This window comes from Triticum aestivum, chromosome 7A (genome assembly GCF_018294505.1).
Source record: "Triticum aestivum cultivar Chinese Spring chromosome 7A, IWGSC CS RefSeq v2.1, whole genome shotgun sequence".
Lineage (NCBI taxonomy): Eukaryota > Viridiplantae > Streptophyta > Magnoliopsida > Poales > Poaceae > Triticum > Triticum aestivum.
In genome coordinates, this window is record NC_057812.1 from 61499385 (window position 1) to 61571473 (window position 72089).

A 72089-nucleotide genomic window follows, 5' to 3' on the forward strand; every position below is an offset into this window, starting at 1 on the left:
CGCTGGACCCTTGAGCAAAGCTGATGTAGGACCATGCATGGCGTTGACGCTGGCAACAGGCGGCGTGGCAAGGCATGCCAGCGAGCTTAGAGGACGCCAGGGATTGCGACATCCGTGCGCATGATGACCATTCTCCAAACAACGTGAGCACCGCAACGAATCTCTGCAATGGGCCGCACGATGCCCATGAGCAAAGCATCTATAGCATCTACCGTGAAGCCAAGCAGGAATGGGACGAGGAGCCATTGTTGTGGATGCCGGCAGCAATGTCAGCCGATGCGGGCTGCGCCGTGGCAGCACCTCCTGCCAACCCCCACCCATGTCCACCTCATGACCCACACACATCTCGCTGGAGTCGACGGCCTTGGCTGCAGCCGGCGGCGTCTGAGGGGCCAGCTCCTTTTCGTCTTCGTCTTCATCGTCATTGTCAGCGACAGAGACCCACAAAATAGATCTTCGCGCACTGGTCAGCAAATCCTCCATGCCAACGACGATGCCCTCTGCGTTAGCTGATGGAGACAGGGAGGGCAGCTCCTCTTCGCAGTCCATGCCATCGTCATTGGCCGGGGCAACAAGAGCCGGCAGCAGCAGGCTCGTGGCGGCACTGGCAAGTAGGGCGGGGGTGGCAGGCGGCGGTGCCGAAGCAGCTGTTGTCGCGGTCTTGAAACGCAGCGAGGCCTTAACACCCCCAGCTTCCTTCCTAAATCTGAAACTTGGGGGCACCGGCCGCAGTCGAGGGATGGCACCGGTAGCCAGGACGCTGCCTGCAGCCGGAGCATTCGACGCTGGCACCACACGCGCAGGCAGAGGCTGCCCCGACCCGGTCTCCACGGCCGCACCCACATCACCGGCAACCGAGTTCCGACGATCCAGCAGCTGCAGCGACATGGCAGAGGACTCGCTAGCATCTGGACTCGGGGAAGCAGAGGAGACCACGGCAGAGCCCAGCCCTCGAAGGACCGACGCTGGCGGCTGGAGGACGGCGGCCGCAACAGTGGAAGACGACGCTGGAGCGGCTCCCGCGGCGGAGGTTCGCGAGAGCGGCGTCGCGGCGTTGACGAGGGGACGGGGCGGCGCCGAGGCTGGTGCGGGAGAGGACGCCGCGGGGAGTCCGGATCCGGTCTCGGCGGCAGCAAGGGAAGCCCGAGGCCGGAGATCCGGCCGGCGGCGGCGCGCGCCCAGCCGCCACCTGCGCGGTCGGAGAGCGCCATGGGGAAATCTACTAGCTCACTTGATCTGAGGAAATCAGCAAACAGAAAAAACAATTGCCTCCTACGTTGAATACAGGCTGCTATAGTATAGTGTTCGCTAAGCCTTTGTAGGTGACCTAAATAGCACTCTCACACTGTCACACATAGTTGCATCTACTATCTATCTACTACTCTACTACCACTATAAAAGAAAGAGAGGGGCAGATCCAAACAATCTAACCCATTCATTTACGAGATCTAATGGCTCCTAATCCTTCCGTGTTTAACACCAAGCCACCACGGTTTAGTGCCCGCAAATCCCTCTGCCCACCATCGTTACGAGAAAAGAGAAGCCCCCACGACCTATTCGCCCCAACCGCTGCACGCCCCTTGCCTCACTGCCGACCACGCCGCCCGCACGCACCCCACACCGCCTCGTCTCTCCGGCGCCTGCCCCGCCTCCCCGATGCGAGGCAGCTCTACGCGCCGCCCCTCATCATCGGCGGCGAGAGGCACGCGGGAGCTGCAGCCGCCGCCAGGGACGTGGACGCGTGTAGGCCAACCGCCAGCGTACGAGGTCGCTCCTGAGCCCGCGGTGCGGCGGCGCGGAGCCCTCCGCCGCCAGTTCCCTGCCGGTTCGAGATCCCCACCGCTCTCCTCCATGCCATCACTTTCCTTCCTGCTGCCAGTTCCACCCTTCTCTGCCCTATCTCCAGGTAAAGTTCTGCTCCATCCATCGTAAGTAGCGTCCATGTCATCTCTCTCCCTTTAAATCTCTTTAGTACTATTTATTAGCCCATGGTGTTTCCTTTTCGATAGTGAAACTCAGGCGCCCATGACCATTGTGTTTCCTTTCCTTTTATTCCTTGGTCCTAATTTTTCTGAACCACCATGATTTTCATTAGCTGTAACTAATAAAGTAAGGCGTGGCTGTTTGCTTCGGCCAAATTCAGCTCCATTATCAAATGAATGTTAGGAGAAAATAAGTTGGTAGTACTTATCTTTTTCCAGAAGAGCTGGCATGGTGGACAGGAGCGCTCTTTTGGTTTTGCTTAGCTGTAGGATAAAATGATCACCCAGTCAGTCATGGACTCATGGCCAGGTTAAATGTATTCAGCTGTATAATACTCATATGGTCAGACTGCTTTCTTCTGACTTATATTCTAAGTTTTCTGAAGACATCCAACGACCTTTGTACTGATTTCTGTAGTTGTTGTTGCTAATGCTGTTGTACGTACTACGTAATGTTATAACGGTGTTAAATTCTGAAATTCAAGCCTCCCATTGTATGTGGCTGAAGTGATAAATTATCTCTTTTTCTTCTTACTATTCCAGGCGCAAACAACCTATAGATTCAAGGAGTACAATACCAAAATACGAGCTGCAAAAGTGACTCAAATTCCTCTTCGCTCATAATTAACTACATTGGTAATTGTCCATGTGTGGATCTGGTTGACATGACCATATTTTTTGCTGTTTGCCATTCAATTTTAACTACAATATTGTTTCTAGATAAGATATTGTTTTATGTATTATCATGGGTGCACTTCTTAAGTTTCATGCACAAGTTGTTGATATTTACACAATACTGAGTGTCCTATGAATACATGGTTGTGGCCATCATTAAGGGTATTCTGCCTCTGAAGTATTTTATTTCTTGTATGTTAGTGTTTTGATTCTTGGGGCGCTTGACAAATATGTATACTTCTGCAAAATGGAGTAGGAACATGCAGCTAAACTTACGATAATCAATTTTTTAGTTTTTAATAACTTGTGTTCTGAAGCATTTTGTTTTCTTCAATTACATGATTTAGTAAAATAACATATGGCCAGTTCATTACAAGTGTTGTTGGTTGTAGCGTATTTCGGCTTTATCTTCTAACATACTTCATGGTTGAATTAGTGGACAACATGCTGGAGAGAGAATGTTCATCCCTATGATCCCTTTGGCGCCCTCGGAGGACATTTCGCTTCCTTTCAAATTGAAGAGGAAACAATTCCCTGGATGGATCCTGGAAAGCCTCTTCCGGAACCAAGTCCCCTCCCCACTCGGAGTCCTCCGCCGCTGACGCATGGGTAAGCGCAAGAGCTGTAGCCCGTCCACACGGTTCAGCGAGCTGCCGCCGTCGTAGATAACCAAGACATACACGGAAATAAGCAAGATTCAGTGCGCCGCCCTGCCCCCGCGCGTTCTGAGGGTGCGACGTCCTCGACGTGTCCAAGACAGGGTCCAGGAAGACCCTCTCCTTCGTGATCCCGGTAAGCTTTTGATGTTGGTTTACTCCCAATTCCACTTACAGGGGAACAAAGAGTAAGAGTAAGCATGGGGATAATGGTATTTTCATTTGTGATTCTAATTGATAGTATTACTGTCAGCTCCATCCTTAGAGCAATTGACGAAATGTCTCTATCGCCTAGATTGGTAGACAATAATTGTGCACACAGAGGACAATGTCCATAAAATAACTGCTACTGCATTGCTAATGCAGCTTGATTTGGTCTCAATAATTTGGTTTTTGAGTATTACTTTCTTCCACACCTCTACAAAATACTCCTATGTTCTAGCTTCTCAAGTCTCTACTCTCAACCAGTCCAGTTGTTCAAGTGCTTTCTTGATAAATATTGATTTTTTTCCTTTATCTAGCGATTTCAATCCTGTATCCATCATTCTCAGGATAACCGTGTGATGTAGCCATGGGATCCAAAATAACTATTTTTTACTGAAGCTACAGACTAAGCAGTTTCTACCATTTGTGTTGTATTTTGAGTTAAACCTGAATGGCTTTCGTTTTATGATACACCGTAGTCCTTTCATGTTTATAGGAGGGTAGTTCTTCCCTCTGTTACGAATATGAATACTTTTTATATGGTTAGTTCTTAATTTTCTTCATTATTCAAAATACTTGTACCCACTAGGATTTCATTTTTTTATTTACCTTCAAGCAGAATATATTATTGTTGTTTGTTGTCCACCTTGATCCTTCGCTGATATTTTTCCTAGGAAACTTCACATTGAATTAGGATCACTTAATAAGATTCTGGTATATTTTCAAAATTTCTTGCTTTATGCATGAATCTATCATCAAGTTTTGGATCTCTTATATGTGCCTGTGCTGCTGTAGATTTGTTGGTGTTAATTTGCTGTAAGAGGAAATGTACTATTGTTCTCATCAATTCCTTTCATACCATGTGTATGGTTAGTTCTTAATTTTCTTCATTATTCAAAATACTTGTACCCACTAGGATTTCATTTTTGATTATTTCCCTTCAAGCAGTATACATTACTGTTGTTTGTTGTCCACCTTGATCCTTCACTGATATTTTTCCTAGGCAACTTCACATGGAATTAGGATCACTTAATAAGATTCTGGTATATTTTCAAAATTTCTTGCTTTATGCATGAATCTATCATCAAGTTTTGGATCTCTTATATGTGCTTGTGTTGCTGTAGATTTGTTGGTGTTAACTTCCTGTAAGAGGAAATGTACTATTGTTCTCATCAATTCCTTTCATACCATGTGTATGATTAGTTCTTAATTTTCTTCATTATTCAAAATACTTGTACCCACTAGGATTTCATTTTTGATTATTCCCATTCAAGCAGTATACATTACTGTTGTTTGTTGTCCACCTTGATCCTTCACTGATATTTTTCCTAGGCAACTTCACATGGAATTAGGATCACTTAATAAGATTCTGGTATATTCAAATTTTCTTGCTTTATGCATGAACCTATCATCAAGATTTGGATCTCTTATATGTGAATGTGTTGCTGTAGATTTGTTGGTGTTGATTTCCAGTAAGAGAAAATGTACTATTGTTCTCATCAATTTCTTTCATACCATGTGTAATTGGGTTGGAAAAGGTGATAAACATCTAACCATTCTTGCTTGATGCTTCACTGGAAGCAATTTCGAGTTCGTCCAGGTTCTGAATATTTCTTCTGTTTCCAGATAGGCCCAATCTTCCTCGACGAGGGGTTGTGATGGCGGGCACAGCGTTGCTGGATGACGCTGAGAGTATAGTGGGTGGGTTCAAGTACATCCCTCTGTGCCAGCATGCAGCGGGTCTGCGGACAGGGAGAGCCAGGAAGAGAATGTAGTCCGCGGCAGCCGAGCGGGAAGGGGGGCAGCTTGCCGTGATTGAAGAACATGACGACCATGCTGATACAAGGTCAGTGATGTAGACAGGGAAGATGGACCCTCATGCCCCTGGGTGGACGAAGAGGTAAATTGTTCAATTTTGTGCATATGCTTATCGTCAGTGAGGAGTGGGTGATTAGATGCATTAACAATAAACTGAATAAGCGAATCAAACATATGGGACTCAATGGGGCAGAGTGCCCTAGCTTTTGTTTGGCTGTGTTAGTACATTCAGATTGCATGACAAACATTATGTGATGTGAAGTAAATTGTTCTATATGTCACAGATTGTGCAGGATTTGGGTAGGGAGCCATCCACCGGAAAGGACCCCGTGTTCGGAGAAGGTTTGCGCACTTGAAAAGACGATTAGTATGTGAAGAAGTGCACCTTCACATATCTGAATATTGATACCCTTCCTAATCCTTAGTTTTGGGCCTTGTTCAGCATATACAGATATACTACCATCTTAGAGAAATATGTTGTTTAAAGATGAAGAGGTGGATAAGTTTCTGGCTTTAGTTACTGAATATCCAGATCCGGTTTGCTTCTCAGCCATGGCCTACATTTAGAGAAGACATGTTTATATGTAAGAGCTTTAAGGTCAATTACCTCCCCATGTTGTAATGCTCATCATCTTAATTCGGACATTGTTATATATATGCACCATGGTTCATGACTGTACTTTTTTCATACGTGTTTGCAAAGTTTGTCAGTATTATTATGCAGAGACAACCAGTCATGGTTCTGTGTTGATATGTTATTTCATTTTCACTTGTCAATTTCTTTTGCTTTGAAACAATGTTGATTGGCTGAAAGAATGGTTCCCCATGGCTTACACGCTTAGAGCTACTTGAATATTAAACTTTATTAGTAAATCCATCTAGAAAAATGTTAACATTTTACATCTTGCTAGATGAAGTTGTGTACTGCAGAGTACAATGTTAACATTTCCACATTTCCAGTGCACATTGACAATAAGATTGAAGATGTATTTATCTTGATTGGAAAATTATATCTCAAATTTAATTCAATTGTGGATACAGTGACAAATTTATGTCCTGAATAAGTTATACATTTTATGAGTTGTAGAAATTAGGACTGGTGACAACATGTAGAGCGGCACAACAAGTGGTGTTGTAGGGGCACCGAAGGAAGGTTAGTCGGGTAAATCCAACAGGACGCCCGATGTACAGCTTGGGGGGGAGTGGGGGTCCGACCACATACTGCAATCACCCTATTTGGATAAGGACACGTTGGTTCATGAAACAATCATCACGTCTTTATGACTCGGGAAGTAGGAATTCTACACACTTTGCATCAAATTTGAAATTCCCAAGAGAGTAGTTATTCTATGTTATGATAAAAATATTTATGTTCCATAGTAGAACATGCTTTTAGTCGAGACGTGCGTTGCACGTGCATGCTTACTAGTGTAGTAAAAGTTAGTGACTATATGTGCAATCTCTCAAACATTTATAATTTTTTTATATATGCATACAATACATATATGCATATGTATTTACCATTTTGAACAGAGAGAAGAGGGTACTTAAACACATATTCCTAACTCATTTTTGTTATCATCACACTAAACAACATAATATTAGAATTATTTCGATAAATTACACGGGCCATATTGTATAGTCTTAAAGAAGCCACACAATTGGACCCAAATTGGGGATGGGTTGTTCTAGTAAAGTCGCCGCGAAACCATTCTTCACCTTTAAGCCACTACCGACAACAGCAAAAAAGGAAGTATGCGGAAGATGAAGTATTAAATTCGAAATCTAATACTTGTGTTGGCTTTACCTTAAAGAATAAAATAAAAAATAGCAATAAATATAAATAATAAAGTTTCTAAGAAATAATGAATTAGCAGCATTGTTATTACTCTCTCCACTCCACAATGTAGTGAAGACAAAGAAAGACAATAATATAATTTTTCACACAATTGTGGCATGGAGGGAGTACCGTTAAAGAACAAAGAAAATAAAAATATTTAAAAAATAAGTAAAACTTGCCCATAATTTACACATAAATTGCGCTATCTAAAATATGCAAGAATATGCATATAATAGAGGAATTTTCACAAACAAGAAAGTTTAAAAGAAGGAATGAATTAGTCGCACATCTAGTATTTAGTACTTGCATTTATACTTACACACATGCAAATAAAATAAATACTATGTTTTATAAGATGGAATGACTTAGTTGCATTTCTATTACCCTTTAAGAAGAAATAAAGTGAAAACAAAAATAGACAATAATATAATTTTGCACATAATTTACACAAAAATTGCTTTTTATATAATATGCAACAGTAAGCATAAAATAGTGGAATTTCACCCAAAAAAAGATGTTTATTAAGAAGTAATGAATTAGTGACATTGGTATTACCCTTCAAGAAGAGATAAAATGAAAACAAAACTCAAAAAATTACATTTTCTAAGGAAGATTGAATTACTGACACTTGTATTACCATTTAAGAAGAAATAAAATGGGAAAATATTCTAAAACAAACAGTGAAATTTTTTGCGCAAAATATACCTAGAAATTGTGATTTTTAAAATATTGCAAGAACAAGAATATAAAAGTGGAATTTTCACCAAAGAATTAGAACAATTGAATTAGTGGCAATGGTATTACCCTTAAATTAGAATGAAAATGAAATAAAAAAACTAAGACAATATCAAAATAATGAAGTTTTGTAAGTAATAATGAATTAGTGGCATTGGAATTTCTATTTAAGAAGAAATAAAAAATAAAAATAAAAACTGCACACAACTTTGCCCTAAAATTGTACTTTTCGCAATGTGCAAAGAATAATCATATAATAGTTAAATGTTGGCACATATTATTATATTCTATTTGTATGCATATATTTACACACCCAACATTCCAAAATACCTACATAATAAATAATAAAACCAGCTAACAAATAAAATGAAAAACACAAAAGCAAAAACGTATATAAACAGAAAAACAGAAAAAACAAAGGAGAAAGCAAAGGGTTGTTGCACTAGAATGGGCGTTGGCCCGTTAAAGAATTGGCTGACCCAAATATGAGATTAGTCAAAAAGAAACAGTCCCAAAAGACCACATAAACCAGCCCAGAAAAAAAAGTTGCACGAATCATGAAGCAGAAAATCAACGGCCCAAAAATTGACTGACCCAAAATTAATTTTCACGAAACTTACATATAGCTAAAGTGAAAAAGTTTCTTCGCATCAGGACGGAGGGATCTGAAGCCGGACCAATTTTGAGGTGAGCAACTCTCAGTGTCAGTGTTCGTGGTAATAGTTTGAGATTATTTTTTTGAGGGAAATAGTTTGGGATGGGCCATGGATTGGAAGCCTAGAAGAAACTCGCCCGTGTCTGTCAACAAAAGATGGGCCACCACATATTTAGCGACTCCTTTCTTTTTGCGCTATTTATTTCCCCATTTATCTGTTTTTAAGCTGATTTTATTTTAATTTATGGCTGGTTTTCTATTTCATACAGCTTTAAATTAAATTTTCCTAATTTTATTAAATGTACATTGATTTTTAAAAATCTTTGTGAAGTTTTAAAAAAATTATCAAATTTTAAAACTGTTCATGAATTTATAAAAAAAATCAATTCTAAATTTAATACCGTCCTTCGATAATAATCCTAAATACAATGCTAGTAGGGAGCTTTGGGAATTCGTACTAACTGCGGTTACAATTGAGGTGCTAGTCAGAGGCGCATAAAATATCCAAAAGACTATAAATAGCACCTCACTTAAAAAGGTCTGACCGTATATGAAATCAACTCTTCACTATTGCTTTTGAGATTTTTAGTGATAACCCTTATGCAAACCAATAGAAGAAGGCCTTTGCTGAGGCTAGATATCAAGAATCTATGGAAGTGCAACTTTTGAGCAGTGAAGAAAATGAGCATGAACAAGGAGACCCTCCGATGCAAGAATCGGTAAGATCAATAAATGAAGCACATACATGTCAAACTAACTTGCAGGAAAATAGTGAGGTTGACCGAGAGCACATGTCCAACATGATGGCGTGTGTTGATAAAAAGAATAATGCGGGGAATAGGAGGAGGGGGATGCTACCTTAACATGAATGTGGTGATCTCATGGAGCTCATAAAAGTTCTACACAAAATAATAGCGATGCAAAGCAATTGTCTATAGTTCATACTAACAAGCAAGGAACATCAAAACACACAAGTAATCATGATATTGTTGTTCATGAATCAATGTGTTAATTCAATGTTCCTGTTGCCAGAGTTTAGAAAGAATGTCGGGTCAACTCATTTGAACGGCTTGAAAAATGAGCTGCCTTTTTCCATCTTAGAAAAAAATAAGCCATACTCTAAATCTGACTTTTAAATCAGTTAATTCATAAAATAGTTTAGAAGCCCTAAAGCATAAAGAAAGACAGCTTATAGGAAAATTTGGAGAGAAGAGGACTTATTTTTTTAAGCTGCCAAAAAAAACTGCATGTTGTAGGGTATACCTGGCCATGGGGAATCCGGCCTGCCGGGCCGGGCTTGTTCGCAGGTCAGGCCTGGGCCCAAATTTTGAGCCCGAAGGCCGGGCCGGGCTTGGGTCTAGCATATTTACATTTTAGGGAAGAGGCTCGGCCCAAGGCCCAATGGGATTTTCCATTGATGGGCTGGGCCGGGCCCATGCCTAGGTTTTCTCTCACGGGCTTTATCAGGCCTGGCCCGGCCCGACTTATGGCCAGATATATGTACGGTTTGTCTGGCAAGCGGGTCCACCTCTCCATGGCCCCAAAGACGATAACGTAACGGTCCGGATGTCACCGGCGGGCCTGGCCGCCCAAACCACGCCACAGGATAAACCCCTCCCGGACGAAACAGCCCCGTCTCGGCTCGGCCGTCCACACCCACCCACCCACGCGCCCGTCCCCAACCCGTTCGGCGAAATGCCGCCGCCGCTCTCCGTCTCGCTCCCGTCGCCGCAGCCCCTCTCCCTCCTCCCGCGCCACGCCAGGGCCGGCCACACCCACTCCCTCGCCCTGGCCCCGCCCCTCTCCACCAGGGCGCCGCCCTCCTCCGCCTGCTCCGTCGTCCCCGCGCGCCACTCCGACTACTTCGACCCCCGGGCCCCGCCGTCGCAGCGCGACGCGTACGGGCAGCCGCCTCTGGAGAGGGATCCGCCGGTGCCGGGCGGCCAGGCCGGGCGGGTGTTCGCCAGCTACAGCATCTACAAGGGCAAGGCTGCGCTGGCCTTCGACCCCAGGCCGCCGCAGTTCGTGCCGCTCGAAGTAGGTAGAGTGTGGCGCGCCATTGGGCGTCCTATGCCGCCGTGCTCTGTCATTTCATTTTGTGTTGATGGGTGTTTCGTTCGGAATTCGCAGTCTGGGGCGTACAAGGTGGCCAAGGAGGGGTTCGTGCTGCTCCAGTTCGCCCCCGCCGTGGGGCCCCGGCAGTATGATTGGACTCGCAAGCAGGTGATACTGGGTTTTCCTCTGCCTTGTCCAATTTTCTGTTGAAATGCTCGTTCATTCCCGCGTCAAGTTAGAAACTTCCAAGATAAACTAGTTAGAGAAAGGTGTTGAGATTCACAATTTTTTTTCAACACAAAGAAGCAAATGTTGGCATGTTGGAAGCTGTTAGCCTGTTCATGCCATTTTGAGCTGACTCCTGACTGGGTAGTTTCTTGGTTTGTAAGTTGATATTTCGAAACTGGGAGCATGTATTATAGGTTCTATTTGTTTGTCTGGTTTCTTTGTAAGATCTTCATTCTTCCGTAAACTCGGATGCTTTATGTTTGCAGTTACCAAAAACTAGTGTGTATGCACGTCTTAACAGTATGGTGTGGTTCCGACAAAAGGAAAAAAAGACATACATTACTTTGAAAAATGAATTCCGAGCGAAAATTTATATTGTTGATGTACGCGAAATGAAGTTTAGAAATTTACTAATTGGCACAATACAACCACTACCCGGTGTCACCAAGAATTTTTCTAAAAGAAAAGATGTACGTAGTGGAACCCACAAATTGTTTACTACTCCCTCCGTATCAAAATATAAGACGCTGACACTACGATTGTGTCTAAAAACGTCTTATATTTTGATACAGAGGGAGTACAACTTTAGTTTCTCCTCCCGGACCATCTCCGGCATCGGCTCACAGCCTACACTTTCTTTTATTCATCACAACCTGACAATTGCAACATGGCAGAGGGGGGCATAGTTCTTCTTTTCTGGGAGGTATGATGTGATGGTTCCAGAACCTAGTAGATTCAGCTGTGAGCTACTGTTCATAGCGAATCCCTCTAATCCCAGTTGTTCGATTTTAGGAGAGCAGTTGCTAGGATTGATGCTCTAGGTGCAATCAAACACTGCTACACTATATAGTACTCCCTCTGTAAAGAAATATAAGATCGTTGAGATTACTAAAGTAGTGATCTAAACGATCTTATATTTCTTTACAGAGGGAGTAGTATAGATAAGCAAATCTATATTGTGTTCTTTACATGAACTTATTTCGTTGTGGTGCAGGTGTTCTCATTATCTGTCTGGGAGATGGGAACCTTGCTTACTCTTGGTCTAACAGATTCGTGCGAGTTCTTTCATGACCCTTTCAAGGGGAGGAGGTTAGTCTTGTGTGCTATATCTAACTACAAGCTCCTTCTACAGAAGCGTGTGAATAAAACATGTGTGGATCATTATCTTAAATGCAACCTTTTGTTATTGCTATGGGCATCCTCAGCATGATTATTACCTTATATTGCCAATCCAATTATTTAGAAAGACTTAAATATCAGCAATCAAATTTCTCCATTTCTGTGTATTTTGCATTGAAGTAAAATAGTCTTGGAACTTTACAAGTGCGCCTTATGCTTAGTAATTCCCTTGGCCTACCATATAGTTGAAATAGGATGGCAATATGAGAAGACGCTTTATTTTCTTCTTTTGATCAAGATTATTAATTGCCAAAAGAGAGACTTTGTTCAAGATACCATTGTGTTAATATGTCTATCAAGCCAAAAAAGGTTGCTAGTTAATAAAATGCTCTTTTACTTCAATGTTTTTAATAAAGTTTTCCCAAAATTCATTATCTGTAGCATAACTTACCAGGGCTTCAATAAATTTCATATTATTATGTTATTTGTTTATGTATTTTATTTTGAAATATACCTGTGTATTTTACTTCTCGAATTGTGAATAAAATAGCCTTAATACTTAGTATTGTTCTATACAAACAGCGATGAAGGTAAAGTGCGCAAGGTTCTAAAGGTTGAGCCAACACCAGATGGCAACGGTCGCTTTTTCAACCTCAGTATGTAGTCGCCATTGCTCTGCTACAAATTCTACTTGCTTGTGAATCTATGTTCCCAAATTGATCTGATCATCTTTTTTGCTTCTAGGTGTTCAAAACCGTCTTTTGAACGTTGATGAGAACATTTACATCCCTATAACCAAAGGAGAATATGCGGTCATTGTATCGACTTTCAATGTACGCATCATTCTGCTAGAGCTTTTCCTTTACCATTCAGTTATAGATCATTGAGGTAGTTTGAGCTAACTGCACGAATTATAGTTTGAACACCACTTGATTCTACTTCCATCAGAAATCACACTGTGTCCTCACATATGGCATGGCCTATTTTCCGCCACGATTGTTTATGGAGGAGCATGTCAGCATGTAACAAACTGGCAGTAGATGTGTTTCGGTAACAACTAGATCTAACGTGTGTTGATGCTTGCTGTATTTCTTCCTTTAGCCCACCATTTTGTGGTATATAATTTGTGAAGCGTGGGACCAATAGTAACATTTCGGTAGACAGGTTGCCCTTTTTAGGTAAATGCAAAAACCAAACCTGTTCCTTCATAATGTCTGAACACATTGTTGTATTTGCAGTACATCATACCGCACATCATGGGCTGGAGCACGTTTACAAATTCTATCAAGCCCGAGGAGTCGCAGCCATACAATAGGCCGCAGTCCTCTCCCGAATTGGAGTGGCGAAGGTGAAGAATGACAACGCTCTCGGACGGAGATGGCAGGAAGAATGATACTTTTGGTGGTGTTCCTTCCAGAAAAGAAATTCTTGGTGGTGGTGTTTGGAAAGTATTTTGGTGCATAATTTGGCTGGTAATTTCTGGTTTAGTTATTAGGAAATTAATCCTTTTGGTTCTGCCATATTCGTTTGGTTTCTCATTACAGCAGGCTGGAGTTGTGTTAGTCAAATACCTAGTCCTCACTTCTTAATGCAGGAATGGCTTACATGAGACTTATTGTAGCAATTTTTGCCTGGAGGTATTGCAGTACCCCGTATGGATCATGGATACCTGCATCAGATACCCGAAGCTCTAAAGCCTGAACTGTTTTGCATTTGCAATGCAAGTTGTTCATTTGCTAATTCTGAATTCAATATTGTGAACTTGTCATATACTGAAACTCGAGTCACATATTCCCAACATTTCTTGCGTCCTTATTGAGTAAGCTCTGTGCTACCCTGCTCTCTGATTTGCCTATTTAAAAATTACTCCCTTCGTCCCATAATGTAAGACGTTTTTTGACATTACACTATTTGTTTGTGATCCTTGTGAACCAAACCAGTATTTGTAATCCAAGATGGTTGTCGTATTTTGATACTGGCAAAAGTCTATTTCAGAACAATCTCAAAGGAAACTTTATGACATACTCCCTTCGTCCAAAATTATTTGTCACAGAAATAGATGTATCTAGATGTTTTTTAGTTTTAGATACATTCATTTTTATCCATTGCTATGACAAGTTATTCTTGACGGAGGGAGTAGATTTTTTCACCTGCTGAGATGAATAAAATTGGTTGGATCATCTCAATTCTAAAATATATGCATACTTTTGCCCCGTTCGGATCCCCTCCACTCCGCCGCTCCGCTCCGGGAGCTGGCGGAGCTGTAGTTAAAAAGGATGGAGTTGTAGTCCTTCGACTCCGCAGCTCCTCGTATTTTGAGGAGCCGGCGGGTTGCCGAACAGTCCCTTTATGTCTGAAGTACTAAATCTGCACTTAGGAGAGAGGACTTAGTAGGTAACTGGATACGATGCAAGAAAAAGAAACATATCATTTGCATCTAATAAACAGTGATTTTGGTGTAATCTGTACTGTATTTCCTTGCAATCTCTGGTGATAAGGAAGGTTATGGATCATCACATCCATGTGGGAGCCCTGGGATTAGAGAGGAGATCAAGATAATGCACGGGCTAAAGTTATTAATCATCTTCAATCTCTAGCAGTTACATAACGTCATCCACCAAGCAACATTCATAGCTCCATTCCTTACAAAATATGAATAAGCCCATCTGCAAAGTGAAACCCAAGGAAAAATAAGGGGAAGAAATTGCCGCGCACGGCGTGCCACATCTCCGTACCACGCGCATTCCATTCCCCTAGTTTCCTCTCATTCATAACCTATATATTTCTGTTCGGGCCTTTAGCTGTAATGGATAGTGCTTTGTTTGATTAATTTATTGTTTGGTTTGGGTATATTTATTTGTATGTATTTTCATGCATAGATCAATCATTAGTGCTGGCTACCAAAGCCTCATCTATCAATATAGGTCACTCAGGTGCATCGACTAGATTCTATTCGATTAGTCACTAGGGGAACCACAATGACCGAAGCTACGTCAAAGTTTCTGATCATTTGTTTGTTCGAGTCATGAAGAACAATGATTGAACTAGGATAAATAAAATGAGGAAAGCGGCATCATGAGACGATTATACAATTATCAAAAATTTCAACCATCCTTATGTGCATATAGAAAACTACTCACACATATATTGGAGAAACATCAGAAACAACATAGGAATGGTGATGATGTGATGCTTCATGAAATGGAAGGAGACGAATAATACTGGTCTAATCTGCTCCGAACATTGGAGGTGTGCTAGGTATTCAGAATGATGAAGTACTCTCCTACAAAGTGGAATTGGTGGCTCCTTAGGTGGGCAGACTATGAAGTCAAGTCAGTCGCCTAGTTATGCCGCCTAGGCCCCTGGGCCTCTGTCGGATGACCCAATTCTCCAACATGTTTCTCCTCCCTCTGAAATATTCTAGTATGTCCAATTTCCAGTAAAATTGATGTTTCATGTACATCGACAAATAAAACATGGTTTATCATCGAAATGGTGTCAGTAACACACTTTTAATTCATACCTCAATAAATTCAGTAAATCCCCATAAATAAATAAATCAAAATGATGATTTGTTCTTGACATACCATTTGTTTGCCATTTAAGAAAAATAAACAAATGCTTTCATAAGCATGTACACCATCGTATATGTGAGCTCTTTTGTATTGGCGCTCATTCATTTTATTGACTCACTAATACCATAGCTCGTGCCGGATTATTTCACTAGTATTGCACATTAATTTTGTACTAGTGCTTCTTAAAAAATTGTATTCGTGTCCAATATTTTAGAGATATGTTCATGTGCATGCACGCTATTTGACTATGTGCATTATTAGAAACTAATGGACCTTGTAACAAAATTCTCTTGTTCTAATCAAAAGACCAATTTCTCAAAATAATAATTAGAAAGTAATTGAACATAACTACTAGTCTCTATATTTTCCCACAACTATTTCATATTGATGATGTAGATGGCTTGAACGAGAAGTACCCCACCCAACTCGTCCTCTCTTTACATATGTAATATGAGTATGAGCATACGTTTCAGTCGTTCACATCGTTTTCATTTACATGTAAGCTAGAGGATTCATGCACTCTAGAAACCTTTGTTGAAATATTTGTAGATGGTACACTTTAGAGCTCTCGAGCAAAATATTCAAAGATACTGTAATAGACATGATCATATACATATATAATAGAATTCACTAACACATAAATTAACCTCGAGGTATGCATTTTTTTGTGGGCTAAGATGGTAGGGGACTTTCAGCTTGTGTTTGGAGTCGTGGTGTAGTTTGGTGATCCAACTACTAACCAAATTTGGCCTATTTTTCTACTTTGCTAAGTAAATTCTCCTTTTAGAGTTATTTTCTCAAAACATATTATAATCGAAGTTTGATAACCATTAATCAAGACTTAGTGAATGGTTTTTAGGAGCCACATATCAAACTAAAACAAGTAACACAATGTCTTTATGTAAACTATTATTTAAATTCATTGCAATAGTAATGAGAACCATATATACTAGAACTATGTCACAAGTAACATTGTATTATCATATTTAGCAACAAAGGATTGTATTTAATTTTACTAAGTGTAATAGAAGACGACGTAGGTAGAGGCTATAACTTCACAATTAATGAGGAATCAAAATCACCAAAAAAATCTTACGAACTGCATATTTTTATACCTTATTTTTATATGTATGATATGTAGCTTAATGCACTACATTTTACTTTTCATGTTGTAATATATATTAGAAATCTGTTCATGACACTTTTTAAATTATTGCTTAATAAGCTTATCAATAATGAATATATATGTTTAATAATTTGATTTAAGAGGATTGCATTTGTTACTTGTTAGTTGATTTTGTCAATGATTCTCAACCAATAGTATGAAGAAGCCTTATACGATATTCAACATTATATGAGCCTTGAATATAGAAAGGGGCTGTAGAGATGTGGTGTTATCTAAATGGAGTTCGTTGTCAGAAATCGAGGCTTTCCTTGTATAGAGGGTTCAAGATTGGTTAGCGAAAGCTCTAATTTGATTGTGATTTTTATTAATTTATCCATAAATCAATTGCAATTTGTATTTCAGCCCACGATGTTAGAAATGTTTCCTATGCTTTGGTTACATGTTGTAGCTAGTGTTATATAAGGTACCGATCCTTAGGAGAGGAACAATGAATATGATTGTATAACGTTGGCATTTGTAAGTTATTTCTTTATTGCGGTGGCATTTTTTGGCGAGGTGAAATTGGCAATTTCTTATATTAAACTAAGCCAATAGGATAAATGTTGCGTCGATCGAAGTTCTTGAAATGAACAAAACTATCTTTACAATGCATTAGCAATTGTTGATTAACTTCGATTTAGTTTCAGATGTACATATAGCCTTCTTCCCTAGAGGCCCTGTGACTTACCGAATCCAACAAGTAAATTAAGTTTGCTAAAAAATATCTGCAAAGATTTGAATTATAATTTAATACATTTATTGTTTCAATAAAAAACATCTCCTTTTTTCTAGTCTACGTAACACCGCAAATGGTAATAATTCCAAATCCAACCAGTTTGTTTGAATTTAAGCAAAACTCTAATATAAGAAAAAACACAATCATGCTCAGTCACTTCATAAAACTCCTCATTCACAACCAAAACTCTAAAAATTAAAGGCCTGACATTTGAGGAAAGGTTTATATATAAAGCAGAACTGCCGCAGCCAACTTTACTAATACTTCTACAACCAACAAACTGCTAAGCCTCTAATTATACCTTCTACTTCTTCACAATCACCATTGGAATCACTATTATTAGAGCTAGCAGTATTTGAAACATGACACTCTCGTGAGTACATGGTCCTTGTTTTGTTTTGTGTCTTGCTTTATTTTTCTGTTGGCATAGATACATACATGTTTTCTAGTCTTTTTTCTATGGTTGTCTTTTTAGAAATATCTGTCTGTCTCCAAGGGGTCTGTCTCCAAGGGGCACTACATGTAATTTGCTTTGCTTTCAGCCCAGCTTTGGAAGATTGCACTGGCCAAACAGATTGTCTAAAGCAAGATTCTTTGCCATAAAGAAGGAAATGAGATGTTAATATCCAAATAAGTGTCTCAACCTTAATACAACTTTATACCGGGTGTAGATGATTAGCTTGTCCATGCCATCCTCCAACTATATAATAACAATAATTACAAATGTTACAATGCAATGATGTGTTGATATAGATGATCGTAAACCTAAATGTATAGCTTTTTTCTACCAGAGTTATCTCCCAATCTTCTATGTGCATTTTGTTTCGATCTTCTTCACGACTTCTGTCCTATGGATTGCGCTAGTGCACTGAAGAATACTTTGCCCCCATTCTCCATCCTATTCCTCACGCTTGACTGCTCGAGCACAAAGCCATTCCGTCCTCTGTTGTCCTTGCACTCTCGAGATGGTCTCGGCACGCCGCCAGAGAAGGGAGAAGGAGTGAGCGAGGTAGGAAGACGGGGGGGGGGGGGGGGGGGGGGGGGGGGGTTGCCGTGTAAAGGGCACACACTGTTGAGCTTTATTCTGAGCATCAATGGGGATGGAGGACTGAAGGAAGCGTCTGCGTGCCTTTGATGATTCCTTTCCAAAAGAAGACGCCTACGGGCACCCAGTCGCCATCATCCTCGGGCGGGCTGGGCGGACCGCAGCAGCATATAATATCACTGTATGTCACTGTACCACACCGCGCCGATCATGGATACTGCTACTACGCCGGCCGGAAAGGGAATCACGGCGGCGAAGCAGCAGAAAGAGGACCTTGAGTTCCTGTGGAAGTGGCGCAAGTATCTGCTGCTGCTTGCCACGCTGGTCGCCAGCGTGACCTACGCGGCCGGGCTCAACCCGCCGGGCGGCGTCAGGTCCGACGAGGTCCCGCCGCTGCCGGCGGCCTACCCGGACCGCGTCGGCGACCCGGTGCTCCTCACCACCAACGAGCGCCGCTACACCGCCTTCTTCTACTGCAACGCCGCCGCCTTCATCGCGTCCCTGGTCGTCATCATGTTCCTGCTCGACCGGCGCATCAGCGACAACAGCGTCGGCCTCACCGTGCTTCGCTCCGCCATGCTGCTCGACCTGCTTGCCCTCATGGCCGCCTTCACTGCCGGGAGCTGCCGCGACGTGGCCGCGTCCGCCTACGTCTCGGCGCTCTTCGCGCTCGTCTTCGCCTGCGTTGCCGTCCACGTCCACGTGCACAAAGCCCGGGAAAAGCAGGCGGCCGCCACATCCCTCGCGGACAAAGCTCGGGGAGAGCCGGCGGCTGCCACATCCCCCTCGGACAAAGCCCGGGGAGAGCCGGCGGCCGCCACATCCCCCATGGAGAAAGCCGGGGAAAGGCCGGCGGCCGCCGCCACATCCCGCGCGGACAAGTTCCTGCTGCTGCTCGCCACCTTCGCGACGCCGCTGACGTACGGCGCGGGGCTGGTGCCGCCGGGAGGCTTCTGGAGCCAGACCGAGGCTGGGCACCTCGCCGGCGCCCCGCTGCTGCACGACGGGCCCTACAAGATCCGCTACAACGTCTTCTTCTACGCCAATGCCAACTCCTTCGTGGCGTCCCTTGCCATCATCATGCTGCTGATGAGCCGGACGCTGATGAGCGGCAGCCTCGCCCGGTCGCACGCTCTGCCGGTGTGCGTCCTGGTGGAGCTGCTCGGCCTGATGGCCGCCTTCGCCGCCGGGAGCTGCAGGAGGATCGACACCACCGTGTACGTCGTGTGCCTCGCTGGCTTGGTGCTCCTCAGCATTGTGCTACAGGCGAAGGCCATGTACACGTTCGAGCAATCGCGTGCATACGTGCGCCGCGCGCTCACGTGCGCCAACTTGGAGCTAGAACAAGAGCCGGACACGCCGCCGGGTAATTCTCGAGGTGACTCCGGCGAGGTCCGTGTGGACAGGACAAGCACCATCCAAAATTGGCAGGTAGACAAGGTGGAGGAGTCACGGTCACTTCTACTCCTGCTGGCCACCCTCGCGGCGACGGTGACCTACCAGGCGGGGCTGAGCCCGCCGGGCGGCGTGTGGCCGGACAACCACGACCCGGGGCATCCGGATCACATCCCCGGGAACCCGATCCTCCTCGACATGCACCCCAAGAGGTACAAGGTGTTCTACTACTGCAACACGGCGGCGTTCGTGGCGTCGGTGGTCATCATCATCATCGTCCAGAGCAAGGAGCTGAGCTCGCCCGCCACCATCAGACGTGCCGCGCTCAAGACAGCCATGGTACTGAACCTATTCGGCCTCATGGGCGCCTACGTCGCCGGGAGCTTCCGGGACGCCCCCACGACCATCTACGTCTTTTCCCTGGCCGTCGCCGTCTTTGTCTACTCCATCATCAAGGTGGTGGCGTACACCCATGGACAGAGCGGGCGGATGGAGTGGATGCACCGCATGTCGGACAGGCTCGCGAAGCTGCTGCGTCTATCTGACGGCCAACCCGGGTCCGAGCCCGAGGGCAGTGAAGAAGATCGCAAAAGGCTCGAGAGGAGGCGCAAGTTCTTGCTGCAGCTTGCCATCCTCGCCGCCACCGTGACTTACCAAATCGGTCTGAACCCGCCAGGAGGGTTTTGGCCGGAGAGCAAAGGCGAGGGGTCGCTTATCGCCGGCGACCCTGTCCTCCTTGACCACTACTCGATCAGGTACCAGGTGTTCTTCTATTGCAATGCGACGGGATTCATGGCGTCCATCACCGTCATCCTCCTGCTGGTGAACCAGAGGCTGTACGAGCAGGGCATCCGGAGCAATGCGCTCCGCGTCTGCGTCATGGTCGGGCTTCTAGGTCTCATGGGAGCTTACGCAGCCGGCAGCTGCCGGCAACTGCGGACCTCCATCTATGTCTTTGCGCTCGTGGCCGCGGTGGTCACCTTCCTCGTCCTGCAGACCCTACTTTTCGTGTCGGCGGGGAGAGTCAATTGTTCAAAGTTGCCGCCATGGCTTCCCGAGCGGCTAAAGCGGTTGTTCGAGCCCCTAGGATCATCGCCGTCATGGCTGTCCACCCGAAACAAAGGTGATGATGAACAGTACGCGAAACGCAAGTACCTGATGCTGCTCGGCATCCTTGGAGCGAGCGTGACGTACCAGGCGGGTCTCGCGCCTCCTGGCGGCACATGGGGCGACGACGATACCGTGTCGTCCCCATCGCCGTCGCCGCCCCCATCAGCAAGCCCACCCAACGTCGCCGGCAACCCGATCCTGCTTCACTCCAACCCGGCACGGTACCAGGCCTTCTTCTACTGCAACGCGACGTCGTTCATGGCCTCCATCGTCGTCATCATGCTGCTGCTGCTGCAGTACACCGTGAAGAAGCAATACGCCGTGAAGAAGAGCGCCGCGCCGCTGTGGGCGCTGCAGGCCGCTGTGGTGTTGGACCTGTTCGGCCTGCTAGGCGCCTACACCGCCGGCAGCTGCAGGGACTGGGAGACATCCGCGTGCGTCATCGCGCTCGTCGGCGCCGTGGTCGTCTTCATCACGATCTATGCGCTGCTGTCGTTCGAGGCCGTGCGAGGGAAGGTAAAGGAGCTCCCGGTGTGCAGGTACTTTTCTAACATGATGGAGAAACGGGTGTGGAAGCCCTTGGGAGTTAGCAATGGTGACGATGATCAGTCGGCCGCAATCGGTAGCAGCGTGTAATCAATTGATTCTTCTTGTTTATTACATTCCCTTGATTTGTTATTTCTTACTATTTGTCAGCATAACAATGCAGATGAACCAACAACTTTGTATGGTTCATGTTACATCTAATGTAGTCCTGATAAATAGACAAACCAAAACAGAGCATGTATTTTTGCCAAATGAACTAGTTTCACAGGAAACTATGTGCTGAGAATTTTTAGCTCCACATGGAAGCTCGCATAGGTTATGATATGAATGAAATAGCACAGGATACAATCCTCACAGATATCAATGGGTGCATCCATGCTGGATGAACCCGATTGAACAACTGCACAGCTCTTTTCACCCTGCGGACAGAGCTGGGGCTGGAAGGCCATCCATCTCACTACTCACTAGTCAGTAGAACAATACTTAAGCAAAAACATGCAGAAGTTCAGAAAAACTCAAACACTGGAATGCAAGGGGGTGATGATGCTAGGATAGAAGTAATTGTCAAACCAAACAGGGCCCAGTAATCTCCCTCCTAATGCGACGGTGGCAGTCTGGCAGAACTAACTAGTCCAAGTGGCAAGAAATATGAAGCACTAATAATGCATAACAGGAGATAGATAGTGTGTCACCCTTCACACACGCAGCCTGGAGATTATTTATGCCAGATGTTCGACCCGACATTTCTTTAGTTTTGTGGACTTTCTTTTTCATTTTTCACACTGAACATTTTCTAATAATTAACACCCACCTATATGAGTATGTTTACATTTTTAAAGCTGAAAGTTGCGACATATTTCTACATGAGAATGCTCTCCTGAATATGCACAGGGTGATTGTCCATGACAAATTTTAGATTAAAAAATATTTAATGTCAGTAACAGTTGTCAGTGACCCAATATTAGCATTTTGCAGATAATTTGCATTTAACAACTTTAGCAGTTGCCCAATTGTGTGCTCACTATTGTCAGACGAATCAACAGAAATTCATTGACTCTTCAAATCCATAACTCACAAGTCAAGAACCACATAACATATCTCTTACGTTCTATTTTTGTACAAATGAGTTCAAAATAGATATCTTCACTTGCCTTCTTTACACTGTTCAAGAAGGACCAACACACTAAGCAGGCAGCAGCCCTGTACCTAGGGCTTCTAGATGACTTACTTGTTTGTCCTGATCTCATCCATTTGTCATGCATTATGCTAGCTAGGCAAGGCCGAAACTAGGCTGCCTTTTAGAACATTTTATCTTTCAGGAAATTAGACAAAATCATGTACACTACTCACTTATCCTTAGACTTATTAGAACGGACCATGTACACTATTCTTACACTTGTACGGTAGTATCATAACTGATTTATGGGGAGTATCATACATGCCACTCCGACTTTGTGAAATTTTAAATCTGCCATCTAAGCTAGCATGTAGTTATGTATTTGCCATCAGAAACAAACATTAATGTTGCTTGATGGCACTTGCAATGGACAATGCTAGGAAAGGATAACAACCCATGTTTGATGATTACTCAATGGTGACGACTTGATTTGGTAAACACAAAAATTGCGACCAGAGCATTAGCCTACACAAGCCCTTATCTGCTCATGCTCACAAGCCCTTGGCTCCAACCAGGCTATGCCATCAAATAAGGGTATAGTAGTGTTTTGTGCCAATTAGAGTTTAACGTGGCATTGAACAAAACTTATATATTCTTCCAATGGCAAACACAATATGATGCAAACTCAAGTGACAAAAGTACACAAATTAGCAAACTGTGTATAAAATATATTCTCCAGTGAAGTATTGGGTCAATTGAACATGAAGCTTGAGACAAACCCACCTAAGTTTTCAGTCAATTGAACATGAAGCTTGAGATTGAAATGATAAAGCATTGGTACCTAGATTAAGATTACCACATATCACAAACTGGTTATTAGAGATGTTCTGAAATTGCACAAATACAGCAAACAGAAAATGGATCTTCATAGCAACAGCTTAGTATCATTCGAAATAGATAGTCCTCAGATCACCAACTGAAATTTGAGTGCAACCCAACATCCTATGGTAACATAACTTAAATTGTACACTAGAGTCATCAGCAACAGCTTAGCATCCTCAGATCTGACGACGGATCTGGGCATAACGAAGTGGGGAGATGATTTTTCGGCCTCACCATAGGTACCCGGGTATCTTGATGCGGAGGAAGAGCATGGCCATGGCGTAGGCGATGACGATGGCGGCGACGCCGGCGCCGCCGAAGGAGACGCGCAGGCTGCGGGGCCTGGTGCGGTCGACGGCCAGGTCGAGGAGGATGACCCCGACGCCCCCGAGGAGGAACATGAAGCCGGAGGAGAGGCCCTCGATGATGTACTGGCCGTTGACGCGGCCGGGGAGGAAGACGACGGGGCGGACGGCGCCGGTGGCCGGGTCCTGGGAGCTGCCGATGCCGGGGGGCTCGACGATGACGTCGTAGACGAGGCCGGAGACGACGGAAAAGTAGGTGAGCAGGATGAGCGAGAAGACGACCATCGGGGACGGGAGCGCCAGGTTGGACGGCAGCTTCAGGCGGGTGCGCGGCGGCTGGAGGAAGGCGAAGGGGACCACGCGGAGCGCGTGGAAGAAGGGGTCCATGGAGTCGAACCCGGATCCGTGGCTCTGGGCGGCGGCCGCCGCCGCCGCCGCTGCCCCCGAGGCGCTCCCGCCGGCGTGCTCCGATCTGGGGGCCATGGAGACTTGGGGGATTTGGGTCTGGTGAGTGCGGGGATGGCCAGTGGGGGGATGAAGCCGGATCGCACATACCCCGTATTGTTTTTTTTAGGGACGGATCGCACATATCTTAAAGCAAAACACAATCTTAGAGCAGAGGTGACTACCAAAGGAGAAAAGTGTTTTTTTAGTGCTTATTATACATACGCACGTACACTCGCCCTTATAAGGGCAATGCCCAGCGCTGGACCGGTGCCGCAGCCTCCACGTAGGTTCAGATGGTCCATGGACCGCTTAGTATGCAGCTTGCAGAGAAAAGCGGATGCTTGCAGAGGAGACTCCCTCCTCCCTGACAGAAAAGCAAAGAAGAAGGAGATGCAAGAGAGAGCACTCGAAAAGAAAGAAAGATGAGCAGCACAACATGCACTCTAGCTCGTAGGATTGGTTGTGATTCAGTAAAGCAAGAGAGAGAAATACAAGAAGAGGGAGAAGGTGGATCCGTTGAGGTCAGGGTGTGCGTTTGGTTTCTTTGGTTTGATTCGGTTCGGTTTATACGGTTTTTATACTTTGATTTATATGATTTTATACATATTTATGGTGCGGTTTCGATAATAATCAAATTAACTATAGTTGGCGCGAATTTTTGAGCAACACAATGTTTGGGCACATGACACAGACATGAAATTTATTCAATGTGACACGTACATGACAATACATGGCCTCGATGTCCTGTACCAAGAGCCTCAAAGTCAAAGGCCAAAGCCTACTCCATGGTGAAACTGCTCTTTTACTTCCTTTTTTATATCTATATATCTATATCTAATATTAAAGGATGGAAGCTTTCATAGTTCTCCATATGTCATCTCGTTTATATTCGTTAATTTTATTTTAACTATAAAGATTGATGGCTGAGATCTCTTCTTTTTTTTCTTATCAAAAAGGTAAGCTTTCCGTTCCACTCTTTTAATTGATCACATCAGACCTAGCAATCAATTTGTTTTTTGGAATCCTAGCGATCGATCTCTTCCTGTCCTAGCGATCTATTTTCTCTCCTATCTAAAAAAGGTAGCGTCTCTGATTGAAGCCGGACTGGATCGATCTCTTTTTTTTTGCCTAAAAAGAAAAGAACAACGATCTCTCCATCTCGTCAAGCTGTCCTTCGCTAATTGCTAGCGATGCTGGCCCAGGTAAACTCGTTAGGGGCAAGCCCAGTCATCCAGCCCACATGTTTGATTTTGACATATTGGGCAACCGTTCCAATCCTAAGAGACACTAAAAAAATACAAAAATTCAATTTATACTTCTATATGGCAAGACGCGCACAACTGGCTATGAAATCAATCTTTTTTCCAAAAAAGAAGTAGAGCGTTCACACACGTACAGTTTTGGTGGGCTTTTCTTGGGCTAGCTTTGCACGTAACATGTGTCAATCGTGAGGATCTAATCTTGTGAACCAGGCTAGCACCACCTCTCGGCTTTTCTCTTTCTCTCGGCGGCTCCGGCGGCTCTCTGTATAGCTGTATCATCGAGCCGGCGTGGATTATTTATAGCTGCAAGGGCACATCAACGACATGACGGACGACGACTATTTGCAAGGTAAACGAAGGCGCTCTATTTGTTTATTACTTTTTATTTATGAAGTGTGATTGCCCTCCGTACAATACATCTTCATATAACGCGGTGTCCATTGATTACATGTCTCATTATCTACGTAATGCAAGGTAAGGAGCGGCGTGCCATTTGTGTGTTGTTTTTTATGAAGTGTGATTGCCCTTCGTACAATACATCTTCACATGACACAATGTCCATTGAATACATGCCTCATTACCTTAAGTTAATCTTGTATATGCGTCTGACTCTGTCTGACTCTCTCCTCAACTCTAACCCTAAGAGCAAGGCCGGCCTCGCACACTTCCTCTGTCCTCCAGCCACCTCTTCACTGCAACTTTGTGCCTCGGATTCGATGACAACAACGAGCGAAATGAGGATGACATCTACGGGGGCAACTAAGATGAGAGAGTGAAAGAGATAGATGGCAGGAAGGGGTAGAGCAGCCGTCAAATGCCATGTCTTCATCCTTTACGGCATCCCCATCCTCGTAGCCATCACCGAGTCATGTGCTAGAGGAGGTCGTGCGAGTTGAGATAAGCGAGAATTGAGTCGTCATCCTGTTGAGCCCATCTACAACATATATGTGGTTCATCATGTAGCCTCATGTCCACACTGGGAGCCGTGTCAACCAATTAGTGCCCTTAATGACGCAAAACTCTCATGGGCACCACTGGGCAGAAGCCCGCTTTGCTCGACCATCTAGCGCTTGTCATCAATGCTTAAGCTGTTGGACCCGGAGTCTCTGGTGTCACAAGATGGATGGCCTGTTATGCTTTTACTCCCGTTGCAACGCACGGGCATGTTTCCTAGTTTATTATAACCAACATAAAGTAGCACACGTTTGTCCATGTGTAGTGTACTGTGTAGGCCTTGAAAGTTTGATCAGACTCACACGCACACAATTTCTAGCATCACAGCCCAATACTTGTTGATCCATCGGCCCATGTAAGTAGAAGTACAACACAGCAACGGCGAGAGGCGCTGGCGCCGTGGCGCGCAGGCAATTCATGCACTAGTTTAGTACCACCTCGTGTAGCTACAAGAAATAAAGGAAGGTGAGTAGTATAAGGCTAGCAGGTGTCCGTTCATTGTGCTCAATCCCACAAGTGTGCAGCGCACTGTGTAGGAGTTTCTTCTCTGTACTCTTCAGTACGAGAGAACTTTTTTTTATTTCTTCGGCTTAACCATATGGTTTTCGGTTATTAACCGAAAAAACCAAATTGAATATGGTTTGCTATTGTGCAAACTGAAACCATAACCAGAACTTGAAAAAACTGAAATTTTGGTTTGGTTTGGTTTTTTTGGTTCGTTTTATGGTTTTCGGTTTGGTTTTGCACAGGGTGACGTTGAGGCTATCATGGCATCGGGTACTAGAGTTTGAGACGGTGACACAATTGTGAAGGAGCATGGTAAGAGAAAGGAGGAGGAGGAAAAGAACTGGTGCCATTTCAAATATGAGTACTTACCGGACTTTTGTTTCACGTGTGGAATTATGGGTCATACTGACCGAGAATGCAAGAAGAAGTTGAAGAAGGGGGAGGAGGCACAGTATGGACGTTGGATGCGGTATGTACCGGATGGCAATACTAACCTAGGTGAGAGAAGAAGGGGAGGAGGAGAGTTTGGGGGTGGTTTCACAAGGAGGTACGGTGGGTCAAGCAATGGGAGCAAATCTGGGAGTGATGGACCTTCATGGAGGAGGGACAGGCAAATGTCTATAGGTGGAAAGGAGAAGGGTAAAGTTGATACTGAAGGTGAAGTTACTAGCCCTCTAAAACTGAAGCAGGCAATGGAGGATGAGAAAGATAGGGAAGCGGAGGGGGGAGCAAAAAAAGCCCTATTCACTGGGGGTGAGAAGGCAGAGACCCTGTCACAGAAGCAGGATGGAGTCAAGGAGGGTGTGGAACCGGAGGTGGCAGCCCCGGTTGTTACAGTACCGCAGGGGAAGGGAGTAAAGGAGGGTGTTGAGCAAGGGGGGGGGGAGGGAAGGAAGTGGTAGCCGGAGGTGGGGGTGTAGAGCATAACCCTACGGAGAAGGAGAGGGCGAAGGGGAAGGGAGGGAAATTCAAGAGGATCCCTAGAGATGAAAGAAATAAGGGGCCGCAAGGAGTAAGCTTGGAGAAGAAGAGAGGGGTCGATGCTATGGAAGTGGAGGACGGTGGAAACCCAAAAAAGAGCCGTGGTGCTGGAGTACAGGATGTGGGGAAGACATGGCAGGAAAACGATGATGTGGGGCTGTCGGAACAGCCCTGCGCGAACCAATGAGGCTTATCTGCTGGAATTGCCGGGGGTTGGGGAACGGCCTGACAATTCGGGGGCTTCTAGAACTCCAGAAGAGGGAGGACCCCGACATTCTTTTCTTGTCCGAAACAAGGATGGAGCAACGTAGGCTAGAATGTCTAAGATGGAAGATGAATATGACGTGCATGGTAGCGAAGGGTAGCGAGGGACAAGGAGGAGGTTTGGCTTTGTTCTGGAAGAAGGAAGTGGACCCGCGGGTGGTAGGTTTCATGTCAAAATATCACATTGACGCTGAGATTACAGAAGAGGATGGTTTTAAGTGGAGGTTTACGGGGATATATGGGGAGCCGAAGTTGGAAGAGAAAGGAAGAACCTGGGAGCTGTTGAGAACTTTAAGGAACCAAAATAATAAACCTTGGTTGTGTGGGGGAGATTTTAATGAGGTTTTACACGCCTGGGAGAAAGAGGGGGTGTGCCGAGGAGCCAAAGATGTATGGATAACTTTAAAGAGGCACTAGAATATTGTGATGCATTTACGTGGAGGAATAATAGTCACACAGCATGGAAGTACATTAAGGAAAGGTTAGATCGCGTTGTTGCCACACAAGACTAGTGCGTCCGGTTCCCTGCTTATCGGGTTGTCAATGGTGACCCACGCCATTCGGACCACCGACCTATCATCATTGATACTGCAGGTGCAGCAGCTGTTAGAAGGGATGCTAACCATACTCATAACCCACGTTTTGAGGCGGGGTGGTTGGAAGAGGAAGGATGCAAGGAGCTGGTGAAGATGGCGTGGGAGAAGGAGACGGAAGTCGAAGGGAAGAAGGTAGCAGGGGTAGTTAAAGGAGTTATGAGGGAGTTGGTTGAATGGAGTAAAAATGTCTTGGGGGACTTGGAGAAACGCATACACCGGCTCAAGAAGGATCTAGAAAAGGAGAGAAGAAAAGATACTAGTCCAGAGCAAGTGAGGCGTGAGCAGATGCTGCGTTTTAAGCTAAGCCGACTGGAGGAAAAGTTGGAAACATATTGGAAGCAGAGGGCTCATGTGAACTGGATGAAGGGAGGCGACCGCAACATGAAATTCTTCCATGCAGCTGCGTCTGAAAGGAGAAGGAGGAATAGAATTAGGAGACTTAAAAGGGAGGATGGGAGAGTAGTGGATAAGGAGGAGGAGACGAAGGAAGCAGTTACTAATTAATTTATGAATTTGTTTACTTCCCATGCAGGAGCCCAGCAGGAGGAATTGTTGGCTTGTGTTCATCCTAGAGTCACACCAGCCATGAATGAGCTACTAATGAAAGAGTACACTCGTGAGGAAGTGTTTGAGGCTCTACAAAGCATTGGTGACCTCAAGGCCCCCGGACCAGACGGGATGCCATCCATCTTTTACAAGAAATGCTGTGATGTTGTGGAGACAAAATAGTGGAAGAAGTCCTTGCTGTCTTGCATGTAGGACCAATGCCGGAGGGATGGAACGAGACCTGTTGTGTTAATCCCCAAGACAAAGAATTCGGAGAGTATGAAAGATCTTTGCCCAATCAGCTTTTGCAATGTGGTGTACAAATTAATCTCAAAAGTTCTTGCAAACCGCCTCAAACAGATTCTACCAGATGTGATCTCGCCTAATCAGAGTGCCTTTGTTCTGGGACATTTGGTCACGGAAAACATCCTCTTAGCCTATGAATGCACACACTATATACAGAATGTAAGAAAAGGGAAGGAGGGTTATGCGGCTGTCAAGCTTGACATGAGTAAGGCCTATGACCAAGTGGAATGGCACTTTTTAGAGAAAATGATGAGGAAAATGGGGTTTAACGAGCAATGGATTGGCAGGATAATGTTGTGTGTGACCTCGATCTCCTACAAAGTTAAGGTTAATGGAGAGTGTACTGACACGATAGTACCGCAGCGCGGTTTCAGAAAAGGAGATCCACTTTCTCCGTATCTGTTCCTCATTTGCGCGGAGGGATTCTCTGCGTTACTCAACGCGGCAGAGGTGGACGGTTCTTTGAGAGGGGTTCATATTTGCAATGATGCACCGAGCTTCAACCATCTATTATTTGTGGACGACTAACTAGTGCTCATTAAAGCTTCAAGTGAGAGTGCTACATCTCTGCAAAATGTTCTACAACTTTATGAGGTTTGCTCGGGGCAGGTTGTGAACTATGATAAATCCTCGGTTATGTTCAGCAAGAATACTAGACAAAGTCAGAAAAGAGAGGTCCTAGACAGATTGAATATTCGGGCTGAAGCCAAGTCCGAGCGATATTTGGGTCTTCCTGTATATGTGGCCCAAGCTCGGAAACAAGTTTTTGAATATTTGAAAGGCAGAATCTAGCAAAAGATACAAGGATGGCAGGAGAGGTTATTGTCTAAGATGGGGAAAGGTGTCTTGATTAAAGCTTGTGCACAAGCGATACCGACCTTTGCAATGTCTTGCTTTGACCTGACTAAAACTCTTTGTGAGGAGATTGGATCCATGATATGTTATTTCTGGTGGGCAAAGCAAGAAAAGACCACTACCATGCATTGTCTTAGCTGGGAACTTCTGACAAAGCCAAAGAAGGATGGGGGAATGTGGTTTCGTGATATTTATGGCTTCAATCCAGCTATGCTGGCACGCCAAGCTTGGCGGATGCTCACAGCCCCGGAATCACTTTGTGCCAGAGTTCTGAAAGCGAGATACTTACCTAACACTACTATCCTTGAGGCAACGACACATCCGGGGATCTCATACACTTGGAGAAGCATTCTTAAGGGGGTGGCGCTGCTCAGGGACGGCTTGATCTGTCGAGTGGGGGATGGCAGCTCAATAAACATCTGGGCAGATCCATGGCCGAATCGGGAAGGGCAAAGGACACCAAAAAACCCTCGGGGAAACTATCTCCTAACCAAAGTGAGCGAGCTAGTTGATCCAGACACACATACTTGGGATGAGGTCCTGGTAAGAGACATTTTCCACGAGGAAGAAGCCACAATTATATTAGCAACCCCACTCTGGGAGGATTTTGAGGACTTCTACGCATGGTTCCACGACAGCAAGGGCCAGTTCTCGATAAAGTTAGCTATAAGTTGTATGTGCAAGTGCGTGACTTAGAAGGACCGACGGCTTCTGAGCCTAGCCGCTATGGATGGGAATGGAAAGAGATTTGGTCTTTGCCTTGCCAACCAAAAATTCAACACTTCCTATGGAGGTTTGCACATAACAGTCTCCCGTTGAAGTGCAGTATCAAATGGCGAGGAGTCGAATGTGAGACCTTATGCGTTTGCTGCAAGAGGCTTGATGGAGACGGGGCACATTTTTTTGCGCTGTAAATAGGTCAGGAAGGTGTGGCGAGCGCTACAGCTAGAAAACCTAAGGAACCGACTGTGTGCCTGTAGGGGTGCCATGGAAGTGATGCATGAAATGCTTCAGCTACCCGAGGATAAAAAAACTACTTGTTGCATGCCTGCTGTGGAGGTGGTGGACCTAGCACAACAAAGTTAATGCAGACGACAAGCATGTCCCCCTAGATAGCCTACCCGCCGAGATCAGCTATTGGGCCTCCGACTCACTGCATTTGTGCCGACAGCCTCGTAGCACACATGGAGAACAGTCTGCGCAGGTGTGGGTGAGGCCCAAGGAGGATATTCTAAAAATTAATTGCGACGACGCCTACTCTGCGAGACTCGGCACCGGGGGCTAGGGCTTTGCAGTCCGAGACCAAATCGGGGACGTGAGGGGCTCTGGAGCAGGCCATCTGAAACATGTGGCATCAGCACTACAAGACGAAGTGGAAGCATGCGCTACGGCCCTTGAGGCGGCGTCCGCTTGGGGAATGACGCGTGTCCAGGTCGAGTTGGACAACAAAGAGCTGGTGAAGGCACTGACTAGCAGGGAAACAGACTTGGCGGCCGAAGGAATCCTCTTCAGAGACATACGTGAGTTTGCCCGGCTGAACTTTAGCCAGATTTCTTTCTCCTTTGCCCCAAGGGGTTGTAATGTCTTAGCTCATGCTGTTGCTGCCTTTGGAGCAAAGCGCCTAGTAGCTCGGGAGTTATGGCCTGAAGGCCTCCCAGATGATGTAAGTGTTCGACGGGCCAGCAACCTAGCTGGACCTGGTTAATGTATGGAATCACAGTGTTCCATTTCAAAAAAAAAACAGTTTGGGACGGTGGTTCTACGTGTAATTGTTGGGGCAGTACCTTGCTGCTGCCTCCATTGTACATGCCCTAAACGCACGCACACCCTACTCCTATGAGCACATCACTGCGGCGATCGTCTTCACCGACATCTCCATCACCGTCCTCCCTCTCTATTCAGTGGTCCACTCTCCCGCGGGCCGCAACCCACTGCAATCCCCTACTTGAACATGGTGTTTGATGCTATGAATCCTATATACTTAAGAAGTTCACCCCACTACTTGAATTATCTCAACATGCAGCATAGACACATCAGCATCCAATCACATACTGCCACGTCACCCCTCATGCAGTCCCAAGGCCTCCTCCAGTCTGACCAAATATGTTCGCTGAAAGAAAAAAAATCCTAATCATTCCCTACTGCCCGCACCCCTGGTCAGACCCGAAGCCCCCTCGTGATTGTTCCACTACGGCTCCTCCTCCCGCCGCTGGCCTCCCTCGCCAATGGTCGGAGCCACTTCCTCATCCCGCTCCTCGGCTCCGGATCCTCCTCACGGCGGCGGCGGCGGCACCAGACGCGGCCATCCCAATCGCGTGCCCCGGTTCCCGCCGGATCCAGCAGGATGACTCTGTGGATGCGACCGCCGGTAGTACGTGCGGACGACATCGGGAAGGAGCAGGCCGCCGATCTACCACCGCCCCTCCCCCCGCCTCCTCACTCCTCCATGGCCTGAACTAGGCATCCCCGAGCAGCGCCTCCCCTCTGGTCCCTCCTCGCACCGCTGGCCTCGGATCGGACGAGGCCGTCCCCGCCGCGGCCGGCCTCGGTTCTAGTGGGATTAGCTCGAACCTATCAATGCTTGCAAGGTAGTGAGCATGTCTCCTTACTGTGATTCGGTTGGTCTGTTCTTCCCATCTGATGCCTATTATTTTTGGCTCCGAGTTGCTTCGCACCTTACCTTCAATCATTGGGTCAACGCATCAGTAGTTCAAGGTAATATCATCCTGTTTTTCTTAGTTTTTCCTTTGCTCACACCAACCTAGACAGCCCACTACTTCAAATCATGTGCAGCCCAATGCTCAAAATGGACCATACTAAAAGTAAGAAAAAACCATTCTCCTCCAGGTAATTGATGATTGACGCTCCACTTCCTCTCCCCACGATCTCCACAAGAAACTGAAGAATTCCCCTTTAAAGTCTGCCCCACCTCAGCTCCTTTTCCCATCATCTTCCGGCATGGGTGGACGTCTGCCATAGGGTGTTCATACTGCTTCCGCTGGTGACATACTCTATCCCCTCTCCTTGCTATTCCCTCATGACATATTGTTGATTCAGTCACAAATCCGGACTTTACAGGTGCTGATCACTTCAATTCCCAGTCAGTCATCTTCGTTGCCCACGCACCTCGGTTCCTACTGGTATACAATGTTCCCATCCAGTGCTACTTTTGAATTTTTGTGTCTTTGGTTAATGTATGTAGACTGCTTGATTGAATGCATAACTATTTGACTTGATTCAATACATAGCCTTGCATTTTAATTCCTTGCCTATTATAGATTCTGGTTTGCTTCATCCAAATCTGAATTGTATCCCTCTGATCAAGCTTACATTACATCTATTATGTCAATTAAAATCAGGGTCGAAGCAAAAAGAAGAATTGATTTTAGCGAGGTTGATGCCGACAAATCTAACAGGTATGACAACACTCACAAACTCTTAGTGCACCATGGTTCTCCAATTACTAGATAAGGTACACATATACAAACTTCTTGGTAGCAGTTAGGAGTAAGTATCAACAACAACCAAAGTACACCGTAATATAAATCACCTAAATCATTTGGCAGTACCGCAAGCATCATATTTCCTCAACTGGTGTTAGGCTTCAGTTAACTAGCATTTTCATGTCACACTAATGTTTTTTTTTCAGTGTGGAAGATTTCCAAGCTTTTAACAAGTAAATCTTAATTTCACAAAATCAGTACCGAGTCGTGATTATTTGCAGTCTCTTTACAAAATCATTACTGGTCATGCAAGTGAATGCTAACTTATACATTCTATGTGCTGTTCGATATTGGGAATATGATATATTCAGGATAACATCTCATCCATGCTATGTTCGGCCAAATGCCAACTTATTTGAAGTGCAGGGAGGTTCTTGGGTTACATTTATATTCTCTTGCCCTGTTTATTTTCTAATGCGATTCTTGCTTTTATTACTTCCAATATCTGATATAACAAATGGAACCAATTTTCTGAATGTTAGCTTAGAGGAACTGGAAAAAAAGTATCATGAAAAAGCACAAGCAAGAGTATGTACTGTTTCTCACACCCTATATACAAATTTAGCCAACAATATGAGTTTCTTCCTACATATATTTACTGTTCCAACAAATCTCCATCAATAGCAATGCAGACAATTAAACTGTCGCAAGCAACTATGCACAGCCAGAGTAAAACAACATTTGGACGATATACGTACTGTTCATTAACTATATAAACTTCCATTCTCTGATTTAAAACTCCAGTATTTTCTTGCATTATTTACTTTTTTTTCAGTGCTGTATTTTCCAATACACCCAGGACAACTTGCACTCTGCTACAAATGGTGAATAAAGCCCATCGCGTACAACCGAAAATAACACAATGCTTCTGTTCATACCACTTTGCTCAGCTTCTATTAAACCAAGGAACATTTAAACTTTTGTGTTCAATGGAAAGCTGTATCTATTAAATCAAGTACCAACTCATGAATGGATCCAGTTTATGTTCTTTGGTGCACTTACGATCTCAATAGAAACCTACAGTGTGTATTAAAATAAATTCATGAATGGATCAGTTCATATTCTTTGTTGCAATTAGGATCTCGATGGAAACCTACACTCTTTATTAGGATACATTAGTTGCTAACTTGATTTTGCATTAACCATTTCTTAAACATCGTTCGGTTAGACATTCTTTCCCCTGTAAGACACCCATATAAGACCACCCGATAACATTGTAGTCGCTACAACTTCATCTCTGGGATCAGATTTTTTTTACTATAGGCACAACCATGGACAACCAACAAGAAGGCTACAGGTAGGGCTACCTCATATACAATGTTGTTTTCTACATCCCTTTGTCTGCTGCAAATAACAATACACATGAATCTTTCTCCAGGATGCAATATGATGGACCAAATAATGTTCTGCCCCAGTCAACAACTCATCCATCAAGGGAGGCTCACAAGAAGTACATGGAAGCAATTACAAAGATGAAAACTACTATGAAACCACCAATATGTATCACTTTCAGAGAAACCATTGCATGTGAAGACAAGACAAAACTATCTGAGGATCATCCATTCAAGTCCAGCAAATACATCTTCGAGTACATTAAGAAAGGAATGCCACATGTCCAAATAGTTCTCGACGAAGAACACCCCAACTACAAAGAAAATTAAGCATGTATTATGTTCTTTTTATGATCAATAAATAATTATGAATATACATATGTATTTTGCAATTTTCAATAAGTATTTATGATAATGCATATGTATTTCCCAATTTTCAATTATCATATTATTGATCCAAATATTCTAACATATTATTTTTGTTTTCAATTATCATATTGTCCATCCAAACATTCTCTTCTATAGAACCAAATACCATCCAGATGTATTGCATCCAATTCCCGCCGCAACGCGTGGGGTATTATCTAGTTATTATTTAATGATTTGCATCGTCGCTATTGTGTCTGATTAGATTATTTTTTGTCAGATGGGTTAATTATTGAATTGTTGTGATTGGTTTGAGTTGCATGATTATTATGATGCTGATATTTGGTTCCCATCATATGAGCATGCCCATGGATCACACCTTAGGGTTAGTTGTATGTTGATAGGACTACACATAGGCAACCGGAGTGACGGATATTACTGAGGCTGAGTGTAGAAATCAATGTATATGAGATTGAAGGGGGACCGGTTTATCTTAATGCTATGGTTTGTTTTGCCTTAGTGAACTTGTTAATATTTGCAGATGCTTGCTAGTATAGTTCCAATCATAAGTACGTATAATTTTGACACGTCTCCAACGTATCTATAATTTTTGATTGCTCTATGCTATTATATTATCTATTTTGGATGTTAATGGGCTTATTTTTACACTTTTATATTATTTTTGGGACTAACCTATTAACAGGAGGCCCAACCCAAATTGCTGTTTTTTGCCTATTTTAGTGTTTTGTAGAAAAGGAATATCAAACGGAGTCCAAACGGAATGAAACCTTCGGGAACGTGATTTTCTCAACGAACGTGATCCAGGAGACTTGGAGTGGACATCAAGCAATCAACTTTTCGGCCACGAGGCAGGGGGCGCGCCTACCCCCCTGGCCGTACCCTCCACCCTCGTGGGCCCCTCGTTGCTCCACCGACCTACTTCTTCCTCCTATATATATATCCACATACCTGATACGTCTCCAACGTATCTATAATTTTTGATTGCTCCATGCTATATTATCTACTGTTTTGGACTATATTGGGCTTTATTTTCCACTTTTATATTATTTTTGGGACCAACCTATTAACCGGAGGCCCAGCCCAGAATTACTGTTTTTTTGCCTATTTCAGTGTTTCGGAGAAACAGAATATCAAACAGAGTCCAAACAGAATAAAATCTTCGGGAACGTGATTTTCTCACCGAACGTGATCCATGAGACTTGGACCCTACTCCAGGGGATCAAAGAGGAGGTCACGAGGGTGGGGGGCGCGCCCCCTGCCTCGTGGGCCCCTCGGTGCTCCACCGACGTACTTCTTCCTCCTATATATACACACGTACCCCCAAATGATCAGAAGAGGAGCCAAAAACCTAATTCCACCGCCGCAACTTTCTGTATCCATGAGATCCCATCTTGGGGCCTGTTCCGGAGCTCCACCGGAAGAGGGCCGTCATCATGGAGGGCTTCTACATCATCCTAGCCTCTCCGATGAAGTGTGAGTAGTTTACCTCAGACCTTCGGGTCCATAGTTAGTAGTAGATGGCTTCTTCTCTCTCTTTGAATCTCAATACAAAGTTCTCCCCCTCTCTTGTGGATATCTATTCAATGTATTCTTCTTTTCGCGGTGTGTTTGTTGAGACCGATAAATTGTGGGTTTATGATCAAGTCTATCTATGAATAATATTTGAATCTTCTCTGAATTCTTTTATGTATGATTGGTTATCTTTGCAAGTCTCTTCGAATTATCTGTTTGGTTTGGCCAACTAGATTGGTAGTTCTTGACATGGGAGAAGTGCTTAGCTTTGGGTTCGATCATGCGGTGTCCTTACCCAGTGACAGAAGGGGCAGCAAGGCACGTATTGCATCGTTGCCATCGAGGATAACAAGATGGGGTTTATTTCATATTGCATGAATTTATCTCTCTACATCATGTCATCTTGCTTAAGGCGTTACTCTGTTTTTAACTTAATACTCTAGATGCATGCTGGATAGCGGTCGATGAGTGGAGTAATAGTAGTAGATGCAGAATCGTTTTGATCTACTTGTCACGGACGTGATGCCTATATACATGATCATGCCTAGATATTCTCATAACTATGCTCAATTCTGTTAATTGCTCAATAGTAATCTGTTCACCCACCGTAGAATACTTATGCTCTTGAGAGAAGCCACTAGTGAAACCTATGGCCCCCGGGTCTATTCTCATCATATCAATCTCCATTACTTTAATCTTGCTTTGCTTTTTTACTTTGCTTTTACTTTTTACTTTGCATCTTTATACCAAAAATACCAAAAATATTATATCTATCCGATCTCACTCTCGTAAGTAACCATGAAGGGATTGACAACCCCTAATCGCGTTGGTTGCGAGTAGCTATCGCTTTGTGCAGGTACGAGGGACTTGAGCATGGTCTCCTACCGGATTGATACCTTGGTTCTCAAAAGCTGAGGGAAATACTTACGCTACTCTGCTGCATCATCGCTTCCTCTTCGGGGAAAACCAACGCAAGCTCAAGACGTAGCAAGAAGGATTTCTGGCGCCGTTGCCGGGGAGTCTACCCAAAAAGTCAACATACCAAGTACCCATCACAATCCCTATCTCTCGCATTACATTATTTGCCATTTGCCTCTCGTTTTCCTCTCCCCCCAATTCACCCTTGCCGTTTTATTCGCCCTCTCTCTCTATCCTCCCTCTCTATTTGCCCTTTTGCCCGTTTGCTTTTTTGCTTGTGTGCTAGTTTGCTTGCTTGTCGTTATGTCTGAAATTGGGGAAGTTATCACCAATATGGGCGATAACAATATCATGGAAAATTCTGATGCTCCTGCTGAAGAACCCCCTACCTACCATAGAAAAAGATTTCGAATCAGTAGTGGTAATATTATTGGAAAAGGAGTTATTCAAGATTTCTTTACTTGTGTCGGTGCTTTGCCCTCTATGGGCGGTTCTATTCTCCATAGAACTAGTAGTCTTGCGGATGCTATTGCCATGCTTATCGTTGAACTTGAAAGGCAATTTATGCATATGCACTCATCTATACAAAGAGTTTTCCTAGAATTTTCTAATATCGAGCATTCCTCTGTTAAGCGTGCCACTACTATCTTTCTGGCTCATGAATTCAGATTTATAATAAAAGAAGCCAAAGAAATCTTTGCGCACTATAGGGTGGACGCTGGTCTTCCTCCCATAGAATCTATCATCTTCGATCAAGAAGAAATTATGCGCTTTCAATCTCCCCACTATGTTGCTTTTAATGAAAACCTCAGAAAAAAGGTGCCAACCAATATTTTAATTGATAGAATCTCTGAACTTAATGATGATTTGGCTATTCGAAATAATGAGCTAGGATACTCTCTTGAGTCTAGGCTAACAAAGTTCTGTCAAAAGAATGCTTATAATGATGAATTGGTTGTGTATTACGAAGGACCAAAGGAGGAACCTATACCTCCCAAGGTTGATCTTGGGGAATTTTATCCCGTTAAATTTAGTCCTTTTGATTACTTTTGCTTGCCTCAAAGAAAGCTTGCTGCCGAACATAGAGAATATGAAATGAGCTTCACCGATCTATCTTATTACTACGGCACAACTTAGATCTATCCTCGCTTTTATGCCTAGCTAGGGGCGTTAAACGATAGCGCTTGTTGGGAGGCAACCCAATTTTATTTTTATTTCTTGTTTTTTGCTCCTGCTTAGTAATAAATAAATTATTTATCCTCTGTTTTGGTTGTGTTTTTTATGTTTAATTAGTGTTTGTGCCAAGTAGAACCGTTGGGAAGACTTGGGGAAAGTCTTGTTGAACTTGCTGTAAAAAACAGAAACTTTAGCGCTCACGAGAACTGCTGTCATTTTTATTTGGAGAGTGCTATTTAGTTAATTATTCTTGCAAATGATCAATAGATAAATTCCTCACGTCCATCAATTTATTTTAGAATTTTTGGGGTTCCAGATCTTGCGCTAGCTACAGATTACTACAGACTGTTCTGTTTTGACAGATTCTATTTTTCGTGTGTTGTTTGCTTATTTTGATGAATCTATGGCTAGTAAAATAGTTTATAATCCATATAGAAGTTGGATACAGTAGGTTTAAAACCAATATAAATAAAGAATGAGTTCATTACAGTACCTTGAAGTGGTCTTTTGTTTTCTTTCGCTAATGGAGCTCACGAGTTTTCTATTTTGAGTTTTGTGTTGTGAAGTTTTCAAGTTTTGGGTGAAATCTTTTGATGGATTATGGAACAAGGAGTGGCAAGAGCCTAAGCTTGGGGATGCTCATGACACCCCCAAGATAATCCAAGGACACCAAAAATTCAAAGCTTGGGGATGCCCCGGAAGGCATCCCCTCTTTCGTCCACTTCCATCGGTAATTTACTTGGAGCTATATTTTTATTCATCAACATGATATGTGTTTTGCTTGGAGCGTCTTGTATTATTTGTGTCTTTGTGTATTAGTATACCACAATCATCCTTGCTGTACACACCTTTTGAGAGAGCCATACATGAATTAAAATTTGATAGAATACTCTATGTGCTTCACTTATATCTTTTGAGCTAAGTAGTTTTGCTCTATGTGCTTCACTTATATCTTTTGAGCTAAGTAGTTTTGCTCTATGTGCTTCACTTATATCTTTTAAACTAGTTAATTTTGCTCTATGTGCTTCACTCATATCTTTGTTATAATTTTGCTCTATGTGCTTCACTTAGATCTTTTAGATCACGGTGGTGGATTTGTTTTAAAGAAACTATTGATCTCTCATGCTTCACTTAAATTATTTTGAGAGTCTCTTAATAGCATGGTAATTTGCTTAATAATAATATGCTTGGTATTCAAGATTTTTGAAACTTTCTTTTGAGTGTATTGAATACTAAGAAAAGATTGAAACATGATAATTGTTTTGAGATATGGAGGTGATAATATTAAAGTCATGCTAGTTGAGTAGTTGTGAATTTAAAGAATACTTGTGTTAAAGTTTGTGATTCCCGTAGCATGCACGTATGGTGAACCATTATGTGATGAAGTCCGAGCATGATTTATTTATTGATTGTCTTCCTTATGAGTGGCGATCGGGGACGAGCAATGGTCTTTTCCTACCAATCTATCCCCCTAGGAGCATGCGCGTAATACTTTGCTTTGATAACTTCTAGATTTTTGCAATAAGTATATGAGTTCTTTATGACTAATGTTGAGTCCATGGATTATACTCACTCCCACCCTTCCACCTTTGCTAGCCTCTCTAAATACCGCGCACCTTTCGCCGGTATCATACACCTACCATATACCTTCCTCAAAATAGCCACCATACCTACCTATTATGGCATTTCCATAGCCATTCCGAGATATATTGCCATGCAACTTTCCACCATCTAGTTCACCATGACACATTCATCATTGTCATATTGCTTAGCATGATCATGTAGTTGACATAGTATTTGTGGCAAAGCCACCGTTCATAATTTCTTCATACTTGTCACTCTTGATTCATTGCATATCCCGGTACACCGCCGGAGGCATCCATATAGAGTCATACTTTGTTTTAGAATCGAGTTGTAATCATTGAGTTGTAAATAAATAAAAGTGTGATGATCATCATTCAATAGAGCATTGTCCCAAAAAAAGAGAAAGGCCAAAGAAAAAAAGGCCCCCCAAAAAAGAAAATAAATAAAAAAGGGGGCAATGCTACTATCCTTTTTTTCCACACTTGTGCTTCAAAGTAGCACCATGATATAGCGAGTCTCATATATTGTGCTTCAAGGTAGCACCATGTTCTTCATATAGAGAGTCTCATATGTTGTCACTTTCATATACTAGTGGGAATTTTTCATTATAGAACTTGGCTTGTATATTCCAATGATGGGCTTCCTCAAAATTGTCCTAGGTCTTCATGAGCAAGCAAGTTGGATGCACACCCACTTAGTTTCTTTTGTTGAGCTTTCATACATTTATAGCTCTAGTGCATCCGTTGCATGGCAATCCCTACTCACTCACATTGATATCTATTGATGGGCATCTCCATAGCCCGTTGATACGCCTAGTTGATGTGAGACTATCTTCCCCTCCTTTTTGTTTTCTCCACAACCACCCTTCTATTCCACCTATAGTGCTATATCCATGGCTCACTCTCATGTATTGCGTGAAGATTGAAAAAGTTTTGAAAAAGTTAGAGTATGAAACAATTACTTGGCTTGTCATCGAGGTTGTGCATGATTTAAATACTTTGTATGGTGAAGATGGAGTATAGCCAGACTATATGATTTTGTAGGGACAACTTTCTTTGGCCAAGTTATTTTGAGAAGACATAATTGCTTTGTTAGTATGCTTGAAGTATTATTATTTTTATGTCAATATAAACCTTTGTCTTGAATCTTTCTAATCTGAATATTCATACCACAATTAAGAAGATTTGCATTGAAATTATGCCAAGTAGCACTCCGCATCAAAAATTCTCTTTTTATCATTTACCTACTCGAGGACGAGCAGGAATTAAGCTTGGGGATGCCTGATACGTCTCCAACGTATCTATAATTTTTGATTGCTCCATGCTATATTATCTACTGTTTTGGACTATATTGGGCTTTATTTTCCACTTTTATATTATTTTTGGGACTAACCTATTAACCGGAGGCCCAGCCCAGAATTGCTGTTTTTTTGCCTATTTCAGTGTTTCGGAGAAACAGAATATCAAACGGAGTCCAAACGGAATAAATCTTCGGGAACATGATTTTCTCACCGAACGTGATCCAGGAGACTTGGACCCTACTCCAGGGGATCAAAGAGGAGGTCATGAGGGTGGGGGCGCCCCCCCTAGGGCACGCCCCTGCCTCGTGGGCCCCTCGGTGCTCCACCGATGTACTTCTTCCTCCTATATACACACGTACCCCCAAACGATCAGAAGAGGAGCCAAAAACCTAATTCCACCGCCGCAACTTTCTGTATCCACGAGATCCCATCTTGGGGCCTGTTCCGGAGCTCCGCTGGAAGAGGGCCGTCATCACAGAGGGCTTCTACATCATCCTAGCCTCTCCGATGAAGTGTGAGTAGTTTACCTCAGACCTTCGGGTCCATAGTTAGTAGCTAGATGGCTTCTTCTCTCTCTTTGAATCTCAATACAAAGTTCTCCCCTCTCTTGTGGAGATCTATTCGATGTAATCTTCTTTTTGCGGTGTGTTTGTTGAGACCGATGAATTGTGGGTTTATGATCAAGTCTATCTATGAATAATATTTGAATCTTCTCTGAATTCTTTTATGTATGATTGGTTATCTTTGCAAGTCTCTTCGAATTATTCGTTTGGTTTGGCCAACTAGATTGGTAGTTCTTGCCATGGGAGAAGTGCTTAGCTTTGGGTTCGATCTTGCGGTGTCCTGACCTAGTGACAGAAGGGGCAGCAAGGTACATATTGTATCATTGCCATCGAGGATAACAAAATGGGGTTTATTTCATATTGCATGAATTTATCTCTCAACATCATGTCACCTTGCTTAAGGCATTACTCTGTTTTTAACTTAATACTCTAGATGCATGCTGGATAGCAGTCGATGAGTGGAGTAATAGTAGTAGATGCAGAATCGTTTCGATCTACTTGTCACGGACGTGATGCCTATATACATGATCATGCCTAGATATTCACTATGCTCAATTCTGTCAATTGCTCAACAGTAATCTGTTCACCCACCGTAGAATACTTATGCTCTTGAGAGAAGCCACTAGTGAAACCTATGGCCCCCGGGTCTATTCTCGTCATAGCAATCTCCATTACTTTAATCTTGCTTTGCTTTTTTTACTTTACTTTTACTTTTTACTTTGCATCTTTATACCAAAAATACCAAAAATATTATATCTATCAGATCTCACTCTCGTAGGTGACCGTGAAGGGATTGATAACCCTAATCGTGTTGGTTGCGAGTAGCTATCGCTTTGTGCAGGTACGAGGGAATTGAGTGTGGTCTCCTACTGGATTGATACCTTGGTTCTCAAAAACTGAGGGAAATACTTACGCTACTTTGCTGCATCATCCCTTCCTCTTCATGGAAAACCAACGCAAGCTCAAGAAGTAGCAATACCCTGCAAACATCCAGGATCACCAGAAACCCTATTTCCACCGCCGCAACCTTCTGTACCCAAGAGATCCCATCTTGGGTCCTTTTCCGGAGCTCCGCCGGAGGGGGCATTGATCACGGAGGCCTCTACATCAACTCCATGGCCCCTCCGATGATGTGTGAGTAGTTTACTTCAGACCTTCGGGTCCATAGCTAGTAGCTAGATGGATTCTTCTCTCTCTTTGGATCTCAATACAAAGTTCTCCTCGGTTCTCTTGGAGATCTATTCGATGTAATCTTGTTTTGCAGTGTGTTTGTCGAGATCCGATGAATTGTGGGTTTATGATCCAGATTATCTATGAACAATATTTGAATCTTTTCTGAATTCTTTTATGTATGATTGGTTATCTTTGCAAGTCTCTTCGAATTATCAGTTTGGTTTGGCCTACTAGATTGATCTTTCTTGCAATGGGAGAAGTGCTTAGCTTTGGGTTCAATCTTGCGGTGCTCGATCCCAGTGACAGAAAGGGAAATGACACGTATTGTATTGTTGCCATCGAGGATAAAAAGATGGTGTTTACATCATATTGCATGAGTTTATCCCTCTACATCATGTCATCTTGCTTAAAGCGTTACTCTGTTCTTATGAACTTAATACTCTAGATGCATGCTGGATAGCGATCGATGTGTGGAGTAATATTAGTATATGCAGAATCATTTTGGTCTACTTGTCGCGGACGTGATGCCTATATACATGATCATGCCTAGATATTCTCATAATTATTCGCTTTTCTATCAATTGCTCGACAGTAATTTGTTCACCCATCGTAATACTTATGCTATCTTGAGAGAAGCCACTAGTGAAACCTATGGCCCCCAGGTCTATTTTCCATCATACAAGTTTCCAATCTATTTTATTTTGCAATCTTTACTTTCAATCTATATCATAAAAATACCAAAAATACTTATCTTATTATTATCATCTCTATCAGATCTCACTCTTGCAAGTGGCCGTGAAGGGATTGACAACCCCTTTATCGCGTTGGTTGCGAGGTTCTTATTTGTTTGTGTAGGTATGAGGTGACTCACGCGTGGTCTCCTACTGGATTGATACCTTGGTTCTCAAAAACTGAGGGAAATAGTTACGCTGCTTTACTGCACCACCTTTTCCTCTTCAAGGGAAAACCAACGCAATGCTCAAGAGGTAGCAAATTTCAAGCCCAGATAGTATGTCAGCAGAGGCCTTCCCTATATATAAAACTGCAAAGACGATAGTCGGTTTAATAACTTAGCTAATTGCATAGAGACAATTCTGCACACCATACCATTACTATTCCACACTCACTATTTGTATTGTATTGTACTTTTACTTAGGTAACACATAAATTTTATTTTCTAATATATAGCAAACCTATCCTTTTATATCTGCAACATAGATTTATATCTTGTTTCTAGATAAAGCAAACGTTCGGTGTATGTAAGATTGTATCAGTGGCACATAGGACCTGAGAGAATACCAACCCTACCTTTAGCTCCTTTTGATTTCGACACTCCATACTTACCACCACCGTCATTGTAAAGTGCTACTACAATTCCTTGCACTCGAGGATTACCAGTGGTGGAACGCAAAGTCGGAAGTCATCAGAGCGGTTGATGAGAAATGCAAGTGTGTCCAAGTATAAGGTTCAACAGGGGTGGGCGGTGTGTCAATGTGGAGCCGTCCTTCCCCGTTCTTTATGAATATAAGAGAGACAAAAGTGAAGCTCTGGCTTGGCGCGAAGTCACTAGACATGCATGATCAAAGATTCAATCAGGAGTCGGTCGCGGGCTGACACAACCCGTGACTAGTGTGCCAACTAACAGCGTAGAAAACCCTTAGTGTCCTTGCTTGGGTGGAGAGTGTAGCTAGAAGTACCAGAGGGGATTGCACACATGGGTTTTACCCAGGTTTGCGCCCTCATGGTGGATGTAACACCTTACTGTTGCTTTGTAGGAGATATGCCCTAAAGGCAATAATAAATGTCATTGATTATCTCCCTGTTCATAATTAGGTTTATGTTCCATGCTATAACTGCAATGGTTCTTGAGTCTGCAAATAAAACGAGGCTCGGAGGAAGACTCATATGCACATGTGGAAAAATAAATGATAAGAAGTATTCCTAGTTTGGCCTCTAAGACTAGCTCATGTGTTGCATGATGGTTCTGTTTTCCTGATCATGGGCATGTTTATGCCAGCAATTTTGACGGCATAATGTTAAGAGAACATTTGTGTTGAATCGACCCGAACCGATGTTATGCTATGAGATTCATTCGTCACAAGTTAATGGTTAATAACATAGAGAAGTTAATGTTTGCATAATTCCTTAGACCATGAGAGTATCGAGTTCCTTCATACTTTCTTTGTGAACTTTGGGGTTTGTTAAACGTCATTCGTAACTGGGTGGCTATTACGGCGGCTTACGGTTTCACAGAAAGGTATGGCAAGTAATGAGATAGCTCAAGATTGGGATTTGCTCCTCCGACGATGGAGAGATATCTTTGGGCCCTCTCAGTGTTACGGTATCCATCATCGTCTGGCCAGACAAAGGGTGATTTGATCACGGGGATGCCGGAACACGGAACGAGAAAAGAGAACAATACTGGTAACGAGGTAAATGGCATAGTGGACAAAGAGTAGATCCACAGGGATGCCAACATGTCTCACCTCGGGTATTCGTAACATATCGCGAAGCAACAAGAATAACACACGTCAACTGGAGGTTCACGAATATTCATTCATGTGGGTGTAGGGGTTAATATGGGTGTCCACGGCTCCGATGTTGATCATTGATCGGAAGAGATTCCAGGTCATGTCTATACTTCACCAAACCTATAGGGTAACACACTTAAGGGTCATCTATCTGCTGAATACTAGACAGGGAGTCTGAGAGAAAGTTTCCAGAAAAAGTTTTCGGAGACAGCGAAAAAGTTTTGACAAGAGAGGTCACCGGATGAGTTTCAGTGAAACCAAAAAAGTTGTTTCGGGGTATGCCATTAAGTCAAAATGTTTTTTGGCACATGCCCGATAATTCTTGGAGAGTGCCAGAATCATTCTAGAAACTTTTTGGAATTTTCATAAATAAAAACCGGAAATGTTCCGGAGCTGCCGGAACCGGTTCAGATGCTTTTCGCGGATGAAAATCACTAAACTGGAATTGTTCCAGAACACGTTGAAAATTATTATGGTGGGTACTGGAAATGTTCTAAGCCCACATAAATATTTCCAGTTCGAATGGATGCTGAAAAATGTCATCGTGATTAGTGAAAGTGCTCTTTGGGATATTTTATGGAAAGCCACCTTTTGGGGCTTTTGCCCAAAAGATCTTGGGGTGTGACATGGATGGATAGGAGCCCTTTTTCGGACCCCTCATGGGGGTGTGGCCGGCCACACTTGGGGCTCCACCTTGGCACCCCTCTTGTTCCTTGGTTTCACTTTTATGCCCTTGAGGAAGGACTTCATTCATGTGCCTTTGGGTTTTAATGTAAAACCACCCTACCCCTTGGGATTTCCTATAAATAGAGGTGGAGGGGCAGCCCTCCACTCTCATCCCTTCTCACATACAAGTGCCATGCATGATCTGGCTTCTCTCTCCCTCCCAACGAAATAGTTTCGTAGAGCCAAAAGGCTCTTTGGGTTCCAGTGGGAACTAGTTCTGGACGGCAAAGCCCTGCCGGATAGATGACACCGTATGTGTGCAACCCCGTAGAGAGGTCGTAGTTTCGATCCTTTTGCCCGAGGGGCTGTTTTGAGAGTGCCTCCTGAAGGGCTGTCCAAGTGACGGTCCGAGTTTTGTGAATCCTCCCGAAGGGCTGTCCGAGTGACTGCCCGACCACCTCCCGGAGGGCTGTCCGTGGGGCGGATGAGGGTATACATCCTCGCGGTTGGGAGGTTGTAAATCCTAGTTGCAGGTATCTACACCGCCGTTCGTCATCGACTCTACTTCCGCTACGCTACGAGTCGGTAATGAAAAAGATCAAACCTTGTATGCAGTCTCTATAGTGGTTCTGGGCTGGTGCGTAGGTCAGAAATTTTTTGTTTTCTGTCGTGTTCCCTTACAGTGGCATCATGAGCCGTGCTATGCGTAGATGCAGGTTGTGATCTAGAATACATAGAGATGTATGGGTATTGCATAATATAATTAGGTAGTAGATGAGATGTATTGCTGAAAATTATTTATGCGGGTGACATATGAAATCTGTTACCCGATGTTCTTGTTGCTTCCCTGGAATTTGCATATTTCTGATCTTGATAATAGTATGGTGGAGTTTCAATGTTCTGGCAATCCGCGATCCTGATTGATCAACGAAGTGCTAACAGTTCATTGAATTCCACCGTAGTTAAAAAGAAAGATGAAATTTAATAGACGAAATGGCAATGCAGATATGATCTGCACGAGGGTCATGCGTATGACGAAGTTCAGTATGGGGCTCGGGATTTTATTATCTCGTGTTTCATACACCCCGCAATGTTAATCTAGCGACATGGATAATCATGCTTGATGATGGACATTGGTAGCTTCGGTTTGTTTCGAAACCTTAGAAGCCACGAAAAACAAGTTTTTTGCATGAACCAGTTAGAGACGTCTAACTTGGTTTTGCATGAGGATTTGCATGTGCATATGATGTGGTATAGCAGTGCTCATAATAATTTGATTATGTATGAGATGACAATATGATGTAAATTGATTAAACATGACCTGTGTGTCATGATTCGGCATGATGGCTGGAGCCATATGATTGCACTTTAACGACCTGCGTGTCAACCTTAAGTAATGCGCTTATTTTATTAGCTATAGAGATAGCAATATTATCTGGTACATCGACAAGGTGGTGGCAATCTTCGCGAAGGTAAACACCGACGCGAACGCCGAAAGACAAAGAAATAAAAGACTTCTCCGTCAGAAAGGGCTATACCATATCATGCTAATTATGAATTTCCTGAGATGTTTATCCCTTATGATGCACCCTTCTTGATTGCGCGGTAGTCGCTTTTATTAGGGTGATCTCTCACAAAAATATCAAGTAGTTAGTGTTCTCCCAAGTGTAGCACCATCACGGCACCTAACTTTTCGGGGTATCGCAGGATCTCCCTAGGTACGAACGATTAGGGAAGTGTGAGGCGGGTGAGTTGAGACCTCGCAGCAAGATCACTTGGTTGTCTTGACGTTCTGGAAGGATCTCCCTGAGCTCGGAACACGCCCATCGAAAGATGAACAAGAGTCACATAGAGATGTGATCACCAAGTTTGCCTACCGATTGAATTTCGCGCCATCAATGTTCATCTCGTTCAATGGCGTTGAATGGATATGAGGGTCTTGTGTCACTCATAATCAATTTTGAGAGATATTTATTTGAGTGGGAGCGCACTGTTGAATTAACATGTTTAATTCTCAGTGCAATTAATTATGAACATTGTCTAAGTGTTTTTTGCAAAATAGTTGTAGAATAATGGCTCGCGTTTCCACCTTCCCTGTTAAAATTGAATAGCTGTTAAATATCTGGTTAAAACTTTACGATTGGTAACATAATGTGAGGATTGTCCTCAAAAGTGCCGAGAAGGACTTTGTCCTATCGCATGCTCTCCGTATCCTCCTGCTAATGCTATGGATCATGTGACTCTCGTCCTTCGATCCAAAAGCTAGAATTCTGTTACGGTCAAGTGGAATATGTTTGCTTCCATGAAACCCAAAAAAGTTGAGATAGTTATATGATATTCATGGAACTGAAAATTATTTTCAGATACAAACAAAGCAATGTTTGTTTACAAGTATTAGTAAAAGTGTTTACTATGCATTTGACTGTTGGGAAAGGGATCCAGAAGAACGCCTGTCATATAATGAAAGGTGAATAAAACAACAACTTAAAGAGAAAGGGAGTGTCCAAAGGGTGTTAGTATGACTTACACGCCGAGGAAGTCCGGGGCTAACGCCACTCTTAAGTTGGGTGCTTCTTTTGCGAGTAGGAGAAATACTAAAAGTTAAACTGTTAGAAGTATAAAGGCAGAAAGAAAGATGACTGGAATATCCAGCTCATGTATGAATGTCATACAAGTTTTTGATGTATAGTAGGCTGGTCAAAGATATAGTTCTTGGGAATTATGGTGAAACATGTTAATCACTAATTCTTGGGTATTGTGAGTTAATCACAAAGATACCCATTCGATTGCATTCTGTTGCGAATCAATGTAAGAGCTACTATGGCCTAAAAAGACTAGCCAGGAATGAGGTTTTAATACGTGTTGGGAACATAGTAGAAGTTACTATACCTTCCATCGGTGTATTACCTATGTATTTTCTTTCATAATTCATTTTAGAGTTTCTTACACTCTAGCCCTTTGCACAAGGTATCTTGCAAGAAGGTTGTTCATAAGAGAACTTTTGATCTTCAGTATTATGAATAAACATAAGGGCCATACTTTCATTATGAATGAGATGTATGTTATGAATAATGATATTAATATATTACCTCTGTGTTTACTTTCATAATTCATTTTAGAGTTTCCTACACTCTAGCCCATTACACAATGTTTATTGCAAAACGGTTGTTCATAAAAGAACAATTGTTGTTCAGTATTATGAATAACATGAAGGGCCATGCTTCCATCCAAGATGGGATGTATGTTATGAATATTGATGGTAAAATTATACATCCATAACGCTGACGCTAAATGTCGCAAGACTATGAGAATACCACGTGTGTGTGGCACTGCATTTGGTCACATTGGAGAAACCCGCATGGAAAAATTCCATTATGATGGATTTTGAAGTCGTTTGATTTTGAATCATCTGACACTTGCAACTTTCCTCCAAAAAGTGAAGTGACTGAAATACCGTTCACAGACCATAAGGAACGAGCAACAAACTTATTGGTGATCATACATTTTGATGTGTGTAGTTCAATAAATGTTGTTGCAAGTGGTGGATTTATTTATCTTCAGAAATGACTCAAGTAGATATATGGATATTTACTTGATGAGACGTAAGTCTGGATCTTTTGAAATCATTCGAAAGGTTTTCAAAAATGAATTAGAAGTTATTGTAACAAGAACATTATGTTTCTGCAATTTGATTGTACAAAGGAATATTTGAGTTACATGTTTAGCGAATGTCTGATGAGTTGTGAAAGGGGTTTCGCAACTTGCACCTCCCGGAACACCACTGCAAGTGGAAAGTCCCTGGAGTTGTAATCTAACCATTTATGACATGGTAAGGTCAAAGATGACATAAATAAATTTTCCATTATCCCTTTTAAAGTGATGCTTTAGAGACTGCGGCTTTTACACTGAAAAGAGATACATCAGGTATGTTGAAATGAAGCCATGGTATGGTACGCCCAACCATGTTATATCTTTTCTTAACATTTGGAATATGGGGCTTGTGTAAAAGGTTACAAACCTATTCCAAATCAGACAAGTGCTACTTTGTAGGTTATACCAAAATGTTAGGTATCCCTCCCTCACTATACCGAGGCAAATAGTTTTGCTGCGAAACGGTGTGCTTTTAAAGAGAATGGTTCTTTCAAAAAGGTGAGTGGGAGAATAGTGCAACTCGACGAGATAAACAGTATCTTCATCATCAGATCAAAGGAAAGAGACCTTGGAAGTAATTCCAGAGTTTCCTACTACGACTGATACGGAAGTCTCTACAACAAAATGTATGAACTTCGGTCGAACTTGCAGCTGAATGATACGTCTCCAACGTATCTATAATTCTTGATTGCTCCATGCTATATTATCTACTGTTTTGGACTATATTGGGCTTTATTTTCCACTTTTATATTATTTTTGGGACTAACCTATTAACCGGAGGCCCAGCCCAGAATTTCTGTTTTTTTTGCCTATTTCAGTGTTTCGAAGAAACGGAATATCAAACGGAGTCCAAACGGAATAAAATCTTTAGGAACGTGATTTTCTCACCGAACGTGATCCAGGAGACTTGGACCCTGCTCCAAGGAACAAAATAGGCGGTCACGAGGGTGGGGCGCCCCCTAGGGCGTGCCCCCTGCCTCGTGGGCCCCTTGTTGCTCCTCCGGCGTACTTCTTCCTCCTATATATACACACGTACCCCCAAACAATCAGAACAGGAGCCAAAAACCTAATTCCACCGCCGCAACTTTCTGTATCCACGAGATCCCATCTTGGGGCCTGTTCCGGAGCTCCGCCGGAAGAGGGCCGTCATCACGGAGGGCTTCTACATCATCATAGCCTCTCCGATGAAGTGTGAGTAGTTTACCTCAGACCTTCGGGTCCATAGTTAGTAGCTAGATGGCTTCTTCTCTCTCTCTTTGAATCTCAATACAAAGTTCTCCCCCTCTCTTGTGGAGATCTATTTGATGTAATCTTCTTTCTGCGGTGTGTTTGTTGAGACCGATGAATTGTGGGTTTATGATCAAGTCTATCTATGAATAATATTTGAATCTTCTCTGAATTCTTTTATGTATGATTGGTTATCTTTGCAAGTCTCTTCGAATTATCTGTTTGGTTTGGCCAACTAGATTGGTAGTTCTTGCCATGGGAGAAGTGATTAGCTTTGGGTTCGATCATGCGGTGTCCTTACCCAGTGACAGAAGGGGCAGCAAGGCACGTATTGCATCGTTGCCATCGAGGATAACAAGATGGGGTTTATTTCATATTGCATGAATTTATCTCTCTACATCATGTCATCTTGCTTAAGGCGTTACTCTTTTTTTAACTTAATACTCTAGATGCATGCTGGATAGCGGTCGATGAGTGGAGTAATAGTAGTAGATGCAGAATCATTTCGGTCTACTTATCACGGACGTGATGCCTATATACATGATCATGCCTAGATATTCTCATAACTATGCTCAATTCTGTCAATTGCTCAACAGTAATTTGTTCACCCACCGTAGAATACTTATGCTCTTGGGAGAAGCCACTAGTGAAACCTATGGCCCCCGGGTCTATTCTCATCATATCAATCTCCATCACTTTAATCTTGCTTTGCTTTTTTACTTTGCTTTTACTTTTTACTTTGCATCTTTATACCAAAAATACCAAAAAATTATATCTATCAGATCTCACTCTCGTAAGTGACCGTGAAGGGATTGACAACCCATAATCGCGTTGGTTGCGAGTAGCTATCACTTTGTGCAGGTACGAGGGACTTGAGCGTGGCCTCCTACTGGATTGATACCTTGGTTCTCAAAAACTGAGGGAAATACTTATGCTACTCTGCTGCATCATCCCTTCCTCTCCAGGGAAAACTAACGCAAGCTCAAGACGTAGCAAGAAGGATTTCTGGCACCGTTGCCGGGGAGTCTACGCAAAAAGTCAACATACCAAGTACCCATCACAATCCCTACCTCTCATATTACATTATTTGCCATTTGCCTCTTGTTTGCGTGCATGCTAGTTTGTTTGCTTGTCGTCATGACTAGTCTCATATCTTCCCCGTTGTGTCCCGAGAGTGAAGTTCTAAATTTAAACAAAGGGAGGGAGAAAATCTAACAGATGCTTGGTATAGAATTTGCAATGCTCAAAATAGATTTACCAGGAAGCAGTCTACCTTAGTTCTTCTCCGCAATTTTTATGTAGGTGTTAATCCTTGGTATAGATATATCCTCGATACCATTACCGGACAGAACTTCTTGGGTAGCCATACTTTTGATTCTTATAATGCTATGCTAAATTTATTTGGCTCACCACCTCTTTTGGTTAATGGAACCACGTTAACTTTGGAGCATGTTATGCAAAGACTTGAAATTATTGAAAATTAAGTTGCTACTATTGAATCTATTGAAAATCTAGATAAAAAGATCCACAATCAAATTACTCAATATGGATCTAAGGTAGGAATGACTCTGAAAAATATTAAGGAACATGGACCCATAGTTAATGAGAAGATAAACTTAGATTCTACTAGAATTGATAAACTTGAGGGTATCATTACAAACTTGGGAACCACTTTTTCTTCCGTAAAGAATACTCCAAGTCCTCCTACTAAAATTGCCAAGCTTATGTATGTTCCTAAAAATAAGGGTGAATCATCAAGTAAGGAAACTGCGGATCTTAAATCTTTAAGTATTCATCCTAATCTTTTTGCTATCATTAAGGAACCGATTGCTACAAATGAATTTTTTGATCGTGTGCCTAAAATTTGATAATCACTAGAAAGAAAGAAATTCCTAAGGGAAATAGATGCCTCATCAAAGAATTGCCTACCAAAGATGGCAATACCTAGATCTATCCTTGCTTTTATGCCTAGCTAGGGGCGTTAAACGATAGCGCTTGTTGGGAGGCAACCCAATTTTATTTTTATTCCTTGCTTTTTGCTCATGTTTAGTAATCAATAAATTATTTAGCCTTTGTTTTGGTTGTGTTTTTTGTGTTTAATTAGTGTTTGTGCCAAGTAGAACCGTTGTAACATCCCAAATTTTTAATTTGGAATGTTATACATAGTCATCCATGCATATCATATTTTATTCGCATTTCGTCTCGCGATCCTCGAAATCCCAAGCAACTCAAGGACCCTCGGAGAGAGTTGGGGATTTCCCGGTTTTCAAATTTGATCTCTATCAAATCTTGAAAACGAGGATTTTTGGTTTTAATTATTTTCTCTCCAAAAATATTTCACACTAAAAATATATGAGAGGAGATAATATGACTTCTCTAAGATAATTGAAATATTGGAGGAAAAATATTAAAACCAAATAATTGTTTTATTTGGATTTTATTGCAATTTTGTTTGCATTAGAAAAATTGCACGTTTTCCAAAATTGCATTTTAGGGCCAAGAAAATGTCCATCTCGTTCTAAATATTTTATTTAGACGATGAAAATTTATTTTGCACTACAACAATACCCCACCTATAGCAACGCATTTTTCCGTATCTATATGTCCATATATGCGTTGTAATTGTCTTTACCAACGGTTTGGGATGCGTAGCCTTATCCAGTGTTGCTAGCACATAATGCAACGCTCATACCGTCGTTGGTAAAAGGGGCGTCGCAAGAGTACAACACATAAAGCCAATCTTTACAACACTTTTATATGTTGGTGCTTAATGTACAAGAATCCAAATCTCATTTCTGGCAACTATGAATTTTCAACACTTCAGGTGTTGTTACATATATAATGTGAATAATATTGCCAACAGTTAAATTAATGCTCAACATAATGGTGATGATTATGTATATCAAGTGTGGAAAATAAAATAAAAGAATATACTCATAAGAGAAAGAAATCATATATTGGATAAAGTTGTTGGATTACAATGGTTGATATTACAGGGGAAACATCATCGAAATGTGATGCATAATCTAAATATTTTCTTGACAGCAAAACTTAAACAGAAAGCTTCCTTCGACATCCCTTCAACTTAACTAAACTTAACCAGGGAACATCATCCGACAGGATCATCATCCCTACAACTTATATTAACTAAGATAGCATCCATCATCATCATCATGAACCGGAACATCGTCATCATTGCAGTATACTTGCCATGCACCATTATAATCATCCATATATCTTTTGAATCTACAAAGAAAATAACAAGATTAACTGTTAATACACAATGCATTAACATGATGCTTGTGATAGAGGTATGATATTAGGCACGTACAAATGTTGAAGGTCATGGACTCTTTTTTTCCTGCATTATAGAGAGTATTACTGCTTTTGTGACTCTGTACCAAATCTTCAGTTTTAACAAGTGCCATATTGACATGCACTACCCCGAATTCATTTGTAATTTTAGCACCATCAAGTTTAAATTTAGGATCACAACTTACAACTATAGCAAGAGCTACGTCCCTGTTATGATTATGGAAAGATACCAGCATGAGTGTTAGTATTCATTGAGGACTAATCCAGACGCCACAATATATGACACAGCCTGCAGAACAACATGGCTTAATAAAATTATATGGAGAGTAGCCTAAGTGCTTATGTGCATTCAAGGGCAATGTGAGTGACAGTACCACCTCTCTTCTCTTCTCCATTTAAGTTAGCAAACTGAACCGAAATGGTTTTAGTAATCTGAAACTGAACCAAAACATATAGCTCTAGCTAGTTTCAGTCATCCAACAGGAAACAAACAAATCTACAGGTGCTCACCATGCTTTGGAACAAAACTACAGCCCCAAATCCACTGAAACGAATTTACATAGTCATTACCAGCCTAGACATCCATTGCTAATTTTGTACATCAACAGTCAAACTGTTTTGTGTGAACCAACAGAATTATTTAGTGCTACATAAATCCACTGAAACCTACAGCCCCAAACGCTATAAATTTGCATGCAAAGCAGCATAGAACCTAGCACGGCTCAATGGTCGTGGACATAATGGGTAGTACCACGGTAGGGAGAGGGAGAGGGTATACCTTCCATCGCATTGTCCATGACTTGCTCCATGAACTCGACTTGCTCCACGGAGTCGCCGTACATCGAGTTGGTGCGTGCAGCTTCAAAACCAAGGGAAAAAGGTTATAGGTGTCTCATGCATCTCTAATAGTGCAAAAGAAGTAAAGCTCCATCAAGTTCCATTCGTACTTAATAAAAGAAGAGCAACCTATATTCGTCCTGTTCTATGTGTCCTAGTTACTACCTTGGCAACTTTACATCTGGCTCAATGAATTTATCCTCGAGTTAGTTAGACTAGTCATCAACCCGTGTGTCTGCACATGCTAGACAATTTTAGTTTAACATATATAACTAGAACATATTTATGTAAGAAAAAAAATATTAGAACCATAAATTTTAAAAGAAGCATACTTTTGACTAATTCGGAAATATTACATGTGATACTGTGTTGGCTTCCATGTGGCTAAAGTATATTTAATTTTAGTAAAGGCATTTGTACATACTATTTATCATTCCTATAAATAAAGTTTCCAAATTATAATTTGTATGAAAAAGTCAGGAATCCAAGGTTAGAAAATATACAGAGGATATTGGTGAATATTCTGATTTCCGTTAATTACATAGCAGGAGTCTAAATCTTGTGTGCTCCTGAAATTAGCTATCTGGAAACCCCAAATGCATCCCATGCTTTAGTGATTTCGGTTAAAAACTGGAAACCAGAATTTCTAGTTAACAAACAAAACTAAAGCTTCATTAAGAAATGTTTTCTAAAATAAACACGTACATCACTCAAATCTTCTACATAAGAAATGTTGGAAATATGCCCTAGAGGCAATAATAAAAGTATTATTATTATATTTCCTTGTTCATGATAATTGTCTTTTATTCATGCTATAACTGTATTATCCGGAAATCGTAATACACATGTGAATACATAGACCACAATATGTCCCTAGTGAGCCTCTAGTTGACTAGCTCGTTGTGATCAACAGATAGTCATGGTTTCCTGGCTATGGACATTGGATGTCGTTGATAACGGGATCACATCATTAGGAGAATGATGTGATGGACAAGACCCACTCCTAAGACTAGCACAAAAGATCGTGTAGTTCATTTGCTAGAGCTTTGCCAATGTCAAGTATCTCTTCCTTCGACCATGAGAGCGTGTAACTCCTGGATACCGTAGGAGTGCTTTGGGTGTATCAAACGTCACAACGTAACTGGGTGACTATAAAGGTGCACTACAGGTATCTCCGAAAGTATCTATTGTTTTATGCGGATCGAGACTGGGATTTGTCACTCCGTGTAAACGGAGAGGTATCTCTGGGCCCACTCGGTAGGACATCATCATATGCGCAATGTGACCAAGGAGTTGATCACGGGATGATGTGTTACGGAACGAGTAAAGTGACTTGCCGGTAACGAGATTGAACAAGGTATTGGATACCGACGATCGAATCTCGGGCAAGTAACATACCGATAGACAAAGGGAATTGAATACGGGATTGATTAAGTCCTTGACATCGTGGTTCATCCGATGAGATCATCGTGGAACATGTGGGAGCCATCATGGGTATCCAGATCCCGCTGTTGGTTATTGACCGGAGAACGTCTCGGTCATGTCTACATGTCTCCCGAACCCGTAGGGTCTACACACTTAAGGTTCGATGACGCTAGGGTTATAAAGGAAGTTTGTATGTGGTTACCGAATGTTGTTCGGAGTCCCGGATGAGATCCCGGACGTCACGAGGAGTTCCGGAATGGTCCGGAGGTAAAGATTTATATATGGGAAGTCCTATTTTGGCCACCGGAAAATGTTCGGGATTTTTCGGTATTGTACCGGGAAGGTTCTAGAAGGTTCCGGAGTGGGGCCCACCTGCATGGGGGGACCCACATGGACGTGGGTAGTGGGGGCAAGGCCCCACACCCCTGGTCAAGGCGCACCAAGATCCCCCCTTAGAAGGAATAAGATCATATCCCGAAGGGATAAGATCAAGATCCCTAAAAAGGGGGGATAACAATCGGTGGGGAAGGAAATAATGAGATTTCTTTCCTCCCACCTTGGCCAACGCCCCAATGGACTTGGAGGGCAAGAAACCAGCCCCTCCACCCCTATATATAGTGGGGAGGCGCATGGGAGCTATACACGAAGTTCTGGCACAGCCCTACCTCTCTCCTACTCCTCCTCTCCCATGGTGCTTGGCGAAGCCCTGCTGGATTGCCACGCTCCTCCACCACCACCACGCCGTTGTGCTGCTGTTGGATGGAGTCTTCCTCAACCTCTCCCTCTCTCCTTGCTGGATCAAGGCGTGGGAGACGTCACCGGGCTGTACGTGTGTTGAACGCGGAGGTGCCGTCCGTTCGGCACTAGGATCATCGGTGATTTGAATCACGACGAGTACGACTCCATCAACCCCGTTCACTTGAACGCTTCCGCTTAGCGATCTACAAGGGTATGTAGATGCACTCTCTTTCTACTCGTTGCTGGTCTCTCCATAGATAGATCTTGGTGACACGTAGGAAAATTTTGAATTTCTGCTACGTTCCCCAACAGTGGCATCATGAGCTAGGTCTATTGCGTAGATTCTTTGCACGAGTAGAACACAAAGTAGTTGTGGGCGTTGATGTTGTTCAATATGCTTACCGTTACTAGTCCAATCTTGTTTCGACGGTATTGTGGGATGAAGCGGCCCGGACCGACCTTACACGTACTCTTACGTGAGACAGGTTCCACCGATTGACATGCACTTGGTGCATAAGGTGGCTAGCGGGTGCCAGTCTCTCCCACTTTAGTCGGAACGGATTCGATGAAAAGGGTCCTTATGAAGGGTAAATAGCAATTGGCATATCACGTTGTGGTCTTGCGTAGGTAAGAAACGTTCTTGCTAGAAACCCATAGCAGCCACGTAAAACATGCAACAACAATTAGAGGACGTCTAACTTGTTTTTGCAGGGTATGCTATGTGATGTGATATGGCCAAGAAGAATGTGATGAATGATATGTGATGTATGAGATTGATCATGTTCTTGTAATAGGATTCACGACTTGCATGTCGATGAGTATGACAACCGGCAGGAGCCATAGGAGTTGTCTTTATTTATTGTATGACCTGCGTGTCATTGAAGAACGCCATGTAAACTACTTTACTTTATTGCTAAACGCGTTAGTCATAGAAGTAGAAGTAGTCGTTGGCGTGACAACTTCATGAAGACACGATGATGGAGATCATGATGATGGAGATCATGGTGTCGTGCCGGTGACGATGATGATCATGGAGCCCCGAAGATGAAGATCAAAAGGAGCAAAATGATATTGGCCATATCATGTCACTATTTGATTGCATGTGATGTTTATCATGTTTATGCATCTTGTTTGCTTAGGACGACGGTAGTAAATAAGATGATCCCTTACAAAATTTCAAGAAGTGTTCTCCCCTAACTGTGCACCGTTGCTACAGTTCGTCGCTTCTAAGCACCACGTGATGATCGGGTGTGATGGATTCTTACGTTCACATACAACGGGTGTAAGACAGTTTTACACAGCGAAAACACTTAGGGTTAACTTGACGAGCCTAGCATGTGCAGACATGGCCTCGGAACACGGAGACCGAAAGGTCGAGCATGAGTCGTATGGTAGATACGATCAACATGAAGATGTTCACCGATGATGACTAGTCCGTCTCACGTGATGATCGGACACGGCCTAGTTGACTCGGATCATGTGATCACTTAGATGACCAGAGGGATGTCTATCTAAGTGGGAGTTCATAAGATGAACTTAATTATCCTGAACATAGTCAAAAGACCTTTTGCAAATTATGTCGTAAGCTCGCGCTTTAGTTCCACTGTTTAGATATGTTCCTAGAGAAAATATAGTTGAAAGTTGATAGTAGCGATTATGCGATCAGTAGAAAGCTTATGTCCTTAATGCACCGCTCAGTGTGCTGAACCCCAACGTCGTTTGTCGATGTTGCGAACATCGGACATACACGTTTTGATAACTACGTGATAGTTCAATTAAATGGTTTAAGTAGAGGCACCAAAGACGTTTTCGAAACGTCGCGGAACATATGAGATGTTTCGAGGGCTGAAATTGGGATTTCAGGCTCGTGCCCACGTCAAGAGGTATAAGACCTCCGACGATTTTCTTAGCCTGCAAACTAAGGGAGAAAAGCTCAATCGTTGAGCTTGTGCTCAGATTGTCTGAGCACAACAATCACTTGAATCGAGTGGGAGTTGATCCTCCAGATGAGATAGTGATGTTTCCCCAAAGTCATTGCCACCAAGCTGCTAGAGCTTCGTGATTAACTATAACATATCAGGGATAGATATGATGATCCTTGAAATATTCATGATGTTTGACACCGCGAAAGTAGAAATCAAGAAGGAGCATCAATTGTTGATGGTTGGTGAAACCACTAGTTTCAAGAAGGGCAAGGGAACAAAGGGATACTTCATGAAACGGCAATTCAGCTGCTGCTCTAGTGAAGAAACCCAAGGTTGAACCCAAACCCGAGACTAAGTGCTTCTGTAATAAGGGGAACAACCACTGGAGCAGCATTACCCTAGATACTTGGTAGATGAGAAGGCTGGCAAGGTCGATAGAAGTATATTGGATATACATTATGTTAATGTGTACTTTACTAGTACTCCTAGTAGCACCAGGGTATTGGATACCGGTTCGGTTGCTAAGTGTTAGTAACTCGAAATAAAAGCTACGGAATAAACGGAGACTAGCTAAAGGTGAGCTGACGATATATGTTGGAAGTGTTTCCAAGGTTGATATGATCAAGCATCGCACGCTCCCTCTACCACCGAGATTGGTGTTTGCGTTGAGCATAGACATGATTGGATTATGTCTATCGCAATACGGTTATTCATTTAAGGAGAATAATGGTTACTCTATTTTTGAATAATACCTTCAATGGTCTTGCACCTAAAGGAATGGTTTATTGAATCTCGGTCGTAGTGATACACATTTTCATGCCAAAAGATATAAGATAGTAATGATAGTACCACTTACTTGTGGCACTGCCATGTAAGTCATAATGGTATAAAACGCATGAAGAAGCTCCATGTTGATGGATCTTTGGACTCACTCGTTTTTGAAAAGTTTGAGACATGCGAACCATGTCTATTGGTGTATATGCATGAAGAAACTCCATGCAAATGGATCGTTCGGACTCACTTGATTTTGAATCACTTGAGATATGCAAATCATACCACATGGGCAAGATGACTGAAAAGCCTCATTTTCAGTAAGATGGAACAAGATAGCAACTTGTTGGAAGTAACACATTTTGATGTGTGCAGTCGAATGAGTGCTGAGGCATGCAGTGAATATCATTATGTTCTTACTTCACAGATGATTCGAGTAAATGTTGAGTATATTTACTTGATGAAACACAAGTCTGAATTATTGAATGGTTCAAGTAATTTCAGAGTGAAGTAGCAGATCATTGTGACAAGAGGATAAAATGTCTATGATATGATCATAGAGATGAATATCTGAGTTACGAGTTTTGGCACACAATTAAGACATTGTGGAAATTGTTTCGCAATTAATACCGCCTGGAACACCATAATGTGATGGTGTGTCCGAACATCATAGTTGCACCCTATTGGATATGGTGCGTACCATGATGTCTCTTATCGAATTACCACTATCGTTCATGGGTTAGGCATTAGAGACAACCACATTCACTTTAAATAGGGCACCACGTAATTCCGATGAGATGACACCGTATGAATTATGGTTTAGAGAAACCTAAGTTGTCGTTTCTTAAAAGTTTGGGGCTGCGACGCTTATATGAAAAAGTTTCAGGTTGATAAGCTCGAACCCAAAGCGGATAAAATGCATCTTCATAGGAAACCCAAAACAGTTGGGTATACCTCCTAATTCAGATCCGAAAGCAATATGGATTGTTTCTAGAATCGGGTCCTTTCTCGAGGAAAAGTTTCTCTCGAAAGAATTGAGTGGGAGGATGGTGGAGACTTGATGAGGTTATTGAACCGTCTCTTCAACTAGTGTGTGACAGGGCACAGGGAGTTGTTCCTGTGGCACCTACACCAATTGAAGTGGAAGCTTATGATATTGATCATGAAACTTCGGATCAAGTCACTCCCAAACCTCGTAGGATGACAAGGATGCGTACTACTTCAGAGTGGTACGTAATCCTGTCTTGAAGGTCATGTTGCTAGACAACAATGAACCTACGAGCTATGGAGAAGCGATGGTGGGCCCGGATTCCGATAAATGGCTTGAGGCCATAAAATCCGAGAGAGGATCCATGTATGAAAACAAAGTGTAGACTTTGGCAGAACGGCTCGATGGTCGTAAGGCTAATGAGTACAGATGGATTTCAAAAGGAAGACGGACAATGATGGTAAATGTCACCATTAAGAAAGCTCGACTTGTCGTTAAGATGTTTTCCGACAAGTTCAAGGAGTTGACTACGATGAGATTTTCTCACTCGTAGCGATGCTAAGAGTCTGTTGGAATTATATTAGCGATTACTGCATTATTTATGAAATCTTGCAGATAGGATGTCAAAACATTGTTTCCTCGACGATTTTAATGAGGAAAGGTTGTATGTGATACAACCGGAAGGTTTTGTCAATCCCGAAAGATGCTAATAAGTATGCAAAGCTCCAGCAATCCTTCTAAGGACTGGAGTGAGCATCTCGGAGTTGGAATGTATGCTTTGATGATGATCAAAAATTTTGGGTTTGTACAAAGTTTATGAGAAACTTGTATTTCCAAAGAAGTGAGTGGGAGCACTATAGAATTTCTGATGAGTATATGTTGTTGACATATTGTTGATCAGAAATGACGTAGAATTTCTGGAAAGCATATAGGGTTATTTTGAAAGTGTTTTTCAATGGAAAGCCTGGATTAAGCTACTTGAACATTGAGCATCAAGATCTATAAGGATAGATCAAAATGCTTAATAATACTTTCAAATGAGCACATACCTTGACATGATCTTGAAGGTGTTCAAGATGGACCAGTCAAAGAAGGAGTTCTTGCCTGAGTTGTAAGGTACGAAGTTAAGACTTAAAGCTCGACCACGGCAGAATAGAGAGAAAGGACGAAGGTCGTCCCCTATGCTTAAGACGTAGGCTCTTCAGTATGCTATGCTGTGTACCGCACCTGAAGTGTGCCTTGCCATGAGTCAGTCAAGGGGTACAAGAGTGATCCAAGAATGGCTCACAGGACAGCGGTCAAAGTTATCCTTAGTAACTAGTGGACTAAGGAATTTTCTCGATTATGGAGGTGGTAAAAGAGTTCGTCGTAAAGGTTACGACGATGCAAGCTTGACACCTATCCGGATAGCTCTGAGTAGAGAGACCGGATACATATAATGGAGCAATAATTTAGAATAGCTCCAAGTAGAACAGTTGTTTGGAATAGCTCCAAATAGAGCGTGGTAGCTGCATCTAGGAGATGACATAGAGATTTGTAAAGCACACACGGATCTGAAAGGTTCAGACCCGTTGACTAAAACCTCTCTCACAAGCAACATGATCAAACATAAAACTCATTGAGTGTTAATCACATAGTGATGTGAACTAGACTACTGACTCTAGTAAACTCTTGGGTATTAGTCACATGGCGATGTGACCTGTGAGTGTTAATCACATGGCGATGTGAACTAGATTATTGACTCTAGTGCAAGTGGGAGACTGTTGGAAATATGCCCTAGAGGCAATAATAAAAGTATTATTATTATATTTCCTTGTTCATGATAATTGTCTTTTATTCATGCTATAACTGTATTATCCGGAAATCGTAATACACGTGTGAATACATAGACCACAATATGTCCCTAGTGAGCCTCTAGTTGACTAGCTCGTTGTGATCAACAGATAGTCATGGTTTCCTGGCTATGGACATTGGATGTCGTTGATAACGGGATCACATCATTAGGAGAATGATGTGATGGACAAGACCCAATCCTAAGACTAGCACAAAAGATCGTGTAGTTCATTTGCTAGAGCTTTGCCAATGTCAAGTATCTCTTCCTTCGACCATGAGAGCGTGTAACTCCTGGATACCGTAGGAGTGCTTTGGGTGTATCAAACGTCACAACGTAACTGGGTGACTATAAAGGTGCACTACAGGTATCTCCGAAAGTATCTATTGTTTTATGCGGATCGAGACTGGGATTTGTCACTCCGTGTAAACGGAGAGGTATCTCTGGGCCCACTCGGTAGGACATCATCATATGCGCAATGTGACCAAGGAGTTGATCACGGGATGATGTGTTACGGAACGAGTAAAGTGACTTGCCGGTAACGAGATTGAACAAGGTATTGGATACCGACGATCGAATCTCGGGCAAGTAACATACCGATAGACAAAGGGAATTGAATACGGGATTGATTAAGTCCTTGACATCGTGGTTCATCCGATGAGATCATCGTGGAACATGTGGGAGCCATCATGGGTATCCAGATCCCGCTGTTGGTTATTGACCGGAGAACGTCTCGGTCATGTCTACATGTCTCCCGAACCCGTAGGGTCTACACACTTAAGGTTCGATGACGCTAGGGTTATAAAGGAAGTTTGTATGTGGTTACCGAATGTTGTTCGGAGTCCCGGATGAGATCCCGGACGTCACGAGGAGTTCCGGAATGGTCCGGAGGTAAAGATTTATATATGGGAAGTCCTATTTTGGCCACCGGAAAATGTTCGGGATTTTTCGGTATTGTACCGGGAAGGTTCTAGAAGGTTCCGGAGTGGGGCCCACCTGCATGGGGGGACCCACATGGACGTGGGTAGTGGGGGCAAGGCCCCACACCCCTGGTCAAGGCGCACCAAGATCCCCCCTTAGAAGGAATAAGATCATATCCCGAAGGGATAAGATCAAGATCCCTAAAAAGGGGGGATAACAATCGGTGGGGAAGGAAATAATGAGATTTCTTTCCTCCCACCTTGGCCAACGCCCCAATGGACTTGGAGGGCAAGAAACCAGCCCCTCCACCCCTATATATAGTGGGGAGGCGCATGGGAGCTATACACGAAGTTCTGGCACAGCCCTACCTCTCTTCCTACTCCTCCTCTCCCATGGTGCTTGGCGAAGCCCTGCTGGATTGCCACGCTCCTCCACCACCACCACGCCGTTGTGCTGCTGTTGGATGGAGTCTTCCTCAACCTCTCCATCTCTCCTTGCTGGATCAAGGCGTGGGAGACGTCACCGGGCTGTACGTGTGTTGAACGCGGAGGTGCCGTCCGTTCGGCACTAGGATCATCGGTGATTTGAATCACGACGAGTACGACTCCATCAACCCCGTTCACTTGAACGCTTCCGCTTAGCGATCTACAAGGGTATGTAGATGCACTCTCTTTCTACTCGTTGCTGGTCTCTCCATAGATAGATCTTGGTGACACGTAGGAAAATTTTGAATTTCTGCTACGTTCCCCAACAAGAAACACATCAAATGATTATGTTAAGCCACCTATAAACATCAAAGTGAAATGCTGGCTAGAGGCAGCAGCGCAGCACTACTGTTTGGAACTTTGATTATGTGGTGCTGCTGGAGGTGATCAGAGCTGCAGACCACCCCAACTGGATGCTTTCACTCCCTGCAACACAATCGAGTAAAGAGGAGTAGTACTCATCAATACACACATACAAAACATATTTTTTTCTAGATAAAAGAACAGTGATCAAATTGATTGCATAGTTCTTTCTTCTGCTATGACCTTAAAGGATGGACAAAACAAAACGAATCGCCACACGGCCAGTTCCTTCACTCAACAGCCTTGCCGCCAAAGACACTTGCGGCCGCCTAATCTGCTTCAAACTACCAACACTACACCTCCGCCGCCACATGGACTATCGTTAGATTGATTTAGTAATTAGCCTAAAACAATATATGTTGGATTTTTGCATTGTAAAAGCCTGAACAGTAGAATATTAAAGATTGGAAAAGAAAAGGATTGGGGCCTCGGGGAGATACTGTATTAATTAGACTCCGACCTGATTCCTAACCATATACCTGGTGTTTTCTGTGAAAATTACCTCAAACACACTGGTTGCTGCTCCAAGACGTAGATGGGCTTCAGAATAGCTTACAAGAAAGAGAATCGTTCCCTACAATGTTGTTGCCCTAGAAAGAATATGCAACTCGGGGTTAATTTGAAGCCACTACTGCTCCTGATGTGCCACGAACCAGAGCAGAAGGGAGGAGTGGACCAACTCACTCGAAGCTAGAGGAGGAGGAAGCTCCATGGCTGCTTCGTGTACTGGCCACTGGCGGTTCCTCCCTGCACGTGTACAGAAGAAGAGAAGAGCATGTTAGAGAAAGGAGGAGAGAGAGAGAGAGGATGAAGCCAGGGGAGGGCATGCACTGACCGGACAAGAGGAGAACGACGGCCACCAGAGCCAATGCCTGAAACCCTAGTAGCCATGGGGGAAGGGTCGCGGGTGAGCTGTGGTGACTGCGAGCACCGGATCTAACCGGATGGGAGGGCGCCGTGGTACGAGGGGACCTCGGGCTGTGCTTCATGATGGCGGGGTTCGCCGGAAGTCGCCTGAATCAGCCGCCGCAGTTGGCGCAGCAAGGAGCCGTGTGAAGAGAGGGAGATGGGACGCGAGAGGGATGAGTGGGTGGGGATGTTGGGTTTCGTAGTAATTTCAAAAAAATTCCTATGTTCACGCAAGATCATGGTGATGCATAGCAACGAGGGGGGAGTGTGATCTAAGTACCTCGTAGATCGACAACGGAAGCGTTTGGTTGATGTAGTCGTACCTCTCCACGGCCTGACCGATCAAGCACCGAAACTACGGTACCTCCGAGTTCTAGCACACGTCCAGCTCGATGACGATCCCCGGACTCCGATCCAGCAAAGTGTCGAGGAAGAGTTCCGTCAGCATGACGGCGTGGTGACGATCTTGATGCACTACTGTCGCAGGGCTTCGCCTAAGCACCGCTACAATATTATCAAGGATTATGGTGGCAGGGGGCACCGCACACGGCTAAGAATAAGATCACGTGGATCAACTTGTGTCTCTAGGGGGTGCCCCTGCCTCCGTATATAAAGGAATAAAGGGGGGTGCGGCCGGCCTACGAGAGGCGCGCCAGGAGAGTCCTACTCCCTCTGGGAGTAGGATTCCCCCACCCCCCCAATCCTAGTTGGAATACGGTTCGCGGAGGGGGGAAAAGAGAGAGAGGGGCCGGCCCCCCTCTCCTTGTCCTATTCGGACCAAGGGAGGGGAGGGGCGCGCGGCCCATGTTGGGCTGCCTCTTCTCTTTTCCACTAAGGCCCACTATGGCCCATATAGCTCCCGGGGGGTTCCGGTAACCTCCCGGTACTCCGGTAAAATCCCGATTACACCCGGAACACTTCCGATATCCAAACATAGGCTTCCAATATATCAATCTTTATGTCTCGACCATTTCGAGACTCCTCGTCATGTCCGTGATCACATCCGGGACTCCCGAACAAACTTCGATACATAAAAATGCATAAACTCATAATATAACTGTCATCGTAACCTTAAGCGTGCGGACCCTACGAGTTCGAGAACAATGTAGACATAACCGAGGCATGTCTCTGGTCAATAACCAATAGCGGGACCTGGATGCCCATATTGGCTCCTACATATTCTACGAAGATCTTTATCGGTCAGACCGCATAACAACATACGTTGTTCCCTTTGTCATCGGTATGTTACTTGCCCGAGATTCGATCGTCGGTATCCAATACCTAGTTCAATCTCGTTACCGGCAAGTCTCTTTACTCGTTCTGTAATACATCATCTCACAACTAACTCATTAGTTGCAATGCTTGCAAGGCTTAAGTGATGTGCATTACCGAGAGGGCCCAGAGATACCTCTCCGACAATCGGAGTGACAAATCCTAATCTCGAAATACGCCAACCCAACATGTACCTTTGGAGACACCTGTAGAGCTCCTTTATAATCACCCAGTTACGTTGTGACGTTTGGTAGCACACAAAGTGTTCCTCCGGCAAACGGGAGTTGCATAATCTCATAGTCATAGGAACATGTATAAGTCATGAAGAAAGCAATAGCAACATACTAAACGATCGGGTGCTAAGCTAATGGAATGGGTCATGTCAATCAGATCATTCACTAATGATGTGATCCTGTTAATCAAATGACAACTCTTTGTCCATGGTTAGGAAACATAACCATCTTTGATTAACAAGCTAGTCAAGTAGAGGCATACTAGTGACACTCTGTTTGTCTATGTATTCACACATGTATTATGTTTCCGGTTAATACAATTCTAGCATGAATAATAAACATTTATCATGATATAAGGAAATAAATAATAACTTTATTATTGCCTCTAGGGCATATTTCCTTCAGTCTCCCACTTGCACTAGAGTCAATAATCTAGATTACACAGTAATGATTCTAACACCCATGGAGCCTTGGTGCTGATCATGTTTTGCTCGTGGAAGAGGCTTAGTCAACGGGTCTGCAACATTCAGATCCGTATGTATCTTGCAAATCTCTATGTCTCCCACCTGGACTAGATCCCGGATGGAATTGAAGCGTCTCTTGATGTGCTTGGTTCTCTTGTGAAATCTGGATTCCTTCGCCAAGGCAATTGCACCAGTATTGTCACAAAAGATTTTCATTGGACCCGATGCACTAGGTATGACACCTAGATCGGATATGAACTCCTTCATCCAGACTCCTTCATTTGCTGCTTCCGAAGCAGCTATGTACTCCGCTTCACATGTAGATCCCGCCACGACGCTTTGTTTAGAACTGCACCAACTGACAGCTCCACCGTTTAATGTAAACACGTATCCGGTTTGCGATTTAGAATCGTCCGGATCAGTGTCAAAGCTTGCATCAACGTAACCGTTTACGATGAGCTCTTTGTCACCTCCATATACGAGAAACATATCCTTAGTCCTTTTCAGGTACTTCAGGATGTTCTTGACCGCTGTCCAGTGATCCACTCCTGGATTACTTTGGTACCTCCCTGCTAGACTTATAGCAAGGCACACATCAGGTCTGGTACACAGCATTGCATACATGATAGAGCCTATGGCTGAAGCATAGGGAACATCTTTCATTTCTCTCTATCTTCTGCAGTGGTCGGGCATTGAGTCTTACTCAACTTCACACCTTGTAACACAGGCAAGAACCCTTTCTTTGCTTGATCCATTTTGAACTTCTTCAAAATCTTTGTCAAGGTATGTGCTTTGTGAAAGTCCAATTAAGCGTCTTGATCTATCTCTATAGATCTTATGCCTAATATGTAAGCAGCTTCACCGAGGTCTTTCATTGAAAAACTCTTATTCAAGTATCCCTTTATGCTATCCAGAAATTCTATATCATTTCCAATCAGTAATATGTCATCCACATATAATATCAGAAATGCTACAGAGCTCCCACTCACTTTCTTGTAAATACAGGCTTCTCCAAAAGTCTGTATAAAACCAAATGCTTTGATCACACTATCAAAACGTTTATTCCAACTCCGAGAGGCTTGCACCAGTCCATAAATGGATCGCTGGAGCTTGCACACTTTGTTAGCTCCCTTTGGATCGACAAAACCTTCCGGTTGCATCATATACAACTCTTCTTCCAGAAATCCATTCAGGAATGCAGTTTTGACATCCATCTGCCAAATTTCATAATCATAAAATGCGGCAATTGCTAACATGATTCGGACAGACTTAAGCATCGCTACGGGTGAGAAGGTCTCATCGTAGTCAATCCCTTGAACTTGCCGAAAACCTTTTGCGACAAGTCGAGCTTTGTAGACAGTAATATTACCGTCAGCGTCAGTCTTCTTCTTGAAGATCCATTTATTCTCAATTGCTTGCCGATCATCGGGCAAGTCAACCAAAGTCCACACTTTGTTCTCATACATGGATCCCATCTCAGATTTCATGGCTTCAAGCCATTTTGCGGAATCTGGGCTCACCATCGCTTCTTCATAGTTCGTAGGTTCATCATGATCTAGTAGCATGACTTCCAGAACAGGATTACCGTACCACTCTGGTGCGGATCTTACTCTGGTTGATCTACGAGGTTCAGTAGTATCTTGTTCTGAAGTTTCATGATCATTATCATTAGCTTCCTCACTAATTGTGTAGGTGTCACAGAAACAGTTTTCTGTGATGCACTACTTTCCAATAAGGGAGCAGGTACAGTTACCTCGTCAAGTTCTACTTTCCTCCCACTCACTTCTTTCGAGAGAAACTCCTTCTCTAGAAAGTATCCGAACTTAGCAACAAAAGTCTTGCCTTCGGATCTGTGATAGAAGGTGTATCCAATAGTCTCCTTTGGATATCCTATGAAGACACATTTCTCCGATTTGGGTTCGAGCTTATCAGGTTGAAGCTTTTTCACATAAGCATCGCAGCCCCAAACTTTCAGAAACGACAACTTTGGTTTCTTGCCAAACCATAGTTCATAAGGCGTCGTCTCAACGGATTTTGATGGTGCCCTATTTAACGTGAATGCGGCCGTCTCTAAAGCATAACCCCAAAATGATAGCGGTAAATCAGTAAGAGACATCATAGATCGCACCATATCTAGTAAAGTACGATTACGACGTTCGGACACACCATTACGCTGTGGTGTTCCGGGTGGCGTGAGTTGCGAAACTATTCCGCATTGTTTCAAATGTACACCAAACTCGTAACTCAAATATTCTCCTCCACGATCAGATCGTAGAAACTTTATTTTCTTGTTACGATGATTTTCAACTTCACTCTGAAATTCTTTGAACTTTTCAAATGTTTCAGACTTATGTTTCATTAAGTAGATATACCCATATCTGCTTAAGTCATCTGTGAAGGTGAGAAAATAACGATATCCGCCACGAGCCTCAATATTCATCGGACCACATACATCTGTATGTATGATTTCCAACAAATCTGTTGCTCTCTCCATAGTACCGGAGAACGGCGTTTTAGTCATCTTGCCCATGAGGCACGGTTCGCAAGTACCAAGTGATTCATAATCAAGTGGTTCCAAAAGTCCATCAGTATGGAGTTTCTTCATGCGCTTTACACCGATATGACCTAAACGGCAGTGCCACAAATAAGTTGCACTATCATTATCAACTCTGCATCTTTTGGCTTCAACATTATGAATATGTGTGTTACTACTATCGAGATTCAACAAGAATAGACCACTCTTCAAGGGTGCATGACCATAAAAGATATTACTCATATAAATAGAACAACCATTATTCTCTGATTTAAATGAATAACCGTCTCGCATCAAACAAGATCCAGATATAATGTTCATGCTTAACGCTGGCACCAAATAACAATTATTTAGGTCTAATATTAATCCCGAAGGTAGATGTAGAGGTAGCGTGCCGACCGCGATCACATCGACTTTGGAACCGTTTCCCACGCGCATCGTCACCTCGTCCTTAGCCAATCTTCGCTTAATCCGTAGTCCCTGTTTCGAGTTGCAAATATTAGCAACAGAACCAGTATCAAATACCCAGGTGCTACTGCGAGCATTAGTAAGGTACACATCAATAACATGTATATCACATATACCTTTGTTCACCTTGCCATCCTTCTTATCCGCCAAATACTTGGGGCAGTTCCGCTTCCAGTGACCAGTCTGCTTGCAGTAGAAGCACTCAGTTTCAGGCTTAGGTCCAGACTTGGGTTTCTTCTCTTGAGCAGCAACTTGCTTGCTGTTCTTCTTGAAGTTCCCCTTCTTCTTCCCTTTGCCCTTTTTCTTGAAACTAGTGGTCTTGTTGACCATCAACACTTGATGCTCCTTCTTGATTTCTACCTCCGCAGCTTTCAGCATTGCGAAGAGCTCGGGAATAGTCTTATTCATCCCTTGCATATTATAGTTCATCACGAAGCTCTTGTAGCTTGGTGGCAGTGATTGGAGAATTCTGTCAATGACGCAATCATCTGGAAGATTAACTCCCATTGAATCAAGTGATTATTATAC

At 43.1% G+C, this 72089-nt stretch overlaps 3 protein-coding genes and 1 long non-coding RNA gene across 5 annotated transcripts; 3 read left to right on the forward strand and 1 right to left on the reverse strand.

The window, feature by feature from the left end:
* Positions 1-4867: 4867 nt before the first annotated feature.
* On the forward strand, positions 4868-6023 carry LOC123154399 (uncharacterized). Its single transcript, XR_006476831.1, has 2 exons — positions 4868-5417; positions 5620-6023. It is a non-coding gene; the product is annotated as an uncharacterized lncRNA (long non-coding RNA).
* Positions 6024-10183: 4160 nt separating this feature from the next.
* Positions 10184-13767, forward strand: LOC123150714 (single-stranded DNA-binding protein WHY1, chloroplastic). Of its 2 annotated transcripts, XR_006475314.1 has the most exons (7): positions 10184-10602; positions 10696-10788; positions 11843-11937; positions 12550-12623; positions 12712-12800; positions 13206-13439; positions 13562-13767. XR_006475314.1 is itself a non-coding variant. In XM_044570549.1 (6 exons), the coding sequence occupies exons 1-6, from the start codon at positions 10261-10263 to the stop codon at positions 13317-13319; spliced, it is 807 nt and encodes a 268-aa protein (XP_044426484.1). In that variant the 5' UTR covers positions 10184-10260; the 3' UTR covers positions 13320-13767. The 2 variants fall into 2 exon arrangements, 1 of the variants encoding a protein (XP_044426484.1); XM_044570549.1 differs by having other exon boundaries at positions 13206-13767.
* Positions 13768-18698: 4931 nt separating this feature from the next.
* Positions 18699-21791, forward strand: LOC123153017 (uncharacterized). Its single transcript, XM_044572344.1, has one exon. It carries the CDS (start codon positions 18699-18701, stop codon positions 21627-21629), a length of 2931 nt encoding a protein of 976 aa, XP_044428279.1. The 3' UTR covers positions 21630-21791.
* Positions 21792-23474: 1683 nt separating this feature from the next.
* On the reverse strand, positions 23475-24390 carry LOC123151374 (oligosaccharyltransferase complex subunit ostc). Its single transcript, XM_044571101.1, has one exon. The coding sequence runs from the start codon at positions 24324-24326 to the stop codon at positions 23769-23771; it is 558 nt and encodes a 185-aa protein (XP_044427036.1). The 5' UTR covers positions 24327-24390; the 3' UTR covers positions 23475-23768.
* Positions 24391-72089: the final 47699 nt, after the last annotated feature.

Bases quoted from the DNA above. Each gene is read 5' to 3' on its own strand.
- LOC123150714 (XM_044570549.1), top strand. From the start codon at position 10,261: ATGCCGCCGCCGCTCTCCGTCTCGCTCCCGTCGCCGCAGCCCCTCTCC. The intron at 12,624-12,711 runs GTATGTAGTCGC...TTTTGCTTCTAG, and splicing joins CGGTCGCTTTTTCAACCTCA to GTGTTCAAAACCGTCTTTTG. The intron at 12,801-13,205 runs GTACGCATCATT...TTGTATTTGCAG, and splicing joins TCATTGTATCGACTTTCAAT to TACATCATACCGCACATCAT.
- LOC123153017 (XM_044572344.1), top strand. From the start codon at position 18,699: ATGGATACTGCTACTACGCCGGCCGGAAAGGGAATCACGGCGGCGAAG.
- LOC123151374 (XM_044571101.1), bottom strand. From the start codon at position 24,326: ATGGCCCCCAGATCGGAGCACGCCGGCGGGAGCGCCTCGGGGGCAGCG.